The 72089-nt window shown below is 34.3% G+C and overlaps 1 protein-coding gene across 1 annotated transcript; it reads left to right on the top strand.

The window, feature by feature from the left end:
- Positions 1-35399: 35399 nt before the first annotated feature.
- LOC139841915 (uncharacterized) lies at positions 35400-46097 on the top strand. The gene is made up of 14 exons (XM_071832102.1): positions 35400-35444; positions 36564-36729; positions 36972-37034; positions 37137-37212; positions 37577-37619; positions 37858-38082; positions 39635-39811; positions 39900-40755; positions 40852-40952; positions 42246-42350; positions 42444-43418; positions 43571-44005; positions 44090-44303; positions 44472-46097. Exons 1-14 carry the CDS (start codon positions 35400-35402, stop codon positions 45911-45913), a joined length of 4923 nt encoding a protein of 1640 aa, XP_071688203.1. The 3' UTR covers positions 45914-46097.
- The last annotated feature ends 25992 nt before the right edge of the window (positions 46098-72089 follow it).

Here is a 72089-nt window from a genome sequence, read left to right as displayed (position 1 = left end):
TTATATATGATTTAATCACTATTTTTGTATCTTTAAATGCATCACTTAATCGATTTGCAAGTTCTTGCATATGCATTATTTTTAATTTTCGTTTCGCATTCTTTTATGCGAGGATCAAGATACTTTAATTGATGTTCACACTATGAAACATCATTTTATTTATTTGTCATTTCTCTCCCTAATCTAGGGACCAATTTTTCATTAAAAAGATAATCAGCAGAACGTGCTGTAAAAAAAAAATCACCTGTCATGGGTTCAATATATCTTATGATTGAAGATGTCTTATATCCAACATATATTTCCATCCTTCTTTGAGGAACCATTTGTTGTAGTGGTGCAATTAAAAATACACTGCACAACCAAATGTTCTAAGATGAAAATATTTGACTCTCGACCAAAATTAAGTTGGTAATGGAGAATATTTATGACTTGTACTTGGTTTAATGCGAATTAATGTCGCATCATGTAAATTTACATGTCCACCTATAAATATTGAGAGTTTTGTACTCATTACCAATTGTCTAGTTATTCGCTGCAAGCGTTATCTATTGATTCAGCTAAACCAATTTTGTGTATGCACATGAGTAACTGGATGTTCAACAACAAACCTTATTAAATGTTTTGAGATGTTAACTCATCAGCATTATCAATTTGCACCCTTTTAATGGTGTAATCATAAAAATGTGCTCTTAATTTAATAATTTGTGCAAGAAATTATGCAAATGCCATTTTACGGCTTGATAATAGACATACATGAGACCATCTACTAAATGTGTCTATCAGAACATTAAATGTCTAAATGGTCCACATGGTGGATAAATTTATTTACATATCTCACCTTGAATTCTTTCAAGAAACATCTGTGATTCCTTTTCACAATATACTTTTCACTAATCACCATATGTGTTTTTCATTAATCACCATATGTGCTTCTTCATTAATCACCATATGAGCTTTTCACTAATCACCATATGTGCTTTTTCATTAATCACCATATGTGCTTTTCACTAATCACCATATGTGCTTTTAATCATATATCCTTTTCAACATATGCGCTTTTAATCATATGCGCTGCGTTTTTCATCATATGCGCTTTTTATCATATGTGCTTCTCATCATATGCGCTTTTAATCATATGCGCTGCGTTTTTCATCATATGTGATTTTATTATATGCGCTTTTCATCATATGCGCTGCGCTTTTCATCATATGCGCTTTTAATCATATGCGCTGCGTTTTTCATCATATGTGATTTTATCATATGCGCTTTTCATCATATGCGCTGCGCTTTTCATCATATGCGATTTTAATCATATGCGCTGCGTTTTTCATCATATGCGCTTTTTATCATATGCGTTATGGTCTAAAACCATTTATTTATGAGTGATACATAACAAGCTAGGCATCTTAAAAAATTCAAATTATTTAAGTCTAAGGCTGCTCGGTGTTTACTTTGCTGATGCCGTCCTTGGCCGTTATTGGACCTTCATCATCTCCGCAGCAATCTACCTTACGGTACGATATATTTACTATACTCTACTATCTACTATGCTATTTCCTAGCTAACATGTACAAAAATTAGTCAATTCTAATTTCTAATAAGTATAATAAAATAATATTTTATGGTGTGAAAAGTTTACCTATAAAAATGAGACCTACTAGGCCAGCTTGCAAGGATACATCCAACTTGTAAATAAAATACTACAACTGCCTTTAATATATCTATTCTACTCGATCTTCAAATCTTAACTTACTACAGACAAATATGTGCATATACACATTGATTAAAGGGATTATGAACTAATTTTGAAATTTGAAACCCACATTTTCTCTGTAAAGCAAATGTGTCCCCACTTTTTCTAACCTTTCTTTTTCTTTATTCTTGTTTGTCCCGCATGCTAATAAATAAAGTAGTAATAGTGATGAATTGTAAATTTAATCTACGGAGTACTTTACTTTTTCAATTCACTTGATAAATAACTAAATGCCCACCCACTCTGGCTACCCACCTAACAACCTAATTATTATAAACTACAACACCATTCTCAATATCTCTCAATATCTTCAGATCATCTCTTCAGTTTGATATTATTAATCCTTTGCTTCTTAAAAAAAAAAACTGATATTCTCAAATCATGTCAGGATCCAAATCTCAAAATGTTCTGGCTACTGGTTCATAGTCACAATAATCAACTCCGTCTCTAAATGAATCGACTGCAACTTTAAGTAAGTTGAACTCGAAGAAAAGAAAGAAAGACAATGATATGTTCTTGATTTCAAGAGACCCTATGAAGTCTATTCTTATTTTTATTACATATCAGTATATCCTATAACTTTTTAATCCATGGGTTTGCCCGCGGGTCGCGGATATCCGCGGGCGCGGGTACGGGCGAAAATATTAACCCGTTGACGGGTAAATGGGCTCCGCGGGTAAATAGAAAATTGTGGCGGGCGGGTTGCGGATGTATAGGATCCGCGCCCGTCGCCCGCGGGTGCTATCCCTAGTTGCACTGAATCATTTAGAGATACTCCAAGAGTGGAACAGTTCAGTATCACTCTTTCATCCAGAGGCACACATCAAAAGGACTGAACACTGACTATCCATACTTGCTCTTAAATTTTATTTTCTTCCTTTTAGATTAGTTTTATGATAGTTTTAATTATTGTAAGTGTGCTAATAAATAGCTTAAACGGATATTGTATTTTGAGGTTCTGCCGTGTGAAGATAATACAAGTGAAGTGAAAAGTACAAGACTTTTAAAGCTACAAAGAAGACCTAGCGAGAGGTACAAGCAACAGGTATGGAGTACAAGTATACAAAGCATAAGCAAGTTGTCGGCAGAAAACAACACCAGGACAAACTCATTCAAACACCGCTTAAAGTTCACATTCAACATTTTTTCCCGTCTCGTTTCAAGCAAGTAGATAGATATCAATTAATATTAATAAAGAAAACAAGAGGATTGTTTTGAGGTACGGATTCCTTGTTAATTAATTAAGTCAAAGTAATGTAAATTATAACGTCAACAGCTTTTTGGAATACCTGGTGAGTATAACTCAGTGGTGGAAGAACTCAATCTGAAAAATTCTTGATCAGAAGACACATCAGAGGTTTCTAGATCTTCCGGCGGTTTTAACAGCGGAGGACGGTGGCCGGCGGGAGCTCTTCGTGCTGATAACGTGTTATAATTCAGTAGGCTTATAACTACCTTTAATGGTTATAAGAACAAAGAGAGAAAAAGAGAGAAGAATGAGAGAAGAAATATTGATATTGATATTTCAAGAGAAATGGTGCACCTTAAATGGTTACCATACATATCTATTTATAGTATAAAATATTACTATGCAAGAAATATAATAATAATAAAATTAACATCCAATCTAGATATTTTATAACACAATCTAGATATTTTATAACAAATAGGATATTATAATATTTATTATTTAATATATATCTATATATATAAATAAAGTATATACAATATATATTTTGTGATTTCGAAGTTATTTAATAAACGACGGTAACGCTCAATTGTCATTCGATAGATGGTAAACGAGTTAAAAAGGAACTTATGTAATTTTAAAATAAATGGTGATCCGAAAATAGGTTTTATAAATTATAGGCTTAGTAAAAATGTATTTAGGAGCTATTTATTAAATTTTAAAACTTTTTATATTTTACTTGGGGTTGGGAGTGAATAATTAATGTAATTTTTATTTAATAGTTAATGACCAAATTTTATACCATAATGACCGAAATAAAAAAAGATAGTTAAAATAAAAATTTGGGATTTTTCGTAGTAATTTTAATTTGCCACTGAGTAACAATAGAGTACGAAATAATAGTGCATGGAGACTGTCGGTAGAAAGAAAATAAGAATTTATGACTGGTGACTGTATACCCACGTTACATATTCTTCCTTCCTAACTTTATGATTGATTGAAAATATATACTGTTATTGATTGAGAGTAATAACAAATTTTTACTGTTTCTACTTTTTGATTCTTTCTCATAAATCTCAATTTTATATGCATATCCAGTATGCTTAGTACCTCACACCATCACCCCACTTGCAATTGTAGATATTTGATTAATCTATAGGTTCACTGCTTTTGTATTCTTTTCTTTTAACCATCTATCTATCAACTCTCTATATCCATTATATATACATATACATATGATGACATATATCTCATACAAACACCAACTTCCTCTTCTTCTTGTTTGTTTCTATCGATCAAAACTACCTCCTTGATCACCTCCACGACACCTTCTTACAAACCATTATGTACCATTCGAAACCGTTTAAGAACCACCATTAAGAACACCACCTTGCAACCTTCCACCCGCCACTTACACCACCTCCTTCCTTCGCGTGATAACCACCACCGTCACCTCAAACAATCACCTTTCCACCTTAATCACCCTTACCACTTCCGGTCACCGTCTTTAGCTTTCACGATCACCTCCATCACCACCCAACGATTGAACCCTCATTTATTTATTTATTATCTTTCGCTGAATCTACAGTAAACTGCTGCTGCTTATTTCTGTTTTTAAATAGCTATTGATCGTTCCTGTTGCAAGCCAAACACCATCAAGGTACACTGTTTTGCTACTACTATTGTTTTCATTCTATTTCTGTTGAACTACATCAAAACCAACACCAAAAATCGAAGCTTTACAACTGCCGTTTATCACTATCCCTATTGTTCGAAACCATCAAACAGAAACCCACCTCCTGCTACTGCAGTACTTCTGCTAATCTATGTCAAGGTATGACGTTGATAATATTTTATCATGGTAAATAAAGACGATGATGAATAATAACATAGATAATAATGGCTCGATGATGATTAATGATGATAACCTGCTGCTTTTCCTTCCTGATCGAACCCCTTTGTCACTACTATTTGATGTTGCTCCCTCTTGTCTCCTTTGTGAACCTAGATCGAACAATAACCTGCAATTTCTACTGTTCATCTTCTTGTTCACTGCACACTGTTCAGTTCCTTATTAACGTTACAACTGTATAATTATTCTGAGCGTTCACTGTGGGGGTTATGGAATTGTGGAATGTATTTTTGGAGTTGGTGTAATAGAACTGGATCCGGGTTATGCTAATGCCGTGAACCTGTTGGTATTACTTCTTGGGCCACGTTATAATCATCTTTAAGTATTGGGCCATGGGCTTACTTTGATTAGTGGGTAAGGCTATAAAATTTATCTTGTGGTCACTGTTAGTCGAATGGTTAATTGCTACGTCTACAATCGTTCTTGTGTTTAGTATGATTTTACGATGAATATGATATGATTATGGGTATGATTATGATGATGATGATGGTTTAAAAATGAAAATGATAAACGGATTGAACATATTAAATAATTAAATGAACGAGTAATTATAAGAAAGTATGAACGGTTCACTGGTTTAGAAGGTGTTTGTGAAACGAGAGGTCACGGGTTCGAATCTCGGCGGCGACATTTTTTATTTGAAACTGCAACCAACTTGTTTTTCTTAAGGTAGTATTATCATTATTATTATCATTATTATTATTATTATTATTATTATTATTATTATTATTATTATTATTATTATCCTTATTATTATGATTATTTGATTAAAACTTTGTTAGGATTATGATTAAAATTATAATTACTTTGTGATACAATTAAATTATTGATAAAATTATTATTATTATCCTTATTGGTATATAATTATTATTAAGTATTATTAATACTGTTGTTATTAATATAACTTGAAATTTTATTACATACAAATATATTTATATGTATAAATATGTACGAAAATGAATATGGTTATGATTACAAATATGTTTAAGTATAATTTGATAAAATATAATAATAAGTATGATTTAGTTTATAGTGTAATATAAACATAAGTATAATTATAAGTATTGATAAAAGATGATATTATGAAATTCAGATGAAACTAAAAAGTGGTTTGGATATAGACATGATAATGATAATGATATAATTCGATTTATTATTAGTTTTAATATTAATTATTATTATTATTATTATTATTATTATTATTATTATTATTATTATTATTATTATTATTATTATTATTATTATTATTATTATTATTATTATTATTATTAGTAGTAGTAGATCATTATTTTCTAAACTACCATTTTAACAAATAAATCTTTTGTACATTATATATACTTATTACATATACTAGGATTATATTAATATTTAATATAACAAGCTAATGATATTTCATAAATAAAACACTAATTGCACATATATATGTATATAGATATAATAATATAACTAAATATATATATAAATATTAATCATTATAAATCTATATACACAAAATCAATATATATAGAATATAATTTAAGATATAATAAGTATACGTTTTAAAATGGAATTTAGTATAAATTCTATATAACTATAAACATATAAATAATACATATTAATAAATGAAATTTTGAGATTTACATTATATGTATTAATAGATATACAATTGTTATACGTTCGTGAATCCAAGGCCAACCCTGCATTATTCAGTTGTTAAATGTCGTCATATGATTTTTTACTACAAAATACATTAGGTGAGTTTCATTTGCTCCCTTTTTTAAATCTTTTTGCAATATATATTTTTGGGACTGAGAATTCATGCGCTGCTTTTATAAATGTTTTACGAAATAGACACAAGTATTCGAAACTACATTTTATGGTTGAATGATCGAAGCCGAATATGCCCCTTTTGCTTGGTAGCCTAAGAATTAGTAAACCAGTCTACTAATTGACGCGAATCCTAAAGATAGATCTATTGGGCCTAACGAACCCCATCCATGGTTACGGATGCTTTAGTACTTCGATGTTGTTTTATATCATGTCCGAAGGATTTCCCGGAATGATAGGGAATATTCTTATATGCATCTTGTTAATGTCAGTTACCAGGTGTTCACCATATGAATAATTTTTGTCTCTATGCATGAGACATATATTTATGAGAACTGGAAATGAAATTCTTGTGGTCTATTAAAATGATGAAAATGAATGATTATGATAAACTAATGAACTCACCAACCTTTTAGTTGACTCTTTAAAGCATGTTTATTCTTAGGTATTAAATAAATCTTCCGCTGTGCATTAGCTCATTTTAGGGATATTACTTGGAGTCATTCATGGCATATTTTGAAAGACGTTGCATTCGAGTCATTGAATTCAACAAGATTATTATTAAGACAATTATAGTTGGATGTATTATGAAATGGTATGCATGCCGTCAACTTTAGATGTAATGAAAGTTTGTCTTTTAAAAACGAATGCAATGTTTGTAAAATTGTATCATATAGAGGTCAAGTACCTCGCGATGTAACCAACTATTATGAATCATTTGTAATCGATATGGACTTCGTCCGGATGGATTAGGACGGGTCGCTTCAGTTGGTATCAGAGCGGTGGTCTTAGCGAACCAGGTCTTGCATTAGTGTGTCTAACTGATAGTTGTTTAGATGCATTAGTGGGTCTGGACTTCGACCGTGTCTGCATGTCAAAAGTTTTGCTTATCATTTAGTGTCGAAAATTATTTTCTTATCATCCTTAAAGTTTAGACACGTCTTACCGCCTCTATTGCATAGACAGTGTATAGATAAATTCATATCTTAGCATATATGTTATTGTTACCTTTGCCTGATAGCTTCTGTAGATTCCTCCATAACTTATGGGATTTTAGTATTATATATGCATATGTAAATTATGTATTGCAGGGTACTAATCTACATCCTATAATCTATTTCTTATCGAAAATCCTTCATCTTATCATACGAGATGAATCCCTCAACCAGTTCGAGTCCCTCAGATTTCGATAGCTATTCCGATAGTTATTCCGAAAGCTATTCCGACATGGATATTCACCTAAGCTCCGGAAGCAGTGTCACCAGAATGAATCAACCAATCAGCCATCCCCAATTCATCTGATGGGTTCGTATTCGACTTAATCAATGGAGACGCGAAGAAGGCGATCCCTTCCACCAACCGAAATCACCTCTTGGTGAAGAACCTGAAGCACTTGCCGGCAAACCTGTCCGAAACACCATATTCACCCTCATTGCCAGTATATCCCACAACGATTGTATAATATCCCAAATTCTGAACCTTATTCATTCGCTCATTCCTACCGACAATCATTCCGGAGTAACAACAGAAGTCAACGAGCTTCGCGCCCGAGTTGTAACCTTGGAAAATATGGTGCAAAACGTACCAGCTTCAACATCATCACCGGCACTAACAGTACCACCAACATCAACACCAGTACCACCAACAGCCCAAGTTTCAACATTTCAAGCCTCAACATCTCATTCTGTACCTCGAGTATAATCATCATCCTACATGACGTTCTACATCATTTATCTTCATTTGACATGGCGATTATGTAATCTCTAATGTTTTAGAGATTATATATTCTTGTTCTAACGGTGAATCAAAGGGGTCTAATATCATATTGACTCATAAAATCCACGATTACATCTGAAGAAAATATATATGTATATATGTTTTCATAAAGATTGTAATTAAAAATTCTTTTGTACAAACTGTTAATGGTGAAAATATTTTAACGGGTAGGTAATACCCGAGAAATATTTAGATTTCACACTATTAAGTACATTGTACGTTCTTCGAATCTGATTCAACGGTCATTTACTATCCTATTTACAACCACCGATATACGTATCCGTTCACCGCAGAATAACCCTTTTCATTCAATTTCATATTTGGATTTTGATCTATCAGAATTCAACAAGTGGCATAATGAAGAAAACATTGGACAAAAATAAAATTTGTTAGAAACAAACAAATTAACTATGAGAAATTCTGTTAAGAATCCACGCTAACTGTTCCTATCTAACTGTTCCTAGCTAACTGATTACATTTAATTATCGCAATTTATTATCGCAATTTTAATTCTCGCAATTTTAATTATTGTCATTTAATTTCTGTTATTTACTTTACGCACTTTATGTATCGTCATTTAATTTCTGTTATTTATTTTACGCACTTTAAATATCGGGACACGTATACAAGGTTTTGACATATCATATCGACGCATCTATATATATTATTTGGAATAACCATAGACACTCTATATGCAGTAATGCTGGAGTTAGCTATACAGGGTTGAGGTTGATTCTATAATAATATATATACTTTGAGTTGTGATCGAGTCTGAGACATGTACACGGGTCACGATACGTATTAATTAATTCAAATATTATATATTAAACTATATATGAATTATTGGACTGTTAACTGTGGACTATCGACTGTGAACTAATAACATTGGACAATTAAAATGAATTAAAATACTGATTATAATATATGAAACTAAACAATTCTTCAAGTTTGCCACTTGATTTCATCTTAAATCTCAATTGTATCTTGACGATTACAATCTGCGTTCAAACCTTTCATGATTCTTGAAAACACCTCAATCGAGAGGATGAATCAACCGCACTTCATCTACGGAAGAAAAGATTGATGCATATAGTTATGCACCTGAAAACACTCGGAACCTGAGTAAACGTTTAACACATATCTGTGCTAGCTCCTTGGCATTGTTATTACCGAAAATAACTTTGCTATTCCTTTTTCAAATTAGTCAAATTTGTCACAGCTCCAGTAAATCAACTTCTATTTTTCATTCAAATAAGCCTTATTATAACAATTACCTTTTCATCATCATTACTGGGGAACCGTTTACACCCCATTACATTAGCAATGAACTTACCAGCAACTTCATTGATCTTTGGCTTTCTAAAAAGTTATTATATTCATTGAAACCCTATCATCTACTCATCTGTATCTAATAACGAGAATTACTGTACCAAATACCGAGAGTCAGCAATCAGTATTTCAAATCTCGCAGCGTTCCTACGTCAACAGTTATATGTATACATATAACATTTATCTCTTGGAATTATGATCTCCCATTCTAAAATTGTGAACAACACTCTAGTCTACAAATCAGTCCTTTAAATTCTAAAAAAGTTGAATACAGCAGCAAAAACTGTACACGACTTTAACAGTCGGAAGTTAATGATAAAAAATAGTATGTTGGCAAAGCTCAGAAAAGTTGAAACTGGAAAACGGATTGAGCAAACCAAGAAGGAGGCTGTAGAAAAATCACAAAGAATAAATCTGTCTTCAAAGAATCCAAATGATTCAGTATCTACTGAAGTCATTAACGAATACCTTACTCCTGACTCTAAACTCTTGCGGACAAATTTTCTTCATCAACCTTCGATCTTAGAAATTCCAAAATATCGTCATAAATACCTTCGATATTTCTGAAGATATTTTCATAACTATCCGTATCTGAAATCAGTTATCTTTTCACGTTATTTGTATTACACCATAAAGGAAACTGTTTAGTTTCTATATTCTGTAAACCTTCAAGTTTAAAATATGAATGTTATTGAAGTAGTATTGGGAACTGATGCATGAGTTATTATAATATAATGACACTTGATCAACGTGATTATATTACAGTAAGTCATGCTGAGTTTCTAATGATACGTGATGATTCACAGACTATACCGTCATCATATTACACGACTCTTATATTCTGTCTAATCTCTAAACATATCAAGAACGTATCTTCCTGATAGTTCTATCTTTTCTCGTGACTTATGGTAATTTGAAAAGTTAGACCGAACAATCGAGACATATTATTGCATTTAAGAAAAGAAAATTTTAATTTCTTTAATTATCGAAGAATCGAATCTTATTACGAAGATTTTCTCTAAATTCCTTGAATTCCGGAAATCCACTGTGACTACGTCAAAAGATATGACGAAACTTCACCTTTCTTATTTCAATCTTTTGTGATAACTTCACTCGTACACTTCACATAAACAAATTGTTTTATCCATATTACTCGCTGATGATAAAACTCTAATTTCTAGCTCGTATGCGTCATGAAAACATACTTACTGTCAGTCATGACCATCCCAATCAAATTTCGGGACGAAATTTCTTTAACGGGTAGGTACTGTGATGACCCGGAAATTTCCGATCAAATTTAAACTTAATCTTCATATGATTTCGACACGATAAGCAAAGTCTATAATGTTGAGTCTCGAAAATTTTGAAACTATGTTCATGTATTCAATTACCTTCGACCAGTTTCGACGATTCACGAACCATTAATTGTAAATAGATATGTGTGTATTTATATATATAAAAGGTAAATAAAAATATAATTTGAAATATTATATGTTATTGCTATTAAAATTTAATTATGTAAAATAAAATAAAAATAGGATATTATAATATTTATTATTTAATATATATCTATATATATAAATAAAGTATATACAATATATATTTTGTGATTTCGAAGTTATTTAATAAACGACGGTAACGCTCAATTATCATTCGATAGATAGTAAACGAGTTAAAAAGGAACTTATGTGATTTTAAAATAAATGGTGAACCGAAAATGGGTTTTATAAATTATAGGCTTAGTAAAAATGTATTTAGGAGCTATTTATTAAATTTTAAAACTTTTTATATTTTACTTGGGGTTGGGAGTGAATAATTAATGTAATTTTTATTTAATAGTTAATGACCAAATTTTATACCATAATGACCGAAATAAAAAAAGATAGTTAAAATAAAAATTTGGGATTTTTCGTAGTAATTTTAATTTGCCACTGAGTAACAACAGAGTACGAAATAATAGTGCATGGAGACTTTTGGTAGAAAGAAAATAAGAATTTATGACTGGTGACTGTATACCCACGTTACATATTCTTCCTTCCTAACTTTATGATTGATTGAAAATATATACTGTTATTGATTGAGAGTAATAACAAATTTTTACTGTTTCTACTTTTTGATTCTTTCTCATAAATCTCAATTTTATATGCATATGCAGTATGCTTAGTACCTCACACCATCACCCCACTTGCAATTGTAGATATTTGATTAATCTATAGGTTCACTGCTTTTGTATTCTTTTCTTTTAACCATCTATCTATCAACTCTCTATATCCATTATATATACATATACATATGATGACATATATCTCATACAAACACCAACTTCCTCTTCTTCTTGTTTGTTTCTGTCGATCAAAACTACCTCCTTGATCACCTCCACGACACCTTCTTACAAACCATTATGTACCATTCGAAACCGTTTAAGAACCACCATTAAGAACACCGCCTTGCAACCTTCCACCCGCCACTTACACCACCTCCTTTCTTCTCGTGATAACCACCACCGTCACCTCAAACAATCACCTTTCCACCTTAATCACCCTTACCACTTCCGGTCACCATCTTTAGCTTTCACGATCACCTCCATCATCACCCAATGATTGAACCCTCATTTATTTATTTATTTATTTATTATCTTTCGCTGAATCTACAGTAAACTGCTGCTGCTTATTTCTGTTTTTAAATAGCTATTGATCGTTCCTGTTGCAAGCCAAACACCATCAAGGTACACTGTTTTGCTACTACTATTGTTTTCATTCTATTTCTGTTGAACTACATCAAAACCAACACCAAAAATCGAAGCTTTACAACTGCCGTTTATCACTATCCCTATTGTTCGAAACCATCAAACAGAAACCCACCTCCTGCTACTGCAATACTTCTGCTAATCTATGTCAAGGTATGACGTTGATAATATTTTATCAAGGTAAATAAAGACGATGATGAATAATAACATAGATAATAATGGCTCGATGATGATTAATGATGATAACCTGCTGCTTTTCCTTCCTGATCGAATCCCTTTGTCACTACTATTTGATGTTGCTCCCTCTTGTCTCCTTTGTGAACCTAGATCGAACAATAACCTGCAATTTCTACTGTTCATCTTCTTGTTCACTGCACACTGTTCAGTTCCTTATTAACGTTACAACTGCATAATTATTCTGAGCGTTCACTGTGGGGGTTATGGAATTGTGGAATGTATTTTTGGAGTTGGTGTAATAGAACTGGATCCGGGTTATGCTAATGCCGTGAACCTGTTGGTATTACTTCTTGGGCCACGTTATAATCATCTTTAAGTATTGGGCCATGGGCTTACTTTGATTAGTGGGTAAGGCTATAAAATTTATCTTATGGTCACTGTTAGTCGAATGGTTAATTGCTACGTCTACAATCGTTCTTGTGTTTAGTATGATTTTACGATGAATATGATATGATTATGGGTATGATTATGATGATGATGATGATGGTTTAAAAATGAAAACGATAAACGGATTGAACATATTAAATAATTAAATGAACGAGTAATTATAAGAAAGTATGAACGGTTCACTGGTTTAGAAGGTGTTTGTGAAACGAGAGGTCACGGGTTCGAATCTCGGAGGCGACATTTTTTATTTGAAACTGCAACCAACTTGTTTTTCTTAAGGTAGTATTATCATTATTATTATATTTAAGTATAATGTGGTAAAATATAATAATAAGTATGATTTAGTTTATAGTGTAATATAAACATAAGTATAATTATAAGTATTGATAAAAGATGATATTATGAAATTCAGATGAAACTAAAAAGAGGTTTGGATATAGACATGATAATGATAATGATATAATTCGATTTATTATTAGTTTTAATATTAATTATTATTATTATTATTATTATTATTATTATTATTATTATTATTATTATTATTAGTAAATCATTATTTTCTAAACTACCGTTTTAACAAATAAATCTTTTGTACATTATATATACTTATTACATATACTAGGATTATATTTATATTTAATATAACAAGCTAATGATATTTCATAAATAAAACACTAATTGCACATATATATGTATATAGATATAATAATATAACTAAATATATATAAATATTAATCATTATAAATCTATATACACAAAATCAATATATATATATATATAGAATATAATTTAAGATATAATAAGTATACGTTTTAAAATGGAATTTAGTATAAATTCTATATAACTATAAACATATAAATAATACATATTAATAAATGAAATTTTGAGATTTACATTATATGTATTAATAGATATACAATTGTTATAGGTTCGTGAATCCAAGGCCAACCCTGCATTATTCAGTTGTTAAATGTCGTTATATGTATTTTTACTACAAAATACATTAGGTGAGTTTCATTTTCTCCCTTTTTTTAAATGCTTTTTCAATATATATTTTTGGGACTGAGAATACATGCGTTGCTTTTATAAATGTTTTACGAAATAGACACAAGTAATCGAAACTACATTCTATGGTTAAATGATCGAAGCCGAATATGCCCCTTTTGCTTGGTAGCCTAAGAATTAGTAAACCAGTCTACTAATTGACGCGAATCCTAAAGATAGATCTATTGGGCCTAATGAACCCCATCCATGGTTGCGGATGCTTTAGTACTTCGATGTTGTTTTATATCATGTCCGAAGGATTTCCCGGAATGATAGGGGATATTCTTATATGCATCTTGTTAATGTCGGTTACCAGGTGTTCACCATATGAATGATTTTTGTCTATATGCATGGGACGTATATTTATGAGAACTGGAAATGAAATTCTTGTGGTCTATTAAAATGATGAAAATGAATGATTATGATAAACTCATGAACTCACCAACCTTTTGGTTGACACTTTAAAGCATGTTTATTCTCAGGTATTAAAGAAATCTTCCGCTGTGCATTAGCTCATTTTAGGGATATTACTTGGAGTCATTCATGGCATATTTTGAAAGACGTTGCATTCGAGTCGTTGAATTCAACAAGATTATTATTAAGACAATTATAGTTGGATGTATTATGAAATGGTATGCATGCCGTCAACTTTAGATGTAATGAAAGTTTGTCTTTTAAAAACGAATGCAATGTTTGTAAAATTGTATCATATAGAGGTCAAGTACCTCGCGATGTAACCAACTATTGTGAATCGTTTGTAATCGATATGGACTTCATCCGGATGGATTAGGACGGGTCGCTTCAATCACAATATTATAGTCTTTCAAAATTGTTTCAAAACTGTGTTTCGAAAACCCCAACCAAATCAGCCCTGAAAACAGTTTTGAAACGGCTGCGAAACAGTCCCAAAATATTGCAATTTCAACCTTGAAAATGCCTGAAAACAAACCGGTAAATAACATGTGTTAATGTGGCGATTGGGATGGTGATTTGTATCGAGTGTTCCTCATTTTATGTGATTTTCGTGTCCTGTTAAGTCTCTTTTGGGTTGTTATTTCATAAAGTGCTCAAAACTTGTGTTACGTGACTCGGGACAAGAACTATACCGAATGGTTGAGAAGACATGTGATTTTCAAATGAAATGACATGTCATGTTATTAAACATTTTATGTATTAGGTATGGGTGTTTATGGTCCAGTTTTGACTAAATCTCAAATCGAACCGTCATTTTCGGTTTCAACATATTCCATCTTCAAATTAGACCAATTAAATCGTATTTCTAGACCGGACCAGACCATATAAGTCTGTCCGGCTTGATGGTTTCTATATCTTTAGTAACGATAATTAACATCTGATCAAAATATCTAGCAATTTTATACTGACATACGAAGTAATTAATTATATTAGGGTCATATGGGTCAATTAAGTGTTGTTTTGACTAAACGGGCCTAGTTTATTGTACATCTAAACTACCGGTAACAATAGATAGCTGCAACATACCATTATTTGTTTTTTGAAGGCAAAAATTTTATTAACAAAACAACGAGCTCTCTAGCAAGGAGCTAGAAGAGCATTACAAAGGGCAATTAAGTCAAGAGTTCCAATTTAAAACCACCTTACCCCTATATCTTAACCATACAAAAGAGTAAAATCTAATATAGTCAAAGATCATACACTTTTTCATGGACTTATCGTTAAATAACATGCAATTACGAAAATGCCATATAACCCATAAAGTTGCTGCAACAACAGTACGAACACATGTCTTCGCCTTCGAGTCGCTGAAATCCGAATCAATCCAGCTCAAAATTTCGACCCAGGATGAGAAGCTTGGAATATCAACGAGCAACCACAATTCTATCCTTCGTCAATCGGGCATTGAAAGAAGACATGGGGCAAAATTTCAACACCCTGGTTACAGCAAACGCAAGCAATCGATTCAATCTCCAACCCTCTTTTCGATAAGTTTAACCGATGTGGAAGTCTATCCAAATTAAAACGCCAAATGAAAATGTTTATTTTGCCCGGAATATACTTATTCCAAGTCGTAACAACATTCGATGAAGGTAGCAGCTTTTCATTTAGCATGTTTCAGGCTTTGTTGACATAAAAGTCATCATCATAAGAATAACTCCATTTCCAGTAATCTTCCACATTAGAGACCACTACGTGACTAAGTTCACCCATCAATAAGTTAACACGTTTTTTGGACTCAAAACAAAATAAATAACTTGATTTTTAATCCACTATGAATTATGTGTGTGTGTGTGTGTGTTTCAACTGTCTGGTCCGATTTTAACAATTTGCTTTTTACTCAAATGGTAGCCGGACCAAATAACCCAATTTTTTCAAAACTTAAATTGTCGAACTGGAATTTAATAACTCAATCCGGCCAAACTAACCCACATACCACGGTTCGGATGGTTATAACGATTTGATGAACACCCCTACTATTGGGTCAAACACATAATATTTAGGTTCATTTATTAATTTATTTTAAACATATTGGAAGTCCAATACACACTTAAACAATTGTAAAAGATTTTGGAAATTATAATCATAAGCCGGTCAAAACGGAATCTTAAATTTTGTCTAAAAGTAACATATTCATGGAGGTCTCACGAGCGCGTTTTTTTTGACACCGGTAACGTAGCATCGAATGTATCCATGTATTTTATTATAATGGCCCGATAATTGCTACGAGCTCTTTATTGTTAGACCATTTTTAACCATGTGTGATGGTGGGTTATGAAGCCATAACGTCCCATCACGCCTTTAACGCTGCATGATGGATTCAATTTTCGGGGACATGATTGATGGCATCTCATGTTGGATTACAAGCGTAATAAGTTAAAGAATACTCTGTATTATTTATATCACTTTTTATCTCATTTTTTCTCAACTTTCAATTCTAATTTGACATATCATCGATCAACCCCCATCAACCCTCCTTACAATTTTCCCTTTTTCCATCACATTTACCACGTCACTTTCATACCCCCACAAAAACCACCACCCCCATTACCACTAAAAATGGTCTTACATTATAATAGGATATGTATCGGTCATAACTATTTTGTTTGTAAGATGGTCGTTTATCGTAGTTTCATACGAAACGTTGCATCGAATTGAATGATTAGTGGTGTAACTACCTTATGATTTCATTTGATACTTTGTTACTTCCTTGTTTGTTTGTTTCATGGAATTGGTGATTGTAATAAAAGATTATTTGAAAAAGATGATTTGAAGGATTTTGTTAATGTTTGTAAGTCTCAACTTCAAGAAAAAGTTTAGTTTTGATAAAAATTAGTGGCGTTGTAAGAAAAAGACTTATTAATAAAGATTTTATGTAGTGAGGATGATGTTGAAGTTAAGAATTAGAAGAAATTGCAAAAATAGATATTAAACAAAAAGAACTAGAAGAATCATGTAGTTATGAATTTGGTTGATTAGTTGATAATGTGAATTAGAAGTTTAATATAGTGTGAATGTGTTATCTATAGTTCAAGGATTAGAATAAACGTTTGAGGCCGTTCCAATTTTTTGCGATAAACCTCAAGGTGAGTACAAGTGGGTAAGTTGGGCGGGTCATGTGGGTTGTAACTGGTGGAATGGCCTTAGAGCTCAGAAATCACTTACAAGTTGTTTGTGCATTTTAGTGTGGGTTGAGACACTTATATTGTAGCGACCCGACCAAATCATATTTGACGGCGCCGTCTACTTAGGTCCCGTTACGTGGTCATAAGTCTTTAAAACAACGTTTGACCAAAAGATATGTCGCATTCATTTCAAATGTAAAGATTGTTCAAAGTTTACAAGAATAGTTCCACCACAAGTTACGATACAAAGTTTTAAGTACAAATGAAACTTATGCGACACAATTTGAAAGTAGCCAAAAGACGCTTCATGTATGCATATATACTCGACATCCAATGCAAGTATCAAAATAATGAGCGGAAGCATGTAACACATATCGTTCAAAGACCTGAGAAAAACATAGAAATCTGTCAACGAAAACGTTGGTGAAATCATAGGTTTAAGTAAGTAAGTACAAGTGAACCACAAGATTTGCATCAATGAAATAATAGTAATACATTCCAAAAGTTTGTTTCACGAGCACCCAATTATCAATGCTTAACATTTCTCCCATTGAACCCCATCACTTAGTGCTAGAACATACACTGTTTCTCGAAAATATATTTCATTCGTAAACGGTAGCGAACCGTTTGAATGAGAGTTTGTCAAACCCATATGGATCCATACAACATAAGTTCTCGCTTACACCCGGCAAGTGTAACTAATGATAATCGAATTGAGGATTTTGTTCTAAACTCGTATGTAGAATGTTTGTTTTCCTGTACTTGTGTTCACTTAGTAAAGAAATGTTTATGTTTTCTCATCCCAAATGTAAGTTCAAAAAGAGTAAAAGTGGGACTATGATCTCACCTTGAGTGCACGAGTAGTAAAGTACTTCAACAAGTAAACGTGTGCAAAGAACAATGCTAGTCTTGACCTAAACAATAGGTTGTATCAATAACGGTAAGCACGATAGGTCAAAGATGTTCAATTAGTCCTATGGCTCGTTAAGACTCGATCATAATAGCATGTGAATCAAATTGTCATGTTTCATGCAAGGTACAAGTATAAAAACATGTTAGAACGATTGCACAATTATTTGGTTAAGTTTGATTAAAAGTCAACTTGGTCGGGTCAAAGTCAACGGAAAAGTCAACGGGGTCGGGTTGGGTATCCGACAATTTTTCTAAGTTATATAATCATATATGAGCATGTTGGCCAAGTTTCATGTTAATCGGAGGTCCGTAGCATAGCAAACATTTTTATGTCAAATGACCAAAGCAAACAGCCAGTTTTAGTACAATGGGACGGCGTCCCAAATGGCTAGACGGCGTCCCACAATGAAGGGTGGGACGGCGTCCTGATATCCTAGACGGCGTCTAGGTTCAAAAGGTGGGACGGCGTCCCCAGTATCTGGACGGCGTCCTGATCGGTTCCCAGGCCCTGTTTGCTGTATTCCTCAAATGGACGAACCAAAACACAAACAATCACATTTTATGATCCGCAAACAATTAGAACATGTATTTTATATCATCGGAAAGCTCTTTCGACGAGGAACGCAACTAAGAACTTTTCATCAAGCAAAAACATCATATACTATAACCGAAATCCCGCCAAGTGATCAATAGAGGTTTATTTTCAAGTTTCAAGTTTATCAATTGCAATTTAAGTTTCGGGAATCCAATTTATACATATGATATGCCGTTTTGAAGGTAATGAAACATGTAATACAACTAAACACTTATCAATAACATTAACAAGCATTCAACGCATCAAAAGTTCGTTTTAAGAGTTGTCAACCCTAATCAAAAGTTCACAAAATCAATAATCGCGTTTATGAAGTTTCTTTAATCAATCTATACATCAAAATGAAGCTAATGATACTAGTAACACTTTTAAAACATGCACATTAACAATCTAATAACATTTGATCATCCAAAATCAAGGATTTAGCAAGAAATTTTCATAATGAACTAGTTACACCAAAAACAACAAATCGAGCATACAAATTACATACACGACATCACAATGAGCCATAGACACTAATTAACATACTTTTAAGTCAAGAACACAAATTTAAAGAAAACTAGTGTTTTAGAAATGTTACCCAAACGAGAAGAAGTTGGTACCAAAATGAAGAGGATGAAGAGAGGATCACGAATATGTAATTTATTTTGTTGTAAGCCTCCTAGATCGAATTTAGATGATGATTGAATGAATTTGGAAATTGGGTGTGTTCTTGCTAGAGAGAAAGAGAGAGAGAGAGAGATGGTTGAATGGTGGTGATTGGGGTGGACTAGGTGACCTAGTCAACTAGTTTGCCCCGTGTCAATTTTAGTCCCTCGAGTTTGTAGTCGGGTGCGGAAAATACCTAAACGGAATATTTAAAACGCGTATTAACGGGAGATGTTATAAACATATAACGGAGTTTAAATTAGTATAATGGAAAAGAAAACGGAAAAAGGCGGGATGTTACATTACCTACTCCTTAAAAGAAATTTCGTCCCGAAATTTAAGTAGGCGTAGTAGTCGTTGTTTCTTCCTCGAGATCTTACGTTTCCGAATTCACGAATAGATGAGGATACTTCCTTTGCATTTGATCTTGTCTTTCCCAAGTAAACTCGGGTCCCCTTTTGGCGTTCCAACGGACTTTAACAATCGGGATTCGGATTTGTTTCAATGTCTTGACGGAGGTGTCCACAATTTCAACCGGTTCCTCCACGAAATGAAGTTTGTCATCAATGGTAAGCTCCTCGAGAGGAATGACGATATCGGGTTCGGCAAGACACTTTTTCAAGTTGGATACATGGAAAGTAGGATGAACGGAGCTCAATTGAGGCGGAAGATCTAAACGATAAGCAACGGTTCCAATACGCTCCAAGATTTCGAAAGGACCAATATACCGCGGATTTAGCTTCCCGCGTTTTCCAAAACGGATTACACCCTTCCAAGGTGCGACTTTTAACATTACTCGATCACCAACTTGAAATTCAAGATCGTTGCGTCGTTTGTCGGTATAGCTCTTTTGACGACTTCGGGCCGTCCTAAGCCTATCTCGGATTTGAATGATTTTCTCGGTGGTTTCGTGAATGAGTTCGGGTCCGGTGATTTGAACGTCGCCTACCTCGGCCCAACAAAGAGGTGAACGACATTTGCGGCCATATAGCGCTTCAAAAGGTGCGGCTTTAATACTCGCGTGATAACTATTGTTATAAGAGAACTCGGCGAGAGGTAAGTGCTTGTCCCAAGCTTTTTCGAAATCAACCACGCAAGCTCGTAACATGTCTTCTAAGGTTTGAATTGTACGTTCGCTTTGTCCATCGGTTTGAGGATGATATGCGGTGCTCATGTCTAAACGCGTTCCCAACGCTTCTTGCAATGTACGCCAAAATCTAGAAATGAAACGGCCATCTCGGTCGGAGATAATTGATAAAGGTACACCGTGTCGGGCTACGATCTCCTTAATGTAAAGTTGTGCAAGTTTTTCCATTTTGTCTGTTTCTTTCATGGCAAGGAAGTGTGCGGATTTGGTGAGACGGTCAACAATAACCCAAATGGTATCATAACCGCCCGTAGTTTTTGGTAGCTTGGTGATAAAATCCATCGTTATCCTTTCCCACTTCCATTGCGGGATCTCGGGTTGTTGAAGTAATCCGGACGGTCTTTGGTGTTCGGCTTTGACTTTGGAACATGTCAAACACTTGGAAACATAAGTAGCTACGTCCCTTTTGATGTTCGGCCACCAATATAGTTGTTTAAGGTCGTGGTACATCTTATTGGCACCGGGGTGAATCGAGTATCGTGACTTATGGGCTTCATCTAAAATAAGGCTTCGTAGGTCCCCATAACTAGGCACCCAAATCCTTCCGGCGTAATATCGGAGTCCGGTCTTCCTAATTTCGAATCGAGAGACGAGAATGTTTAAGAGCTCGTGTGAAAGGTTTTCATCCTTGAGAGCCTCATCTTGGGCTACCCGAATTTGGCTATTAAGGTTGGTGTGAATGGTGATGTTTAAAGCTCGGACACGAAGAGGCACCGCTCTTTCTTTTTGACTTAAGGCATCGGCTACTACGTTTGCCTTCCCGGGATGGTAACGAAGCTCGCAATCGTAATCGTTCAAAGTTTCAACCCACCGTCGTTGTCTCATGTTTAGTTGCTTTTGATCGAAAATGTGTTGGAGACTTTTGTGGTCGGTAAAGATAGTACTCTTGGTTCCATAAAGATAGTGTCTCCACATTTTAAGTGCAAAGACGACGGCTCCGAGTTCGAGATCATGCGTCGTGTAGTTTCGTTCATGAATTTTGAGTTGTCGAGAAGCATAAGCAATGACTTTCGTTCGTTGCATCAATACACACCCAAAACCATGTTTCGAGGCATCGCAATATACAACAAAGTCATCATTGCCTTCGGGAAGTGACAAGATAGGAGTGGTGGTTAGCTTCGTTTTCAAGATTTGAAATGCGGATTCTTGCTCGGTCGCCCAAATGAATTTCTTTCCTTTGTGAGTTAATGCGGTTAGAGGACGTGAAACCAAAGAGAAATTTTCGATGAATCTACGATAGTACCCGGTGAGACCCAAGAATTGACGAATGTGAGTAGGAGTAGTAGGAGTCTCCCATTTACTAATGGCTTCGATCTTCGTGGGATCGACTTTAATACCTTGATCACTTACAACATGACCAAGAAATTGAACTTCCTTCAACCAAAATTCACACTTGGAGAATTTGGCATAAAGTCGTTCTTGTCTCAAGAGTTCAAGCACAAGTTGGAGATGTTGTTCGTGCTCTTCTTCATTTTTAGAATAGATCAATATATCATCGATGAACACAATAACGAATTTATCGAGATACGGTTTGCACACGCGGTTCATAAGATCCATGAACACCGTCGGTGCGTTAGTGAGACCAAATGGCATGACAAGGAATTCATAACTACCGTAACAAGTCCGGAAAGCGGTTTTGGAGACATCTTCCCCCTTAACCCTTAATTGATGATAACCCGAGCGGAGATCGATTTTCGAATATACACAAGACCCTTGTAGTTGATCAAAGAGGTCATCGATGCGAGGAAGAGGATATCGGTTCTTAACCGTCAATTTATTTAGTTCACGATAATCAATGCACATTCGTAGGGATCCGTCTTTCTTTTTAACAAACAAAATCGGAGCGCCCCAAGGTGAATGGCTAGGTTGGATAAAACCACGATCAAGTAGTTCTTGGATTTGACTTTGCAATTCTTGCATTTCGGATGGGGCGAGTCTATATGGTGCACGCGCTACGGGTGCGGCTCCCGGAATAAGATCGATTTGGAATTCAACCGGTCGATGAGGTGGAAGACCCGGCAATTCATCGGGAAATACATCGGAATAGTCACTAACAATTGGCACATCATCGATATGCTTATCATCGGACTCGACTTTCTTAACGTGGGCAAGGATCGCAAAACAACCCTTACGGAGCAGTTTTCTAACTTTAAGGCACGAAACGAGGTTGAGTCTGGTGCAACTCTTATCGCCATAAACAATCAAAGGTTCACCATTCTCGATAGGAATTCGGATTGCGTTAAGATCACAAAGGATGTGAGATTTCGTTTTGACTAACCAATTCATACCGATTATTACATCAAAGCTTCCTAGTTCCATGGGTATCAAGTCAATTTCAAATTCCTTACCCAAAATGTTTAACGTACACCCCCGGTAATATGTGTCGGCACTTAATAGTTTCCCGTTAGCCACTTCAATGGTATAAGTGGTATCTAATGGAAGAGGTGGAGTGCTAAAAGAATGATTCAAAGTCTTGGATACAAAGCATTTATCGGCACCCGAATCGAATAAGCAAGAGACATAAGAATTGTTGAGAAGAAACGTACCCGTGACTAGTTCAGTGTCATCCCGGGCTTCCTCGGTGTTGATGTTGAAAGCTCGGCCGCGCGTATTGAGGTTATCTTTCCTCTTCGGGCATGCATTTCTATAATGACCCGTTTGGCCACATTCGTAACAAGTGCCCATCTTTGGTGCATTGGGCCACTTTCGAGTGACGGGAGTGGCACTTTTACAATCGTTGGCCTTATGACCAATTCCTTGACACCGATGGCAAATTAGCTTACTACATTCGCCAAAGTGATGTTTGTTGCATTTGTTGCAAAAAGGTAGATTCCCGGCATAACCCTTCTTGCCGTCGGAAGTGAAAGATTTCTTGGCAAAGTTGTTGTTGCTTGATTGGGGAGCTTCCCATTTTCTTTTGTTGCCGCCCGATTTATCCTCGGCCTTAGGTGCCGGAACTACGATTTCGTCAACCGTTTCTATCAATTTGCGGGCCATGTTCAAGGCCTCTTGATGATTAGTGGGTTTGGATGACATTACTCCGTGTTTGATACTCTTTGGAAGACCATCCATGTAAAGTTCAACCCTTAAAGCTTCGGGGTTCACAAGATTTGGGCACATCAAGGCTAGTTCGGAAAATCGTTGATTATAAGCCTTGAGATCATTTCCGATCGCCTTTAAAGTTCTTAGCTCTTGTTCGAGCCTTCGGGTTTCTTCACGAGGGAAATATTCGACAATCATCTTTTCCCTCAAGTCGGCCCAAGAGAGGGCGTGAGCTTCATCGGTACCCACCGATTGTACATAAGTATTCCACCATGTAAGAGCGACACCGGCGAAGGTGTGAGTGGAGTATTTGACCTTGTCTTGGTCCCGACAACCGCTTATGCTAAAGACGGCTTCCGTTTGCTCAAACCATCGGGTGAGCACGACCGGTCCCCCGGTTCCATCAAAAGTGTGAGGTTTGCACCCCATGAAAGCTTTATAGGAGCATCCCTCGTTTGAGTTTCCGGCTCCATTGTTGTTGTTGTTGTTGTTGTGGTTGTTATTATTATTGTTGTTGTTGGATGAGTGACCGGCCATGGCCGCATCTACGGCGGTGGCTATCATCCGTTCGAGAGCTTGTTCGGGAGTTTCATTGCGGCGTACACGACGAGGAGCCATTGTTCCTTCAAGACACAAGAATATCATTGATTAGTATTCTCAATAATACTAACCGTGATATAGAATAAAGATAAAGAGAAGTTTTTCCTCGACTCGCCTTAAATTCTTTATGTCATAATGTCGGAACGTTCATATGAGTCACCGTAATATAATCCCGGAAATTATATTACCCTGATTCATATGTGCATTCGACATCATTTCATATAGTCAAGGTGGCGTGTCAATCAAATTAAACAACGTGAGATTAAGATGAACTAAGAGTAGATACGAGTAGAAGCGTTCGAGTATAAATGCACAAGTAGTCAAGTAATTCCTACTTCAAGTCTATATGCCGGTTGTAGTCTAGACTCACCAATGTACCCTATGACTCGGGGTTGACACTAATGAACTCTAAATCCCTACAACCAACGCTCTGATACCATCTGTAGCGACCCGACCAAATCATATTTGACGGCGCCGTCTACTTAGGTCCCGTTACGTGGTCATAAGTCTTTAAAACAACGTTTGACCAAAAGATATGTCGCATTCATTTCAAATGTAAAGATTGTTCAAAGTTTACAAGAATAGTTCCACCACAAGTTACGATACAAAGTTTTAAGTACAAATGAAACTTATGCGACACAATTTGAAAGTAGCCAAAAGACGCTCCATGTATGCATATATACTCGACATCCAATGCAAGTATCAAAATAATGAGCGGAAGCATGTAACACATATCGTTCAAAGACCTGAGAAAAACATAGAAATCTGTCAACGAAAACGTTGGTGAAATCATAGGTTTAAGTAAGTAAGTACAAGTGAACCACAAGATTTGCATCAATGAAATAATAGTAATACATTCCAAAAGTTTGTTTCACGAGCACCCAATTATCAATGCTTAACATTTCTCCCATTGAACCCCATTACTTAGTGCTAGAACATACACTGTTTCTCGAAAATATATTTCATTCGTAAACGGTAGCGAACCGTTTGAATGAGGGTTTGTCAAACCCATATGGATCCATACAACATAAGTTCTCGCTTACACCCGGCAAGTGTAACTAATGATAATCGAATTGAGGATTTTGTTCTAAACTCGTATGTAGAATGTTTGTTTTCCTGTACTTGTGTTCACTTAGTAAAGAAATGTTTATGTTTTCTCATCCCAAATGTAAGTTCAAAAAGAGTAAAAGTGGGACTATGATCTCACCTTGAGTGCACGAGTAGTAAAGTACTTCAACAAGTAAACGTGTGCAAAGAACAATGCTAGTCTTGACCTAAACAATAGGTTGTATCAATAACGGTAAGCACGATAGGTCAAAGATGTTCAATTAGTCCTATGGCTCGTTAAGACTCGATCATAATAGCATGTGAATCAAATTGTCATGTTTCATGCAAGGTACAAGTATAAAAACATGTTAGAACGATTGCACAATTATTTGGTTAAGTTTGATTAAAAGTCAACTTGGTCGGGTCAAAGTCAACGGAAAAGTCAATGAGGTCGGGTTGGGTATCCGACAATTTTTCTAAGTCATATAATCATATATGAGCATGTTGGCCAAGTTTCATGTTAATCGGAGGTCCGTAGCATAGCAAACATTTTTATGTCAAATGACCAAAGCAAACAGCCAGTTTTAGTACAATGGGACGGCGTCCCAAATGGCTAGACGGCGTCCCACAATGAAGGGTGGGACGGCGTCCTGATATCCTAGACGGCGTCTAGGTTCAAAAGGTGGGACGGCGTCCCCAGTATCTGGACGGCGTCCTGATCGGTTCCCAGGCCCTGTTTGCTGTATTCCTCAAATGGACGAACCAAAACACAAACAATCACATTTTATGATCCGCAAACAATTAGAACATGTATTTTATATCATCGGAAAGCTCTTTCGACGAGGAACGCAACTAAGCACTTTTCATCAAGCAAAAACATCATATACTATAACCGAAATCCCGCCAAGTGATCAATAGAGGTTTATTTTCAAGTTTCAAGTTTATCAATTGCAATTTAAGTTTCGGGAATCCAATTTATACATATGATATGCCGTTTTGAAGGTAATGAAACATGTAATACAACTAAACACTTATCAATAACATTAACAAGCATTCAACGCATCAAAAGTTCGTTTTAAGAGTTGTCAACCCTAACCAAAAGTTCACAAAATCAATAATCGCGTTTATGAAGTTTCTTTAATCAATCTATACATCAAAATGAAGCTAATGATACTAGTAACACTTTTAAAACATGCACATTAACAATCTAATAACATTTGATCATCCAAAATCAAGGATTTAGCAAGAAATTTTCATAATGAACTAGTTACACCAAAAACAACAAATCGAGCATACAAATTACATACACGACATCACAATGAGCCATAGACACTAATTAACATACTTTTAAGTCAAGAACACAAATTTAAAGAAAACTAGTGTTTTAGAAATGTTACCCAAACGAGATGAAGTTGGTACCAAAATGAAGAGGATGAAGAGAGGATCACGAATATGTAATTTATTTTGTTGTAAGCCTCCTAGATCGAATTTAGATGATGATTGAATGAATTTGGAAATTGGGTGTGTTCTTGCTAGAGAGAAAGAGAGAGAGAGAGAGAGAGATGGTTGAATGGTGGTGATTGGGGTGGACTAGGTGACCTAGTCAACTAGTTTGCCCCGTGTCAATTTTAGTCCCTCGAGTTTGTAGTCGGGTGCGGAAAATACCTAAACGGAATATTTAAAACGCGTATTAACGGGAGATGTTATAAACATATAACGGAGTTTAAATTAGTATAACGGAAAAGAAAACGGAAAAAGGCGGGATGTTACATATATCTGTCGACGATAGCGCAATAACCCCGACAAGTGGCGAGCCTTACGACAACTACTCAACGGATATAACGTGTTGGTTGTTTGATTTGATCTAGTGATTGACTTGACACTGATTTGGAGTCTTAGCTTGATATTTATTGGTAATGTTGTAAATGTGTAATTTTACTTATCGCAAGTTGATCATGAATGGTTGGACCATTTTTCCTCGTACTCGCTAAGCAATGCACTTATCCTGATACGCTGAATGCTCGTTGTAGGTTCGAGTAGTAGTGCAAGGCATAGGGAAGGTAAAGGCGTGGCTAGAGATGAGTGTGGCTTCATATATTAGTAAGTGGATGATCAAGATCTTAATAAACTCGCTTTTGTATATGACTTGATGTAAATGCCCTAACGTATGTTTTGTGTACGTCTATGAGTTTGTGTCTTTGTTGAGGTATATCATTATTTGTTTCAGATACAAATACAGATATAATTTTCAAAAAATTTGGAAACCTGATATTTAAAAATACAATGTTATAACGTTTTTCTAAGATTATTAAATGAAAAAAATGAAATGGATAAATTATTTTATTCAGGCTACTTGAGAAGATGAATATTTTTACTCAGATGTATTTGATTTATTTGGGTTATCGCATTCGTCGTGTCAAACTTAATTTTTCTCATCTTATGATATAATTCTTTATCTTATGATATAATTCTTGTTAGGTTTGATGTGATCTCTTGTGATTTGAGGGGACTTATTTAAAAATATTTGTTACAGCATTATTATATTATTAATAATTAATTATTGTAGAGTTTTTTTAATGATACTTTTTAGACTGATGTTAAGATGAATAAAAACATTACCTCCAAAAGCTTAGCTGGTAGTGGTCTACATTTTTAGCGAAAAGTCAGGAGTTCGACTCCACTAAGCTACAACATTGCACTCAATGTTATTCCTGACATGAAGTATTCTCCTCTCAGGTTGCCTTTTGCTTAGTACGGGGGCAGCGGGGAGGGGGTTTTACCGGCCATGCCCTCGGGTTGGTCCGGATTTCCTCCAGGACAGTAATTGGGTGCGGGTTATGCAACTACACGAGATGAACGCGTGTGTGATTAAGTCTCTTGGGTGATCCCAAACTGATGTCAAAAAGAAAAAAAACTAAAAATATATATCTAATTTAAATACCTAACGATATTTATTTATATATTTAACGATATTTATCTATATATTTAAATTTTAAATTGTCAATTAAGGAGTATAAAATTGTACAATTCTTTTTTTTCGAAATAACGAAAACTCGTATAGAAACGAGGTCGTTTTTCAAAGGAAACGCCCTCAACAGAAAATACAAATAAACGGGAGCAACGAGGAGGTGACACCTAGAAAGCAACCAACTAACGAAAATTATCTATTAACGAGTTTCCCCTAACAGCCCGATAAACTTTAAAACAAACTACCAATACAAAATCAAAACTACACGATAAAAACATGAACTAAACACGAATTACGAGTAATCAACCTCTAGGTCCTGACCTTTACAACTTACCATTAACCGTCTATTTTAAAATGTTCTTTCCGGATTGATTCTCTATTTTATAAGATAACACATTAGCGAGCTCCTCAACCAAACATGTCGTCTTTTCGTCGAATACCGCGAAAGCTTCTAAAGACATTTTTCCATTCCCAAATTAAATATCCCTTTATGTTATGAAAGTCAAATATGTCTGCCAATTTTGTGGCTATAAATTTTCCACCAATTTGCACAGTAACTTATGTTGTACTATAAATATATGAAGATGTAGTTTGAAGAAGATGCAGTTTGAATATAAAGTTTCATATACTCTCTCTCTCTCTCTCTTTATATCTTCTAATAATTATAACAAGTCACTAAATGTAATTATAAGCCTACTGAATTATAACACGTCACTAAAAGTAGTTATAAGCCTACTGAATTATAACACGTTATCAGCACGAAGTGCTCAGTATAATCAAAGTTTATCTAAGCAAGCACAAATCACTAATCAAGGTATGAAATTCTTTAACGATATCTTCTATTTATTTATTAGTAAGGTAAATATTATTATCATCATAAGTAAAATTATATTTCAGTAATCTAACTATTATTAACTTCATTAACATTTATATTTATGTTATATATGGTCGGTTATACCGCCTGAATTATATTTCGGTAATCTAACTATTATTAACTTCACTAACATTTATATTTATGTTATATATGGTCGGTTATACCGCCTGAATTATATTTCTGTAATCTAGCTATTATTAACTTCACTAACATTTATATTTATGTTATATATGGTCGGTTATACCGCCTGAATTATATTTCTGTAATCTAACTCTTATTAACTTCACTAACATTTATATTTATGTTATCTAACATTTATGATTACTTATGCAATTAATCATTATTTATTTCATGCATACTAATGTTTATTCTTAAATTTATTATTTATGCATAATATGTTTATTCTCTTAATCTTCGTGTTTATACTAAACGTATTTATACTAAATGTATTTTATAGTAATCACATTTATACTAATAAAATTCTTTTATTAAAATTATTATTAATATAACGAGTACATAACAGTCGTTAACGTCAACTAACGACGTTACAACAGTCATATATACATAACGGTTGTTAACGTCAACTGACGACGTTACAACGACTATATTTTTCAAATATAAAATAAACATCTCCATTTTCACAAATCAATCTTCATTTTCTCAGATCACCACTCTCAAAAAGTTTTTGTAAAGATGATTCACACAAGGATGATTTTTCTTATTGTATTGGTCATATTAACTATCATCTTGTTGCTAATATACCACCGGGTGAACCTGTATTCTATCATGCCCTTGTGGTTTTATTATTTGTAATCATACCATTATTCTGTTGTTTGCTACTTATGAATTTGATTCTAATTTCATGTTGTTAGAAATTGATTATGATTATAATTTATATTGTTCATCTTTCTGAAAATAGAAAATGTCAAACTTATCAAAGCTTGAGTTTGATGCCCTAAACGTATCGGGAACAAACTACACATCATGGGTCATGGATGTAGATATAAATCTTGGATCATTGGGTATTCTCGAAACTTTAAAAGAAAACAATACTTGTTCTGATCAAGATAAATTAAAATCAATTGCTTTTATTCGCAAACATATTTATATCACCTTAAAACATATGTATCTCACTATCAAAGATCCACATGTTTTATGGGAAGGTATCAAGAGTAGATTCGATAATCAAAATGAAATATTACTCCCAGCTGCGAGGGAAGAATGGAGAAATCTAAGGTTCCAAGACTTTAAAAAGGTAAGTGAATACAACTCGGCCATGTTAAAGATCCGTTCAAAGCTTCAATTCTGTGGTCAAGAAATAAGTGATGCTGATATGATGGAGAAAACTTTCTCCACAATGCATTCTGCAAACATAACTATACAAGAAAATTTAAGATTGCAGAATTACAAAACTTTTTCCAAACTTCAAACTTATCTCTTAGTTGCAGAAGTGAATAAAGAATTACTAATGAAGAATCAAGAATCTCGTCCTACGGGTGCGCTAGCATTCCCTGAAGCTAATGCTATTAACAATAATAATAATAATAAAATAAATGCACCTGGACGAGGACGTGGGCGAGGTCGTGGTCATATTGGCCAAAACCATGAAAATTACCATAACAATAATAAAAATCATAACTATGTTCGAAATCACCCTTATGGTAATGGTCGTGGTGGTGGTCGTGGTCGTAATGGTTACAGTGGTCGTGGTCGTGGACAAAGAAATAATAATCCACAAAATTATAAATTTCAACCACCATACAATCCCACAAATCATAATGTTGAAGGAAGTTCTTCAAAGAATATTGAAGATTCTTGTTATCGATGTGGTAAAATTGGACATTGGTCTAAGAACTGTTGAACAAATCAATATTCTGTTAATCAATATCAAGAATCTCTAAAGGGAAAAGGAAAAGAGGCAAACCTTGTGGATGACCTTGATACAAAAATCACTGAGCCAACAAGTGACTACTTTAATGAATAAATTTTCTATTATATGTCCATATAAAATAAATGGATATAGATTTACGATCTATACCATATCTACTTTACTATATCTTTCCTTATTATGTACTTTCGTTTATAACATATTTTTGAATGTAATATATTGATGAATTATGTACTCATTATTTGTTTCTCATATTTTGAAGTTCATGATGTACACTACTGGAGTGCAAAATCAGTCAAATGGTGAGGATCTTTGTATTGCAGACAGTGGTACCACACACACTATACTCAAATCTAAAAAATATTTCACTGATTTTAAAGCAACAGAAGGAACGGTACATATTATATCAGGTCCTGCGGATTTAATAAAGGGAATGGGAAAGGCAAAATTCATGTTACCAAATGGTACAAATTTTCTAATAAAAAATGCCTTATTTTCTTCCATGTCAAAGAGAAATTTGTTAAGCTTCTCTGACATATACCAAAATGGATATGATTATCAGTCAGTGACTACAGAAAATGATAAATACTTAAGTATCACTGACAAGAAGCATGTGATTGAAAAACTACCAAGACTTAGTTCTGGTTTACATTATACATATATAAATGTACCAAAAGTACACATGGTAGTTAATGAAAAGGCATGTGATTCTGTAATGATCAATCTGTGGCATGAAAGATTAGGCCACCCAGGATCAACAATGATGAAAAGAATAATTCAAAATACACATGAACATCCATTGACGGATCAAAAGATCCCTCATGATGCACTTATCTCATGTACATCATGCTCACTTGGAAAATTGATAATAAGACCATCACCTCTTAAGGTTGAAAAAGAATCACCAATGTTTCTTGAAAGAATTCAAGGTGATATATGTGGACCAATTCATCCACCATGTGGACCATTTAGATATTTCATGGTCCTAATAGACGCATCTAGTAGATGGTCTCATGTCTGTCTATTATCAAGTTGAAATGTGACATTTGCAAAATTTCTTGCTCAAATTATTAAATTGAGAGCACATTTCCCTGATTATACTATTAAAAGGGTGAGATTGGATAATGCTGGTGAGTTTACATCTCAAGCATTTAATGATTTTTGCATGTCTATTGGGATTGTTGTTGAACATCCTGTTGCCCATGTGCATACAAAAAATGGTTTAGCCGAATCACTAATCGAACGATTGCAATTAATAGCTAGACCATTGATAATAAGAACAAAACTCACAGTATCTGTATGGGGTCATGCAATTTTACATGCTGCATCATTAATTCGCATTAGACCAAGTGCTAGTCATGCATATTCTCCCTTGCAACTTGCTTTTGGCCATCAGCCAAATATTTCCCACCTTAGAACATTTGGTTGTGCGGTTTATGTTCCTATCGCACCACCACAACGCACTAAAATGGGTCCTCAAAGAAGGATGAGAATATATGTTGGATATGAAACATCTTCAATCATAAGATATATTGAACCCATGACGGGTGATGTTTTTACAACACGTTTTACTGATTGTCACTTTAATGAAACATTGTTCTCTAGATTAGGGGAAGAAATAAAAAATAAAGAAAATGATGTTTCATGGTGTGAACCTCAATTAATGTATCTTGATCCTCGCACAAAAGAATGCGAGATCGAAGTTCAAAAAATAATGATATGCAAGAACTTGCGAATAAATTGCCTGATGCATTTACAGATACAAAAAGAGTGACTAAATCATATATACCAGCAGCAAATGTTCCAGCTCGAATTGAAATTCCAAAAGCTGGCAATAATGTCACTCTTGAGTCTTTGCCACGCCAGAAACGTGGGAGACCAATTGGTTCCAAAGATAAAAATCCTCGAAAAAAAAATCAGCTGATAATGAGGTAAAAGAAAATGTTCAAGAAGAACTACAAATCAATACTCATTCTGCAGAAGAAATTGATGATGTCAATACGGAATTTTCAATTAATTATGCACATTCAAAAATATTATGGAACCGAAATGAAATGAAAAATCTTGATGAGATATTTTCATATAATGTTGCATATGACATCATGAATGATGACGATGATCCAGAACCAAAATCTGTCATGGAATGTCAAAATAGACATGATTGGGATCATTGGAAAGGAGCAATACGAGCTGAATTTGAATCGCTCAATAAAAGAAAAGTTTTCGGATCTACCATTCTCACACCTAAAGATGTGAAACCTGTGGGATATAGATGGGTTTTTGTGCGAAAAAGAAATGAGAAAAATGAAGTTACAAGGTATAAAGCTAGACTTGTAGCTCAAGGTTTTTCTCAAAGACCGGGAATTGATTATGAAGAAACTTATTCTCCTGTTATGGATGCAATTACTTTTAGATACTTAATCAGTCTGGCAGTTTCTAAAAATTTAGAAATGCATCTCATGGATGTTGTGTCTGCTTATCTATATGGATCACTTGATAGTGATATATATATGAAGATACATGAAGGATTTAAGGTATCAGAAGCAACCAATGCAAAACCCAAAGAAATGTACTCAATCAAGTTACAAAGGTCTTTATATGAGTTGAAACAATCGGGTCGCATGTGGTATAAACGATTAAGTGATTACTTGATAAGTAAAGGGTATACAAATAATCTTATTTGCCCATGTGTATTCATTAAGAAAACAACATCCGGATATGTGATCATAGCCGTTTATGTCGATGATCTTAATATCATAGGTACAAATAAAGAGATCCATAAAGTCATTCAACTTCTAAAGAAAGAATTTGAAATGAAATATCTTGGAAAAATCAAGTATTGCCTTGGTTTGCAGATTGAGCATATGCCTAATGGTTTACTTGTACATCAAACAACTTATACAGAAAAGATTTTAAAACGTTTCAATATGGACAAGGCAAAATCATTAAGTACTCCTATGGTTGTTAGATCACTTAATGTTGACACTGATCCATTTCGTCCCTGTGAAGATCATGAAGATATCCTGGGACCAGAAGTACCATATCTTAGTGCAATTGGAGCTCTTATGTATCTTATAAAATGTACAAGACCTGACATTTCTTTTGCAGTTAATTTGTTGGCAAGGTTCAGCTCAGCTCCTACCAAAAGACACTAGAATGGGATCAAACACATATTTCGATACCTTCGAGGAACTATGATTTAGGATTATTTTATTCTAACGAATCAAAACAAGATTTGGTTGGTTATGCAGATGCAGGTTATTTATCTGATCCACATAAAGCTAAATCTCAAAATGGATATGTATTCCTAAATGGAGGTACTGCAATATCATGGCGTTCTAAAAAATAAACACTTGTTGCAACATCATCAAATCATGCCGAAGTGATTGCATTACATGAAGCTACTCGGGAATGTTTTTGGTTGAGATCAATGACATAACTCATTACTGATTCTTGTGGACTAGAACGCGATAAAAGCCCAACAACTATCTATGAAGATAATGCAGCTTGCATAGCACAGATGAAAGAAGGGTATATCAAAAGTGACCGAACAAAACACATACCTCCTAGATTCTTCTCATACACTCAAAATCTCATTAAGGACAACCAGATTGAAATGAGATATGTTCAATCAAGCAAAAACTCTGCTGATCTTTTCATCAAAGCACTTCCAACTGCTATTTTCAGAACACACGTTCATAACATTGGCATGAGACATGTTCAAAAGATGTAACAGCTGAAACAATGTCTACTTGAGGGGGAGTCAACTCTATGCTGCACTCTTTTTCCCTTAGCTAAAGTTTTTTTTCCATTGGATTTTCTTTAGTAAGTTTTTTAATGAGGCAGGACTAGTTGCTCTCTAATAAAATTGTCATCCAAGGGGGAGTGTTATGAAAGTCAAATATGTCTGCTAATTTTGTGGCTATAAATTTTCCACCAATTTACACAGTAACTTATGTTGTACTATAAATATATAAAGATGTAGTTTGAAGAAGATGTACCTTTGAATATAAAGTTTCATATAATTTCTCTTTTTATATCTTCTAATAATTATAACACGTCACTAAAGGTAGTTATAAGCCTACTGAATTATAACACTTAAATTATAAACAACTGAATTATAACCTTTACCACTTTTCCTTATATCCTACTACCATTGTTCATTTTCATATTCCGAACGTCGTCTTCATTTTCGGAAGAAAAACAATTTCGCTCAATGTATGACGTTCTAAAACCCTAATTTTTCAATTGCAGGTGTGTATCGATCTTAGGATCATAGTCATATATTTGCCCTAACTTTTTATTATATCACTTGCAGTTTCAGTTGTTTCTTTCCTTACATAATTTTTTCGAATTTTTCTGTACGAACCACCAATGCTACATAATTTTGTGTATGCAACTCACATATTTGTACATTACTCGTATTATTTTATTCGTAATTCGTAATTTTTTTTTTTTTTATAAGACAGTTTGCTTATTTATAGCTGCTACTCTGCATACAATATCAGAGTTTGTAATCTTTGAATATGATACATATGCAAAATATGCAAGTCACTTTTTAGGGTTTAGGGTTTAAACCTATATGTTGTAACTTGTAATGATAAATTTAGGAGAAATTATCAGCTGACACATGATTCGTTTGCACATTTCATTATTATAACCGTTTCTCCAATTGCTAGTCACTTTAGTATCTTGTCTATGCTCGATTTTCGTTGAATTATGGATTTATTTACGATATTGAAATTAGAATGTGGTTAATATGTGTTACCTACGGTGAGTTAAAAAGTCAGTATCAAACAGTGTAGTTTGATAGTGTTTAAAAGATCGATGATGGTGAAAGCTTTTATTTTATGACTAAAGAATTTTAATTGTAAGTAGGTATGTTCTATGTAAAGCAGAATGCGAGACTTGAAATTTTAAGTCATCAGTTGGATGATGATATACTTATTTTTTGATTGTTAAGAGGTGCAGGGTACTATTACTATGCAACTTTGCGTGTGCAGCGCATCTACTGAATTTTGCTTATATTTGTTGACATAAATATAAAAATGTTGCATTTTTTGACAGATGGCTAAGACGAAAGATGCATCTACTGCTATTAGTTTGGGATCAAGAAAATCTGTTAGAAAGAAAGCTCTTAAGTATCCAGGTTTTGGTGGTAGAAAAAGGAAGAGATTAAACGCTAATCGTTATAAGTATATATTTAAACCTCAACGAACGAGAATTGAATCAGGTACTTACCTTAAGTTGTTAATTATGTGGTCTATCATTTATTTTTTTATACCCTTTATAATAATGTGCTCCGCATTTTCTCAGCTAGTATTTACAGAGGTCCAAAACTCATTATAATCAGATTACTAGATACCTAATTATGGACAATTAATAGTACTATCTTAAATCTTAGTTACTTAAAATAATTTCAGTGTGGAAGTTTCTTCTTTCTTTAATGCTCCTAATTATATTCTGTTGACCCAGATGATAAGGGGGTTGCAAAAAGGCAACACAACTCTCCTAAACATAATGGTAGAACCAACCGAGGTACTGCTTTTAATCACTGTATTTCAACTACAGTAGTTAAACTTTATTTATTTATTATTTATTAATATGTTTCTTTTAAATAAATGTGCTTTGGTATGTTAGAATGTGTTGGTGGTAATATGGAGAAACAAGTTGGTGACGATAATGATAACCATATCTTCGACACATCATCATCGAGGTGAGACTGGTGCTTTTCTCGAACCATATCTGTTTTTATACAAAATTAGCTCAAGATAGTTATGGATGAATCTGAGTTTTACATTTTTTTCGAGCTTTTAACAGAATTCATTGAGTATCCTATATCCGAATAAATAGCATTATTGTTTTTAATTTCCCTTTTCATGATACGAAGTGGGGATATTAGTCAACCTTTGAATTTGTACATTAAATAAAATGCTCCAGATTACTGAGGGTTAAAATATTATATTAGTTGACAAAGTCATTAAATAAGATTGCAACCCTATTATATTATGATATCATTCTGTATATCTAGTGGAATCTTCTTGTGCTGCCTACTATAAACAGTTACTCTTATCCTGCAGGCACGATATAGCGAATCAACAGGAACTTGACCGTTGTGACAAGGTTTGTCAATAGTTTGACATGCTTTTTCATTATTGGCTGTAATCTAATTAAGAAACCACATATCTTAGTTCTTGTTACATGTATTAATTTGTAACTAGTATTAGTATTAGTATTAGATTATATTCAGAAGGTCTTCGGTGGTTAAAAAGCAAGGATTAATTGTTCATGTCTAATCGAGTTGACTCATTAGAAGTTTTTTTTATTTAATATGTTAAATTTTATTTTATTCTTGCATCAGGTTGCAGGGACATGTGAAGCCGCTGGTGTCAAAGAGAGCGTAGTAGAGGATTATGGAAATATATCTACGTCTTCAAAGTTTGTAGAATTCTGGGTTCCTGTTCAGCTGTCTAATGTGCAACTTGAACAGTATTGTGCTACCTTACTTTCTAATGCAAGAGTTCTTAGTGGCTCAAAAGATACCGTTGGTGGGGCTCACTATGACATTTTTGTTTCCATCCGTAAGGTATTTTCTGTCAATATTCTTTCAATACTTTTAATATCTTCATATACAAGCCTTTAGTGCCATGATTTCTACCTTCTTATATGTTATTGCTTAGAGTCACATTAATCAACTTTCGTCTAACCGCCAATGCTATCATCTGTCGGTTGTGTACCAGTTTGTATTGTTGGTTTAACAATGCAATAGGCGCTCTGAGAATTTATATTAGAACATATATATATATATATATATATATATATATATATATATATATATATATATATATATATATAAAAACTAAAAAAGTCAACGTACATCAACATCCGAGTTTCCCCGAGTTGCGTAGAACTCCCCAAAACTTTCCAACTGTGTTTTTCACCCGTTCCGAGTTCTTGTATATCGGGGGCCTATCAATAGGGAAGTAAAAAATTGTGGAAGTTGCGGAAGCAAATATTTATAACTTTTCTGTCGCGATGGCAATTTTGTAATTACATTCAATTTCTAATGCGGTGGGCATTTTCGTAAATACCTCAAAAATCTTTCAGCACGTTAACATTTATTGATGAATGCCAACACTTTAAGTGACAAAAATAAAAAACTTCACTAAAATTTAATGTTTATCATGCTAAATATTAACATTCCAACATAGGAAATGAAAAAAAAAATTAATAAATTCATATAAAGTTTTTTTTCATTTTATGAATGTTAAAGTTATGGGTTACAAAGGCAAAAGTTATAACATGTTTCTCATGAATGATAACATTTTAAGTGATAAAATAAATAAGAAATCACGAAAAGTTGTTCTTTTCGTTGTAAATATTAACATTTTAACCTAAAAAAAATAATTAACTTATAAGCTCATAAAGTTATAATTAATTTGATGAATGTTAAAGTGTTAAGTGAAAAATACAGAATTTATAACATTTTTCTATTGAATATTAACATTCTGGACAAAATAAAAAGGTATAATAAAATACGCTCCAATCAAAGCTTCAACACAGTTAGAAACCGTCTTTGACCCAAAATACACAATTTTCTACTTCCGCACCTTAAGTGCTTTGGCATTGATCACTCCACACTCTCTCTCTCTCTCTCTCAGATATTATAGTTGAAAGGGAAAGAGGGAGAGAGAGAGAGGGAGAGAGGTAGATAGATAAAGGGGATTAAGATTTTCAAATCCTTAGCTATATCTCACAATAAAATCAGGATATGTTGAAAGCCATAGCAAGTCATAATAGTTTTTGTTAGAGATATTCATTATGTTTAAAAAAATCCACTTGTTTAGATTACAGTAGCTTTAGAAAGACAATAATTGGCAACCACTTATCATGCATATGAGGAGCCATTTTCTCATTTAATTTCTTGTTAGCATTGTAATTTGATGAAACTTCCTAAGATGTTATGATGATCAACAAACCTAACTACTAATCACCCCTATGCAGTAGATCCTACACTATCCATTTAATGAAATTTCCTTTTGTGACCATTTAATTTTATATCAACACTTTTTATGCAATTCCAACTTGAAATTTATCCTTGATTGTATCTAATATTGATCTTCTTTTTTGCCCTGAAGTGTTGTAATCACCCCTATCTCGTAGATCCTACACTTCACAGCAACATCTTAAAGGATCAAGAACCAACTATGTTAAAAATGGATGCTGACATTAAATCAAGTGGTAAATTACAGTTTCTTGATCTAGTACTGCCCGAGGTTAAAAAACGCTCACTAAGAGTGCTTATTCTTTTTCAGGTAATGATTATTTAACTTTAAGATGCACTAATGTGCAACTTGTTTCACAAATTTTTATTGATTAATTGTTTTTGTTTTTATTGTGTAGTCTGCAACTATTACCACAAAAGGTGTTCCTTCTGTTGGGGAGATGTTAATTGATTTTGTACATCAAAAGTTCGGTGAAGACTCATATGAGTGTGTGCTGACTGGACTCCAGCCTTCGAAAAGGCAAACTGCTCTGAACAAATTTAATGAAGATATGACCATATCGTTTTTCTTACTAGAACATCGTGCGTGTCATGTGAACATCAGACTAACATCGGTAGATATTATATTCATTTTTGATAGCGACTTGACTCCTGCAAATGATTTGAAATCCTTACAGAAAATATCAGTTGATTCTCACTCGGAACAAATTGTGATTTTTCGTTTATATTCATCATCAACTTTGGAAGAGAAAATTCTGAAACTTGCTGATACCAATGAAGGCAAGTTGCAAAATGTAAGGAGTAGATATAATGCCTTACTTAGGTGGGGAGCCTCTAACTTATTTGACAGATTGACCGAATTTCATTCTGGATCCGTTTTCGGTATCTCATATGAAGAATCATTCTTGAAGGATGTAGTGGAAGAGTTTTTATACTTAATTTCTAACAAGTTTGAAAGCAATGATAAATCTAAGTCGATCATAACGCGCATTCAAAACTTTGGAATTTATGGTGAAACTGAGACAAAAACCCAGTTACCCGATGGAGACCAACCACGTATATTTTGGAAAAAGTTGTTGGATGGAAGATTTCCAATTTGGAAATTTGTACCTTTTTCGACCCCTCGACTAAGAAAACGAACCCATTACATAGATGGAGCGACTGATGGAACAGGGACAGAGGGTGGTGGTGTGAAGATACGTAGGAAGGCTTTAAAGCCGGTAATTGAAATGGTAACCGGAAGCCTAAATGAAGGTGAATGGGAGTTTTTAGTAATTACATTACTTATACATACTCTTTCTTGGTGTAATATAGTGACTTATAGGTTGCAGTATTTTTTTTTTGTTTCAGGTGGTTTTGGGGTTCAGTCTACAGCTCTTAATAATGATAAGAGTCTACGTGACCTCCTGAAGGCCACTATGTCTGAGCTCTTTAATGTTCTTGAGTTATCCGTAAGTTTCTTAATGTCGGTATTGTCTATTCTTTGTCATAAAGATTCGCAGGTTTGACAACGGGTCCCCCTACGGCCTACTCACTACTGCACACGTTTAACACTTGGATATTATTTGTTCTCTTTAGCTAATTGTTTCCTTCGTCTGACCTCTTTGAGTTAAAGACAACCCTATTAGACCCATTAATTAGGGATAGGTCAAAGTCGACACCTTTAATGCTAATGGTTAAACTGTAGATGGCAATTGATAGGATATGGATCTGGTGACGTCATATCCACATCTATATCCATTTAATTTTTGCTATTCATATCCATATCCATATCCATTTATTTTCAGTTTATCCATCCATATCCAACTCCAATGAATTAAGCGGATTAATGGATATCCATGGATATGCAAGAAAAAGTTAAACAATTTTCTAATATGTAAAGTAAGCAAAATATTATTGAAATAGAAGATAAAATATGGCATGACATAATAAAAATTACCACAAGAATGTACGTGTAATTTGTGTCATCAATAAAACATAATTAGTTACGGTTAGTACTAAATATAGAGTTTGTCAAATATAAATGTATAATTTGTATGTTTATTTGTTTAAATAATCATGTTTTTATTGTAATATATTGCCGAGCAGGAACCACTATATGGTTGGAATTAAAATTTGGATTTAAGTGATAGATGCATATACTCAATTTGTTTAAAATTCCAAATAAAGTATATGATCAAAATATATATTAGGTATATATAAAACAAGTGAATTTATACATATACACATTATTATATATTTCTCAAAATCTATATAATTTAGTAACACTTAATAGTTTGTAGTATACATTTATGTATACATGTAAACGTAGATTCATATATCTAGGTTAAATTGACAAATTTTATCTAAGAGTTAACACTTTAATAGTTTATAGTATACATTTATGTGGATCAGGTGGGTATCCATCTGATCGGGTTACCATTGCCATCCCTAGGTTAAATAGACAAACTTTATCTAAGAGTTGATGCTCTAAATGGCAGTTCATATAGTATCTCAGGTTGTCCCATAAAACTTTTTTAAGAAGTTGATGCACTAATTGTGGTTACAAGAATAATATTGTTACACTATTGTTATGAATCATTGAATAAAAAATGTTTTAGATTAAGGTTTTTGACCCGTTGGATATGTACAAGATGAAGCAACCCGATTATGTCAACATGAATGAAAGAAATTATATCACTCCATTGTGATGCTTTTGTAAAGATATTTCATATATTCTTACATATCTGCAACTGTAAATGCAGGATGATGTTAAGATCACAGTGGAGAAATTTCTAGAATTTGTGCTTGAAAATTATCGTCTCAGCAATGAACAGACAAGTACATTACATGCTGTAATGATATCAATGGTATGAAACTTTTACAAAAAGTAAGTTTTTTGTTTTCGACTAGACACTGTTAATGCATCGTCCACTAACAACACACTGTCTGCCATATTTTAGTGTTGGATCGGCTCTGCACTTCAAAATATCGACATTGATAGGCTTGAATCCTTTGATATTGCAAAGAAACACTTGAAGTTCATCTGCCAGCTTGATGAAGCATACTCGGTGTATGCAAAACTACAACCAGCGAAGGAGGCATTTGTACAAACGGAGCGACCCGCTTCAAAAAAGTCCATTTTCTCTACTCAACGGGCGAAAATCGACACCGAACAATCTCAACTGTCGTGCAAAGAGGAGATTAAGAAGCGTTACAGAGAATGGGAAGATCAGAAGGTGAGCTTAGAAAATAAATACAGAATGGATCAAGAGCGTATTTGTTCAATGCATAGTAATCTCTCTGTAAGATCCGAGAAATTGACTCGATTAAAAGAAAGTTTCGATAGCAAACTGGAAAAACACGGAAAAATGTGGGAGGTTTACCTTAAAGAAAAGGCAAGTCAGCTGACAGCTAATGGTGGGTTTTCTTTACATGGGCCTAAAGACAATAGCCCTGAGATGGGCCCCAGTCATGATCGTACTAATGTGAGCATGCCAAATGTGGCGGAAGGTGATGATGGCCTTTATGATGTTGAGATCGAGCATGATGTTGCAAGGAAAGTTGATTCGCCTGCTGTTGAACACCATAACGAGGCTGGCTCAGTTGATGAAGGGTTACATGTGAGCATGCCAAATGTGGCGGAAGGTGATGGTCTTTATGATGTTGAGATGACAGTCTGTCGTACCTTTGAAAAACAGATGACTGATGCTGCAATCGTATTGAGTGGGCCAATTGGAGAAGTTTCATCGCAAAGTCATGATGACATCGAGCATGATGTCGCAAGGGAAGTTGATTTGCCTGCTGTTGAACACCATACTGAGGTTGGTTCAGTTGATGAAGTGAAGGCTGCTGATGGTGGTGAAGACCGTAGAGATTTGCGCAGTTTTATTAGTAATCCACCCTCTATAGAATCATCACCTGAAGTAATAATCCTGGTAGGTTATTTGTATTGTCAGAGTTTAGAATTTGCGCGGTCTTTCATGAAAATGTCAACTTTGAATTTGAACTACTTTTTGTCCTTGTTAATGCATCTTTCTTGAAATTGTGAATTCAACTTTGAAAACGAACTTCTTTTCTGTCTTGTTAGGAAGCTGAAAATGAGTCTCTTCAAGCTCAACCGTTTCCACACCGTGAAAATCAAGATAATGAACCTAATTCGTTGGGTGAAATCGATGTTGAATGTAGACCATCTTTAGATGGCGGTCAACTCGGTCAGATCATTCTGGAAGCTTCATCACTTGATCCTCATGATGAACCATCACTGGTTGCTGGAAATCAATCTAATATGCTTCAAGAGAGTGAGATCTTGCTTGAACCTATTTCTGAACAATTGCCTGAGGGACCCACGTCTTCGGTTACTGCAGAAATCCAGAATCCTATCACTTTATCTCCCGCTTTAAATATGTGTGAAAGCGTTAACCGTGCGGGCCGACAGCCTCCAAATCATGCTAATCCACTTCAAGCTGAAGAGGAGCGGTTACGCTTAGCGATGGATGATGTTGTCAAGTTGCATGAAGAAACTGTTAGTCTCTAGTTTTATACTCAACAATATACTGAGCCTTTTAAGCTTTGTTTCTCATTGTGTTTGCTTCTTCTTTTTGTGCAGAAGAAAAGGCTGAAAATTGATTGCGAGAATGAGAAAGCAAAAATTTGTGCTGAAATAGATCTCAAGTATGAAGCTAAGTGTCAAGAGGAAGAGTTGGCTTTTCAATCAAAGAAGAAGGAAATCGATACGAATGTCAAGCACGCTATGTTTAATAAATTATTAGCAGCTGCTTTGAGCTCTATGTGTCAACAACTTACTCTTTTGGGCGATGCAGGTATATTTGTTTTTGGTTTAAATATCTTCGCATAAGTGCAAAGACATAGTCAACTAATTATATGTGATTTCTTACTCTTGTGGTACCATTTATACATAGTTAAAGAGAACATTACAGTAAATATTGGAGTTGTCCATCTTTAATGAATATAACCTTTATTTTTTGCAGGCTTGCAAACTGGATTAATGCAGCAACTGAATTGGTTGTCTGATTCATCTCTTGTGCGACATTCCCTTAGTGCTGATTCAACTTCATCAAATAGTCACCCCACTACATCACCGCCACTTTCAACGCCGGTGTCAACATCACCGCCACCACCACCAACGGCACTTCGATCACAATCGCCGTTGCAGATTGTTCACCAACCTGCAGATCTTTTCTCGAGCCAACCACCACCTATTACCAACCGTTCTAGCGTCCCATTAACCACATCTCCCACTACCAGACTGCCACCTGTCATCATCCCAATTACCACCTCAACCACATCAAACACCCTATCTGTTGCAAATCAAAAAGTAAACGATGAAACCCTTGGTCCAGCCTCACACATTCGGCCGCCTGTAACAAAGGGTGAAGTTGGTCTTCCGGCCCCACACATGCTAACTTTGCCAAGAAGTGATATTCGTTCTCCGGCCCCACACTTGGGACTTAGAGGCCCGGCCCCACATATTAAACCATTTAGGCCTACATCATCTGTACCTCCTGATTTTGCAACTCAACCGAGGATCCCGCCACCTCAGCATATAACTAACACACCGCTAACCTCTCCTGCAAATCTCCAATCCCTTAATTTACCACCAAACCCAACTTCATCAACCCGTCCACTGCCGCCACAACCACCATCATCAATATCCTCGCCACAACCACTGCCACCGCTACCTCCTGAACCTAACGTTGTGCCGCTACCACTACCTTCATCATCAAACTCCTCCCAACAATCTCTGCCACCGCTACCTCCTGAACCTAACATTATGCCGCCCCCACCACCGTCATCAGAATCATTCCCACCACTGCTTACCGAACCTTATGTTGTGCCGCCCCCACCCCCACCACTGTCAGGATCCTCGCCACAACCACTTCCACCTCTGCCTCCTAAACCTAACGTTGTGCCGCCACCATCATCAGACTCTTCCCCACAACCACTGCCACCACTACCTCCTGAACCTACCATTGTGCCGCTGCCGCCACCACCACCACCACCGTCATCAGAATCCTTCCCACCACTGCCACCACTACCTACTGAACCTTGTGTCGTGCCGCCACCACCACCACCACCGTTAGCATCTTCGCCACCACTACTTTTGGAACCTTACGTTGAGCCACCACCACCACCATCTGCGCCTCCAGGATTCTCACCACGGCTACTGCCGCTACTCCCTATCGAAACTTACCTGGTGCCACCACCACCAATTAGCATTCAGGCCACCTCATCTACACTTCCCAATACTTCCTCTGACACATCATCATCTAATCTCACAAGGGGAAAACCATCATCATCATCATCATCATTCACAACTGATCATCTGATGCTGCCAATCACCATGCCTGGTATAATCGACTTAACTACACACCCTTCTAGCCCTGAGGTTATCTGTTTGGATGATGACTAACTAGTTGATCACTACATTTTGTATATATTATATTAAAAAATATAACTATTGTAAAGAATGGGCATCCGGTAAATCTAGAAAGGGCAAAATATTGTAGTTTTGGAATCGGAACAAGAACGAAAACGGTTACTCGTTTTTTGTACAGCTGCTAGCATTCAGCTCTAATTTATTATACTTACTGGTTACCCCCGAGTAGTCCAATTCAGTATTATGTTTATCTAGTACAATGGTTTTGCAAAAAAATCATTTAAGTTTTATTAAAGTGCTAAACTAATGATTCTATCCAAGTTCTCCAACTCATATTCTCACAATCGCCTATAAATACATGACTCGGTTAACTTTCCCAAAGCCAACATAAATTCCGAACCTGACGGAACCTCTTCATTGGCGGAAACACCTGCGTTTCCTGTTCACCCCTCTTCGTTTACCTTCGCCGATCACCTTCCTACTAACCTTTTTCTTGATGCAATTGATGATCCTTCAACTCCCAGGGTTACGAAATCTGGCGTTGATGCCGGGAAAAAAATTACAACCCGATGTATTTTCCAATGATCAAAATAGCCACACGGTTTTTATTGGACGAATTGACAGGACCGTAAACCGTCATATGATGGAGTCGGTTTTTGGAAAACTCGGTACGCTCTCGGATGTGAAGTTCTGGCCGACACGTAACGTTGATGAAGAGGCTACTATGAAGGCCATATCAGAGCTTAACGGGTCCATGATTTTTGAAAAACCAATTTACGTAGGGAAACCGAAGCATCAGTCCTATGGAAATCATATTCGTGCAACGACTTCGGCGGCTACTAATCTTAGATGTAAGATTATCCCAACATCCGTTTATTACTCGCAGATTAAATCTTTCTATCTTGTTAGTTGATTCAACCCCCGTCGAAGATACGAAGGTTTCAAGCTTTTCAATATCGTGCAAAGCTCAAGTTTCACATATTTGTACGAGCGGTCCGTTCGGAAGATTGTTGGTGGAGATCTGAAAGTTTTGAGATTATCATCTCATCTCGGTCAGAAGAGTCTTGTTTGATTCGCCCACTGTCATAGTCTCTGGTTTGTATTTCAGATTTGCTTGGATCGAAGTATCGGGCATTCCGGTTACGTGTGCATCAAAAGATAGTGTGGAGGAAATTGCTGAGCTATTTGGTTAAGTGATTACTGTCGCTAGTTCGCTGTCTTCCTTAGGTAACGTTGGATCCTTGTTTGCTAGCTTTCATCAAGTCGAAATGCGCTAAACATATTCACAGATCGATAGAGGTTGATATCTAAGGGCAAAGATGTGTCGAAATGTGACGTTTGGGTGTCGGAAATATCATATACTTCTAGTTTATTATCTCTTATGCTTTTTAATACGTTCGATAGCAAGCTTATGGACGAATAGGTTCGTTATATCTAGCAGAGCTTCGTTTGACAAGGTTGATGATCGGTTGGGAGTTTCGGTTTCGAACAAAGAAGATAAGCAACATTTTAATTTTTCCTAAATTGACGAAGTGACGATTAAGGTTAATCGTTCTGTAGAGGCAACATAAATCAATTCCTCTATCGGGATTGTCGCTACTTTTGGGCCGAAGGTTAATGGGTATGGTTCTAGCGCTAGCAGGCAGCCATTGGGCAGAAGAATGTGGGATTTGTGGCTGCTATTGGGAATGACTCGGGTAACGGATTGGAGTTTGAGGCAGTTGGAATCAATATCAAGTTTGGTTCGGTTGACATGACCGTTGTTCGTGGAATCAAATCTCCACCGGGTTTAGTGAAAAAGTTGTTGAAGCTAACTTTTTGATTAGTGAATTGAGGAGTGGATTTAAGTGGAATAGTTAACATCTATCTCAACCACTATAAATCTTTATGTTCATGCTCTTTACATTGCTTATCTAATTTACAACACAAGTAAACTCAAATTTGAGCTGGTAAAATTGAGATTAAACTAGTAAATTGTAAAAAAAGTTTTAAACTCTAACTAAATAATTATTAGCCCCCTCTCTCTAGTTACTTAGACAACTATTAAAAGGTCTGAAAAATACAAAATAATAATAATAATAATAATATAATAATAATAATAATAATAATAATAATAATAAGCAGCAACAACAACAATAACAACAACAACAACAACAACATTATTATGGATGAAAATAGTTCATCTTAAATAACAACAACTAATCCTAGCCATTCGTTAACTTAATCCTAAATAATCCCAACCATTAATTTTCAAAAAACTTCCTAATGACATCATAATCATCACCTTGAATTGTTTGATTACTAAAACACACTTCTAATCAATATATTTATTTTAGGAATAGATGTGAATTTGTAGTAATTGATTTAAGGTGCTTAATTTAAGTAAATTAAAATTAATTTAAATTCAAAATTCAAAACTAATTCAAAATTCAAAATTCAAAATCCTTAATCACATTAATTCAAATTCAAATTACATTAATACTTGCTAAATAAGATAGTTGACTTTTTCCTTTAATTAAATTGCAATTCAATTTATTTAATGTATAATTCTTTGCTAATTAAGGTATTTTACAATAAACCATTATATTATATACATTGAAATCGTCACCTACAATCACACTCCTACAATCGCAATCACCTCCTGCAGTCGTCTCCTCCCAAACATCGCAACTTCAATTCACTCATCTTCAATCGTTTTTCGGCAAACGTTTGCCAGCAGCATACTTGCACTAACATCTTGTGTCCAATCGTGTTCAATTGCAAACAACAGGTAGTTTTTACTTAATTTTTGTTTCAATTTTAAGGTTTTAATAATTAATATTCAATTGCCTCATACATATTCTTGAAAATCATTTGTTGTATTGCATGTCATCTATGATTCATAAATCATAGAGATTTGTACTTTATTCGTTTTTTTAGGGTTTATTAATTTTTGTTTCACTTAATACACTGCATGCATTTAGTATTGTCGATTAAAGGATATAAAATTTTGGACTCTTGGAACATTGTATCACATAGATATCAAACACTTTTTCAGAAATAAGGGGTTCAGTTTTTTTTCTTTTTCTTTTCTTTTCTTAAACGAATGAATCAAATGATGTATTTTGTATCACATAATCTGCATTATGTATTTTTTTTTATAATTTTTAAAACACTAAATACATTTATTAAGAACTTAATTAACTGAAAGAATTAAGTAGTGATCTTGACTTTTTCTTTTTATTAAATCACAACTGAATTACATTAATGTGTATTGCTAGACTAATTTTGGGTATGAAAAAGGAAATTCCGTGTGTTAGTAAATACAAATTCAAATTTAAAATCACAATTACTACCTTTCCTTAAAACACGAATTTGAAAAATCAATGTTATTAAATATCAATCAAATTAATCAATCTTATGTGTATAATTAATGTGCAATTCAAAATCCAAATTCAAATTAACGAATTTATATTTTAAATAAGTAGCGAAAAATACTTTAATAATATTAATGCAACTTATATAATTAATGTGTAACTCAAACTAATTACCTATAATTAAGCCATTTCAAAAATAAACTAATCAACATTGATGATGGTGATAATATCAATTAGCCCATATTTTTTTGCTGAATAGGTCATATGTGTTGGCTATTTAAAGTGTTGTCATTACACAGTTCTATTCTAAAGGCGATGATCACCACCGATTTCTAAAGGTGATGTAACATCATGTCTTAGGTTATTTGTAACATTATGTGTTTGTATAATTTTCTGATTTTGTGTTGTATTTTATTTTATTGAGCGTCACTCTGACGTCTTTTTGGTTGATCTTGCTTGCAGGTTATGTCTTCATACGGATACGACGCAGTTCATAATCATTGATATAGAACCGTATGATCATGTAGTTGGTAGTGTAACCCCATTATATGTAAGTGGGTCAAGTTCTGTCTTGCTAATAGGGCCTGTTTTATGTCTTATACTAATACTGTACTATTATTATCTGCTTATTGAATATAACTCGAATCGTTTCAAGAAAGTTATTGTTAATAAAATCCATTATTTGAAGAGACTAAGAGCTGAAAAGAAGAAGCCATTAGTGCAATTAATTCTTATAGGATACGGGTTTTAATATAGGATACGTGTTTTGATATAACCACTGTTGTTATAGTTGCAAATTAGCGTAATACTTGCAGGTGCTATCGTATTTGATAATTACGTAAACAATCAAATGTACGTAACATTACTTTAACACTGATTTTACTTTGGTTTAAGTAATTGGTTATGCGTATGTGTTTCGTAACTATTTCTAGATAAATTTAAAGTATAGTTCATATTATCATTGGGTGTTTAATTTAATCTTAAAAACCTTATCTTTATATCTTAAAACATAAGTATATAAGTAATTGGCTGTAATCTTTATATGTAAGCACCAGTTTGAGCTAACCTTGCCTATGATTGATTTTATGTGTATGTAGTTTGAGGCATTATGATTTTTAAAGGCGCACGTTCATTTTTTTTCACAATTATAACTAATCGTCTTAAACATTGGCTTCCATGGCTTTATTTCTGTTACTTTTCAGACCATTTATTACACAAAATTAGTATTTTAGCCCTTTTAAACCTTTTGACCAATAGCCCATTACTTATAATATAACTACAATTCTTTTCGTTTTACCTATTATATCATCTTTGAAGCATATCTCTAATTGACCCATTTATTAGTATATGGGTTGAGGTTGTCACCTCTTTCTCCATATATTTCTTCCTTTAAGAGTCCTTTCTCCACAACACATGTGATATAAACGTTTAATAATGAAATAACTTTATAACACAATTCTACTATATTTTCAGTTCACTGTCTATTAACTTTGGCGTTTCATTGTAAAAAGTTGATTATATTTCAAAAAAAAAAAAAATCTTAATAGGGAAAGTGGATAAACACAAGATGAATTGAAGATAGTAGAAGAAGCTGAATTTGAATAATTTGAAACACATGACGTTTGCCTATTGAAGGTATAAAATTAAGAAGTGTTGGATAGTCTCAAGTGATGTAGATTTGAAGCTTTAAACGAATGAAAGTGCATATTAAATCGATGGTTTTATGGCGGGATATATGGGTGAATGACTCAAAGTTAGTGGGTTCTAACTAAGTGGATCTAAACAGGTAATATAGTAGCTATGGTTATGAGTAGATAAGGGGATTGTTTCATAAAATAGATATATGTAACGACCCGGATTTTTCCGATCGATTTATACATATAAGATTAATATTTACATAAATTAAACATTACCAACATGATAATCAATCCAAATTGTTGAGTCTTGTGTTTTTGAAAAGAGTTTTACACAACGTTTGACCGTCCAATTTGATCGATGATATCACGAACTATATAACATACAATAATTATACGATTGTGTACATATACGTATTTATACATATTTAACATGATCTAAGGATGGTTTAACATCTCATTGTATTCTAATAACAATGAGTTATAAGTATACTTTGAGACTACTAACTTAAGTTTTCAAAACGGTAACTATACGTAACGTTCTTTGACATATATACCTATAACCTATAATGCTTATACAAGTATCGTATAAATACTTATTTAATCACTTTTAAAGGGCTTAAATACATAAAACAATATAAGTATATTCACAAAAGATAGTTATATTTGAATTCTCGTTCCGTTTCCTCAAGATTTCTACACGTATACCTAGGGTATATGTAACCGTATTATACGCAGCTTCTAGATGTATTTACTATTGATAAATACCAATTATTAGACCTCAATTATCTGCTCTTAGCAGTCTTTGTTAGTCAACAACATGTGGGATCAAGTGTTAACATCTAGGAAGACTTATGAGCTAGAAATCAAAACTTAAAATCTATATATATACATACATATACACGTTTACATACATATACATATACTTTCATTCTAACTTTATTTCAATCTAGATTAACTTCTAAACTCTCTCATCTTCAACCTTCAAGTGTTCTTCAAGGTCCTCATAAGTTTCTAGCTTCATAATCAAGGTAAAACTATGTTTAAACTTTGATTCAATTTATGTAAGTTAATTATCTTAAATCGAGATATAAACTTACTTACAACTTTTGTTTCTTTTTATGATTTCACTTCTTAATCTTCCAAGTCATCAAGAACAAGCTCATATCTTGTTTATTCAGTAACTTTCTTCATCATACTTGAGGTATAACCTTTGTTCATCATCTTGTTCAATTATAACTATCTTACTACGAATATACGAATTATAACAACAAGAATATAGTTTGAATGATTTCAAACTTGTTCGCAAACTAAATAGATCCTTCTAACTTGACTTTTAAAACACTTCAAGACCTGTAATATATCATAATGATATGCTAACTTAACAAGATACAACTTGATTTTACAAAGAACACCTTAAAAACTTAATCTACGTCGTCGGAGTACAACCGGGGGCTGTTTTGGGTTGGATAATTAAAAACCATCTTAAACTATGAATTGGAAGTTTATATTCTGGAAAAATGATATTTCTTATGAATATGTTAATATATAAAAATCTCATGGTATAACTCAAAGTGTAAGTATTTTTATAAAAATGATCATCTAGATGTTGTTTTTATGATGGAAATGATCACTTTCATAAGATTCACCCAAGTTTGACCTATAACCTGTGATTTCGAATATAAACCAAGGTATTTATAGTTTATATTCATAAATAATGACTCGATCCAAGGAAGTGGCAAGTTGAATCAACAAAAACGGAGTTGTATTGAAGAAACTACGACTAAAACAAAATCGGGTATCCGAAGCTAGTTTAGCTACGAAAATATTTTGACTAAAACCAAACTAATCATATCTTGGCTAATTAACATAATATTTTATATATATTTACTCATGATTTGATTTTACATATTTCAGGACTACCCGTAAACAACACGAGAAGATTAATTATAAGACCTCGTGATTGTACGCAACACGTCATTTGACAACACGGTACTTTATGTACGCAACACGTCATTTGACAACACGGTACCATGGGTCGAGATTAATTCCGATCAATACGAATACGATGGGGTCTTTATTTATTTTATTGAGCAACTAATTATGGACCACTAACATCAGACTGCTAACTACGGACTAATAGATATTAAAAGTATTATAAGTATATATGTAACGATTATTTGAAAAGAAAATATGTTGATATATTATATATATGGTTAGGTTCATGATATCTATCGGAGACCAAGTCGTGTTAAATATCTTCAAGGCAAAAGTGAGTATATAGTCCCATTTTTAAACTCTAAATATTTCGGGATGAGAATACATGCATTTTATGATTTACGTTATGGACACAAGTGATTAAAAATATATATTCTACATTGAGTTGTACCACTGGCATACTTCCCTGTAACTTGGTAACTACTATTTACATGCGATATTGTAAACGCGAATCCTGTTGATAGATCTATCGGGCCTGACAACTCCAACCGGACTGGACGACCAGTATTCAACGGTTGCATAGTACTTCGTTTAGGTGACTACACTTGGTACGGTGTAGTGAGATTTCATAATAAAGGGAATATGCGACGTTGATTAAATGTTAAGTATGGTTATCAAGTGCTCAACCACTTAGAATATTTTTATTAAAACGTTTATGTATATTAAATCTTGTGGTCTATATTTATAACGTTGCTAGCATTAAATCTATATCTCACCAACTTTATGTTGACGTTTTAAGCATGTTTATTCTCAGGTGATAAATAAAAGCTTCCGCTGCATTATGCCAAATTTAAGCAGGATTTGGAGTATGCATATTTGTGTCAAAAATAAAACTGCATATCGGAAGATTTGTAATGTGAAATATGTTGGAAATCGTATTGTTATTATCAAGTGTAAAGTTTGTAAAACTAAGATTATCGCTAAACGGTAATCATTATTATGCTGTTTGAACCTTTGATTATAATAAAGGTTATGGTTTGTATTATAAAAACGAATGCATATTTTGAAAAATGTCACATATAGAGGTCAATACCTCGCAATGACACCAATAAGTATGTGGCATTTATAATCGATATGAACGGGACACTACAGGTGGTATCAGAGCGTTGGTCTTAGAGAACCAGAAAATTTGCATTAGCGTGTCTTATCGAGTTTGTTAGGATGCATTAGTGAGTCTGGACTTTGACCGTGTTTGATTTCGAAAATTATTGCTTATCCTTGTTGTTAAAAATTAATATGTAAATATTATGTGGTACTAACGTGCTAGTTGTTGTGTGATAGATGTCTGGCTTAGAACTTGTTATCACGTTCAGCGACTCCGAACCATAATCCTCAGATAGTGTTCCAGTCATTAACCTATCCGATGATGAAAACGACACCTTTGGGGAAGACTCACAATTTCCGGATGAATCAATTGAAGAGAAACCGGAAAGTGATCCTGAGGAAGAAGAAATACAGGAAATTACGAAAGACAAGTTCGAACGAGGAAAGAAACGAAAGGCTACTGAATTGGAAAATCCAAATCCCGAGTTTAGTGAGGATGTTGTGGCACCAACTCCACCAGACACTTCCACCCCTATTCCCGCTATTCCTATTAGTTCTATCCCGACATCCAGTTCTTCGGCCCCTCAGTCAAAACGTAGGGAGACAGCTAGGATTAGCGTTAAGCGATTTCCTGAACACAAACGTTTTGGGATATAGGCTAAATGATGCACTGTTGTTTTAAACCATGGGATCATATAACGTTTTGTATAATATTACTAGTGTGGTTTGCTTGATGTTTGATGTAAGATAAGCATATGTAAAAGAGTAAAGTGTGAAATGCAATAATTTCCCATGGTTGAGTATTATTTGGGTGGTAGTAATTGATTTCCGTACTAAGCTATTAAGTATGAACTTTAACGAGTAGGTACTACCCTAGACACAATTATAAAACGCTAATAAGAAGAAAAGGCTTTTATAATAATAACTGGTTCATATTATTAATAAGCTACGATGTACTGTAAATACACACTACATCTATAATATTCCATGTGAATAATTTTTTTTTTCTTATTGAAGAATATGGCGCGATTGAACCGAATGACGGAACAAGAAATCGAGGAACTCATCAATCAGCGAGTGAACGACAGAATGTTATGGGTCGAGGCTATAAGAGGTGCTGCAGTTAACCCAAATCCTCGTGTGGGATGCACCTACAAAACTTTTCAAGGTTGCAAGCCCTCATCATTCAGTGGAACAGAAGGACCGGTCGGTTTAACCCGGTAGATCGAAAAGATTGAGTCTGTGTTTAAAATCAGTGGTTGTATTGAGAAGGACATGACCAAGTATGCATCGTGCACCTTACAAGATAGTGCACTCACGTGGTGAAAAAACTATGTGAAGGCCGTAGGAGGAGATGTAGCTTATGATACTCTATGGGAAGAATTCAAAACATTGCTAATCAACGAGTATTGTCCAAGGAACAAGGTTAGGAAGTTGGAAGCTGAATTACGAAGCCTGAAAGTTGTTGGTACTGAAATCACCAACTACAATCAGTGATTCATGGAATTAGCTTTGCTATGTCCCGAATTGGTACCAACCGAAGAACGGAAGATAGAAATGTACAAAGATGGTTTGCCTAAAAATGTCAAGGCAAATGTTACAGCATCGAAACCCAAGACTATTCATGAAGCCATCACCATGGCAAACGAGTTGATGGACCAGATTATTCTGGATAAGAACACCGATGTCAAGACATCGGAAAACAAAAGAAAGTGGGAAGGTAATCATCAACAATCCAACAAGAAATAAGAAACCACGCAAGGTGCGGGTAGTGGTTCAAGCTCAGGTTACAAGGGATGAAATCCTTTATGTAACAGATGCCACAAACATCACTCTGGTTATTGTAATGTGGTGTGCAACAATTATAATCGAAGGGGTCATCTTACTGAAGATTGTAGGGTTCCCGTTACAAATACAAATGGCACCAAGACTCCTGCCACCAATGCAAATAGAACTGCCTTGGCCACTGTTACTTGTTATGGGTGTGGGAAACAGGGTCATTGTAAGAGCCAGTGCCTGAATCCAGAAAAGAATAACGGATCTGCACATGGAAGAGCATTTATTATTAATGCTAGAGAGGCGTGTGAAGACCCGGAGCTTGTTACGGGTACGTTTTGAAATGTCCCGTTCTTATTGATTAAAAAAGTTCCATATTAATTGATTTCGTTGCGAGGTTTTGACCTCTATATGAGACGTTTTTCAAAGACTGCATTCATTTTTAAAACAAACCATAACCTTTATTTCATAAATAAAGGTTTAAAAATCTTTACGTAGATTATCAAATAATGATAATCTAAAATATCCTGTTTACACACGACCATTACATAATGGTTTACAATACAAATATGTTACATCGAAATCAGTTTCTTAAATGCAGTTTTTACACAATATCATACAAACATGGACTCCAAATCTTGTCCTTATTTTAGTATGCAACAGCGGAAGCTCTTAGTATTCACCTGAGAATAAACATGCTTTAAACGTCAACAAAAATGTTGGTGAGTTATAGGTTTAACCTATATATATCAAATCGTAACAATAGACCACAAGATTTCATATTTCAATACACATCCCATACATAGAGATAAAAATCATTCATATGGTGAACACCTGGTAACCGACATTAACAAAATGCATATATAAGAATATCCCCATCATTCCGGGACACCCTTCGGATATGATATAAATTTCGAAGTACTAAAGCATCCGGTACTTTGGATGGGGTTTGTTAGGCCCAATAGATCTATCTTTAGGATTCGCGTCAATTAGGGTGTCTGTTCCCTAATTCTTAGATTACCAGACTTAATAAAAAGGGGCATATTCGATTTCGATAATTCAACCATAGAATGTAGTTTCACGTACTTGTGTCTATTTTGTAAATCATTTATAAAACCTGCATGTATTCTCATCCCAAAAATATTAGATTTTAAAAGTGGGACTATAACTCACTTTCACATATTTTTACTTCGTCGGGAAGTAAGACTTGGCCACTGGTTGATTCACGAACCTATAACAATATATACATATATATCAAAGTATGTTCAAAATATATTTACAACACTTTTAATATATTTTGATGTTTTAAGTTTATTAAGTCAGCTGTCCTCGTTAGTAACCTACAACTAGTTGTCCACAGTTAGATGTACAGAAATAAATCGATAAATATTATCTTGAATCAATCCACGACCCAGTGTATACGTATCTCAGTATTGATCACAACTCAAACTAAATATATTTTGGAATCAACCTCAACCATGTATAGCTAACTCCAACATTCACATATAGAGTGTCTATGGTTGTTCCGAAATATATATAGATGTGTCGACATGATAGGTCGAAACATTGTATACGTGTCTATGGTATCTCAAGATTACATAATATATAATACAAGTTGATTAAGTTATGGTTGGAATAGATTTGTTACCAATTTTCACGTAGCTAAAATGAGAAAAATTATCCAATCTTGTTTTACCCATAACTTCTTCATTTTAAATCCGTTTTGAGTGAATCAAATTGCTATGGTTTCATATTGAACTCTATTTTATGAATATAAACATAAAAAGTATAGGTTTATAGTCAGAAAAATAAGTTACAATTCATTTTTGCAAAGGTAGTCATTTCAGTCGAAAGAACGACGTCTAGATGACCATTTTAGAAAACATACTTCCACTTTGAGTTTAACCATAATTTTTGGATATAGTTTCATGTTCATAATAAAAATCATTTTCCCAGAATAACAACTTTTAAATCAAAGTTTATCATAGTTTTTAATTAACTAACCCAAAACAGCCCGCGGTGTTACTACGGCGGCGTAAATCTGGTTTTACGGTGTTTTTCGTGTTTCCAGGTTTTAAATCATTAAGTTAGCATATCATATAGATATAGAACATGTGTTTAGTTGATTTTAAAAGTCAAGTTAGAAGGATTAACTTTTATTTGCGAACAAGTTTAGAATTAACTAAACTATGTTCTAGTGATTACAAGTTTAAACCTTCGAATAAGATAGCTTTATATGTATGAATCGAATGATGTTATGAACATCATTACTACCTAAAGTTCCTTGGATAAACCTATTGGAAATGAGAAAAATGTATCTAGCTTCAAAGGATCCTTGGATGGCTTGAAAGTTCTTGAAGCAGAATCATGACACGAAAACAATTTCAAGTAAGATTTCCACTCGAAATAAGATTGTTATAGTTATAGAAATTGAATTAAAGTTTGAATATTATTATTACCTTGTATTAGAAAGATAACCTACTATAAGTAACAAAGATTTCTTGATCTTGGATGATTACTTGGAATGGATTTAGAAAATTTGGAAGTAAACTTGCAATCTTGGAAGTATTCTTGATTTTATGAAACTAGAACTTTTGGAATTTATGAAGAACACTTAGAACTTGAAGATAGAACTTGAGAGAGATTAATTAGATGAAGAAAATTTAAGAATGAAAGTGTTTGTAGGTGTTTTTGGTCGTTGGTGTATGGATTAGATATAAAGGATATGTAATTTTGTTTTCATGTAAATAAGTCATAAATGATTACTCATATTTTTGTAATTTTATGAGATATTTCATGCTAGTTGCCAAATGATGGTTCCCACATGTGTTAGGTGACTCACATGGGCTGCTAAGAGCTGATCATTGGAGTGTATATACCAATAGTACATACATCTAAAAGCTGTGTATTGTACGAGTACTAATACGGGTGCATACGAGTAGAATTGTTGATGAAACTGAACGAGGATGTAATTGTAAGCATTTTTGTTAAGTAGAACTATTTTGATAAGTGTCTTGAAGTCTTTCAAAAGTGTATGAATACATATTAAAACACTACATGTATATACATTTTAACTGAGTCGTTAAGTTATCGTTAGTCGTTACATGTAAATGTTGTTTTGAAACCTTTAGGTTAACGATCTTGTTGAATGTTGTTAACCCATTGTTTATTATAACAAATGAGATGTTAAATTGTTATATTATCATGATATTATTATATATAATATATCTTAGTATGATATATATACAGTTAAATGTCGTTACAACGATAATCGTTACATATATGTCTCGTTTCGAAATCATTAAGTTAGTAGTCTTATTTTTACATATGTATTTCATTGTTAATACACTTAATAATATATTTACTTATCATTTAACATAATTAACCAAGTGTATCAATATCTTAATATGATTCATATGTACCTAGTAAGACGTTGTTATAACGATAATCGTTATATATATCGTTTTCGAGTTTCTTAAATTAATAGCCTCATTTTTATGTATATAACTCATTGTTAAAATACCTAATGAGATACATACTTATAATAAATCATGTTAACTATATATATAACCATATATATGTCATCGTATAGTTTTTACAAGTTTTAACGTTCGTGAATCACCGGTCAACTTGGGTGGTCAATTGTCTATATGAAACCTATTTCAATTAATCAAGTCTTAACAAGTTTGATTGCTTAAAATGTTGGAAACACTTAATCATGTAAATAACAATTTCATTTAATATATATATAAACATGGAAAAGTTCGGATCACTACAGTACCTACCCGTTAAATAAATTTCGTCCCGAAATTTTAAGCAGTTGGAGGTGTTGACGTATCTTCTGGAAATAAATGCGGGTATTTCTTCTTCATCTGATCTTCACGCTCCCAGGTGAACTCGGGTCCTCTACGAGCATTCCATTGAACCTTAACAATCGGTATCTTGTTTTGTTTAAGTCTCTTAACCTCACGATCCATTATTTCAACGGGTTCTTCAATGAATTGAAGTTTTTCATTGATTTGGATTTCGTCCAACAGAATAGTGAGATCTTCTTTAGCAAAATATTTCTTCAAATTTAAGACGTGGAAAGTGTTATGTACAGCCGCGAGTTGTTGAGGTAGCTCCAGTTGGTAAGCTACTGGTCCGACACGATCTATAATCTTGAATGGTCCAATGTACCTTGGATTTAGTTTCCCCCGTTTACCAAATCGAACAACGCCTTTCCAAGGTGAAACCTTAAGCATGACCATTTCTCCAATTTCAAACTCTATATCTTTTTTTTTTACTGTTCGCGTAGCTCTTTTGTCGACTCTGGGCGGTTTTCAATCTTTGTTGAATATGGATGATTTTCTCGGTAGTTTCTTGTATTATCTCCGGACCCGTAATCTGTCTATCCCCCACTTCACTCCAACAAATCGGAGACCTGCACTTTCTACCATAAAGTGCTTCAAACGGGCCATCTCAATGCTTGAATGGTAGCTGTTGTTGTAGGAGAATTCTGCTAACGGTAGATGTCGATCCCAACTGTTTCCGAAATCAATAACACAAGCTCGTAGCATGTCTTTAAGCATTTGTATCGTCCTTTCGCTCTGCCCATCAGTTTGTGGATGATAGGCAGTACTCATGTCTAGACGAGTTCCCAATGCTTGCTGTAATGTCTGCCAGAATCTTGAAATAAATCTACCATCCCTATCAGAGATAATAGAGATTGGTATTCCATGTCTGGAGACGACTTCCTTCAAATACAGTCGTGCTAACTTCTCCATCTTGTCATCTTCTCTTATTGGCAGGAAGTGTGCTGACTTGGTGAGACGATCAACTATTACCCAAATAGTATCATAACCACTTGCAGTCCTTGGCAATTTAGTAATGAAATCCATGGTAATGTTTTCCCATTTCCATTCCGGGATTTCGGGTTGTTGAAGTAGATCTGATGGTTTCTGATGCTCAGCTTTGACCTTAGAACACGTCAAACATTCTCCTACGTATTTAGCAACATCGGCTTTCATACCCGGCCACCAAAAATGTTTCTTGAGATCCTTGTACATCTTCCCCGTTCCAGGATGTATTGAGTATCTGGTTTTATGAGCTTCTCTATGTACCATTTCTCTCATATCTCCAAATTTTGGTACCCAAATCCTTTCAGCCCTATACCGGGTTCCGTCTTCCCGAATATTAAGATGCTTCTCCGATCCTTTGGGTATTTCATCCTTTAAATTTCCCTCTTTTAAAACTCCTTATTGCGCCTCCTTTATTTGTGTAGTAAGGTTATTGTGAATCATTATATTCATAGATTTTACTCGAATGGGTTCTCTGTCCTTCCTGCTCAAGGCGTCGGCTACCACATTTGCCTTCCCGGGTGGTAACGAATCTCAAAGTCGTAATCATTCAACAATTCAATCCACCTACGCTGCCTCATATTCAGTTGTTTCTGATTAAATATGTGCTGAAGACTTTTGTGGTCGGTATATATAATACTTTTGACCCCATATAAGTAGTGCCTCCAAGTCTTTAGTGCAAAAACAACCGCGCCTAATTCCAAATCATGCGTTGTATAATTTTGTTCGTGAATCTTCAATTGTCTAGACGCATAAGCAATCACCTTCGTTCGTTGCATTAATACACAACCGAGACCTTGCTTTGATGCGTCACAATAAATCACAAAATCATCATTCCCTTCAGGCAATGACAATATAGGTGCCGTAGTTAGCTTTTTCTTCAATAACTGAAACGCTTTCTCTTGTTCATCCTTCCATTCAAATTTCTTCCCTTTATGCGTTAATGCAGTCAAGGGTTTTGCTATTTTGGAGAAATCTTGGATGAATCTTCTGTAGTAACCAGCCAATCCTAAAAATTGACGTATATGCTTCGGAGTTTTTGGGGTTTCCCACTTTTCAACGGTTTCGATCTTTGCCGGGTCCACCTGGATACCTTCTTTGTTCACTATGTGACCGAGGAATTGAACTTCTTCCAACCAAAATGCACACTTTGAAAACTTAGCGTACAGGTTTTCTTTCCTCAATACTTCTAGCACTTTTCTCAAATGTTCTTCGTGCTCTTGATCATTCTTTGAGTAAATAAGTATGTCATCGATGAAAACAATGACAAACTTGTCAAGATATGGCCCACACACTCGGTTCATAAGGTCCATGAACACAGCTGGTGCGTTAGTCAATCCAAACGGCATAACCATAAACTCGTAATGACCATAACGCGTCCTAAAAGCAGTTTTTGGAATATCATCCTCCTTTACTCGCATTTGATGATATCCAGAACGTAAATCGATCTTCGAATAAACCGACGAGCCTTGTAGTTGATCAAATAAGTCATCAATTCTTGGCAGTGGATAACGGTTTTTGATGGTAAGTTTGTTCAACTCTCTGTGGTCAATACACAACTTAAATGTACCATCTTCCTTCTTGACAAACAAAACAGGAGCTCCCCATGGTGATGTGCTTGGTCGAATGAAACCACGTTCTAATAGTTCTTACAGTTGGCTTTGCAGTTCTTTCATCTCGCTGGGTGCGAGTCTATAAGGAGCACGAGCTATTGGTGCAGCTCCTGGTACAAGATCTATTTGAAATTCAACAGATCGATGTGGAGGTAGTCCCGGTAATTCTTTCGGAAATACATCGGGAAATTCTTTTGCGACAAAAACATCATTGATGCTCTTTTCTTCAGTTTGTACTTTCTCGACATGTGCTAAAACAGCATAGCAACCTTTTCTTATTAGTTTTTGTGCCTTCAAATTACTAATAAGATGTAGCTTCGTGTTGCCCTTTTCTCCGTACACCACTAAGGGTTCTCCTTCTTCTCGTACAATGCGAATTGCATTTTCGTAACATAAAATCTCTGCTTTCATCTTCTTCAGCCAGTCCATGCCCACTATTACATCAAAACTGATTAACTCTACTGGTATCAAATCAATCTTAAATATTTCGCTACCCAGTTTAATTTCTCGATTCTGGCATATATTATCTGCTGAAATTAATTTACCGTTTGCTAATTCGAGTAAAAATTTACTATCCAACGGCGTCAATGGGCAACTTAATTTAGCACAAAAATCTCTACTCATATAGCTTCTATCCGCACCCGAATCAAATAAAACGTAAGCAGATTTATTGTCAATAAGAAACGTACCCGTAACATGAAATGTCCCGTTCTTATTGATTAAAAACATTCCATATTAATTGATTTCGTTGCGAGGTTTTGACCTCTATATGAGACGTTTTTCAAAGACTGCATTCATTTTTAAACAAACCATAACCTTTATTTCATAAATAAAGGTTTAAAAAGCTTTACGTAGATTATCAAATAATGATAATCTAAAATATCCTGTTTACACACGACCATTACATAATGGTTTACAATACAAATATGTTACATCGAAATCAGTTTCTTGAATGCAGTTTTTACACAATATCATACAAACATGGACTCCAAATCTTGTCCTTATTTTAGTATGCAACAGCGGAAGCTCTTAGTATTCACCTGAGAATAAACATGCTTTAAACGTCAACAAAAATGTTGGTGAGTTATAGGTTTAACCTACATATATCAAATCGTAACAATAGACCACAAGATTTCAAATTTCAATACACATCCCATACATAGAGATAAAAATCATTCATATGATGAACACCTGGTAACCGACATTAACAAGATGCATATATAAGAATATCCCCATCATTCCGGGACACCCTTCGGATATGATATAAATTTCGAAGTACTAAAGCATCCGGTACTTTGGATGGGGTTTTTTAGGCCCAATAGATCTATCTTTAGGATTCGCGTCAATTAGGGTGTCTGTTCCCTAATTCTTAGATTACCAGACTTAATAAAAAGGGGCATATTCGATTTCGATAATTCAACCATAGAATGTAGTTTCACGTACTTGTGTCTATTTTGTAAATCATTTATAAAACCTGCATGTATTCTCATCCCAAAAATATTAGATTTTAAAAGTGGGACTATAACTCACTTTCACAGATTTTTACTTCGTCGGGAAGTAAGACTTGGCCACTGGTTGATTCACGAACCTATAACAATATATACATATATATCAAAGTATGTTCAAAATATATTTACAACACTTTTAATATATTTTGATGTTTTAAGTTTATTAAGTCAGCTGTACTCGTTAGTAACCTACAACTAGTTGTCTACAGTTAGATGTACAGAAATAAATCAATAAATATTATCTTGAATCAATCCACCACCCAGTGTATACGTATCTCAGTATTGATCACAACTCAAACTATATATATTTTGGAATCAACCTCAACCCTGTATAGCTAACTCCAACATTCACATATAGAGTGTCTATGGTTGTTCTGAAATATATATAGATGTGTCGACATGATAGGTCGAAACATTGTATACGTGTCTATGGTATCTCAAGATTACATAATATACAATACAAGTTGATTAAGTTATGGTTGAAATAGATTTGTTACCAATTTTCACGTAGCTAAAATGAGAAAAATTATCCAATCTTGTTTTACCCATAACTTCTTCATTTTAAATCCGTTTTGAGTGAATCAAATTGCTATGGTTTTATATTAAACTCTATTTTATGAATCTAAACAGAAAAAGTATAGGTTTATTGTCGAAAAAGTAAGTTACAAGTCATTTTTGTAAAGGTAGTCATTTCAGTCGAAAGAACGACGTCTAGATGACCATTTTAGAAAACATACTTCCACTTTGAGTTTAACCATAATTTTTGGATATAGTTTCATGTTCATAATAAAAATTATTTTCCCATAATAACAACTTTTAAATCAAAGTTTATCATAGTTTTTAATTAACTAACCCAAAACAGCCCGCGGTGCTACTACGACGGCGTAAATCCGATTTTACGGTGTTTTTCGTGTTTCCAGGTTTTAAATCATTAAGTTAGCATATCATATAGATATATAACATGTGTTTAGTTGATTTTAAAAGTCAAGTTAGAAGGATTAACTTTTATTTGCGAACAAGTTTAGAATTAACTAAACTATGTTCTAGTGATTACAAGTTTAAACCTTCAAATAAGATAGCTTTATATGTATGAATCGAATGATGTTATGAACATCATTACTACCTCAAATTCCTTGGATAAACCTACTGGAAGTGAGAAAAATAGATCTAGCTTCAAAGGATCCTTGGATGGCTTGAAAGTTCTTGAAGCAGAATCATGACACGAAAACAATTTCAAGTAAGATTTCCACTCGAAATAAGATTGTTATAGTTATAGAAATTGAATTAAAGTTTGAATATGATTATTACCTTGTATTAGAAAGATAACCTACTGTAAGTAACAAAGGTTTCTTGATCTTGGATGATTACTTGGAATGGATTTAGAAAACTTGGAAGTAAACTTGCAATCTTGGAAGTATTCTTGATTTTATGAAACTAGAACTTTTGGAATTTATGAAGAACACTTAGAACTTGAAGATGGAAATTGAGAGAGATCAATTAGATGAAGAAAATTGAAGAATGAAAGTGTTTGTAGGTGTTTTTGGTCGTTGGTGTATGGATTAGATATAAAGGATATGTAATTTTGTTTTCATGTAAATAAGTCATGAATGATTACTCATATTTTTGTAATTTTATGAGATATTTCATGCTTGTTGCCAAATGATGGTTCCCACATGTGTTAGGTGACTCACATGGGCTGCTAAGAGCTGATAATTGGAGTGTATATACCAATAGTACATACATCTAAAAGCTGTGTATTGTACGAGTACGAATACGGGTGCATACGAGTAGAATTGTTGATGAAACTGAACGAGGATGTAATTGTAAGCATTTTTGGTAAGTAGAAGTATTTTGATAAGTGTCTTGAAGTCTTTCAAAAGTGTATGAATACATATTAAAACACTACATGTATATACATTTTAACTGAGTCGTTAAGTCATCGTTAGTCGTTACATGTAAATGTTGTTTTGAAACCTTTAGGTTAACGATCTTGTTGAATGTTGTTAACCCATTGTTTATTATAACAAATGAGATATTAAATTATTATATTATCATGATATTATGATATATAATATATCTTAGTATGATATATATACAGTTAAATGTCGTTACAACGATAATCGTTACATATATGTCTCGTTTCGAAATCATTAAGTTAGTAGTCTTATTTTTACATATGTATTTCATTGTTAATACACTTAATAATATATTTACTTATCATTTAATATAATTAACCAAGTGTATCAATATCTTAATATGATTCATATGTACCTAGTAAGACGTTGTTATAACGATAATCGTTATATATATCGTTTTCGAGTTTCTTAAATTAATAGTCTCATTTTTATGTATATAACTCATTGTTAAAATACCTAATGAGATACATACTTAAAATAAAATCATGTTAACTATATATATAACCATATATATGTCATCGTATAGTTTTTACAAGTTTTAACGTTCGTGAATCACCGGTCAACTTGGGTGGTCAATTGTCTATATGAAACCTATTTTAATTAATCAAGTCTTAACAAGTTTGATTTCTTAACATGTTGGAAACACTTAATCATGTAAATAACAATTTCATTTAATATATATATAAACATGGAAAAGTTCGGTTCACTACATAACAAGCTCCGGGTCTTCCTGTGCCTCTGCCGCATTAATATTGAAAACTCTTCCGCGGCCTTGTCCATTCGTGTTCTCCTGGTTCGGGAAATTTCTAATAATGTGTCCCGGTTTTCCACATTTATAACAAACTACATTGGCATAACTTGCTCCGACACTACTTGCTCCGCCATTACTCGTTCCGACACCATTTATTCCTTTCGTTCTGTTAACCCCTGGTCCGTAGACCTCACACTTCGCCGCGCTATGACCATTTATTTTACACTTATTGCAAAATTTGGTGCAGAACCCCGAGTGATACTTTTCACACCTTTGGCATAGCTGCTTCTGATTGTTGTTGTTGTTGCGGTTGTTATTGTTGTTGGGATGATTGTTGTAGTTGCTGTTGTTGTTGTTGTTGGGCCGTTTGTTGTAGTTGCGATTGATGTTGCGATTGTTGGGATAATTGTTGCGATTATTATTGTAATTTCTATTGTTGTTGTATTGGTGATTCTTATCACCGTTTTCCTCCCACTTTCTTTTGACTTGCTTCACATTGGCCTCTTCAGCCGTCTGTTCTTTAATTCTTTCCTCAATCTGGTTCACTAGTTTGTGAGCCATTCTACATGCCTGTTGTATGGAGGCGGGCTCGTGTGAACTTATATCTTCTTGGATTCTTTCCGGTAATCCTTTCACAAACGCGTCGATCTTCTCTTCCTCATCTTCGAACGCTCCCGGACACAATAGGCACAATTCTGTGAATTGTCTTTCGTACGTGGTAATATCAAATCCTTGGGTTCGTAACCCTCTAAGTTCTGTCTTGAGCTTATTGACCTCGGTTCTGGGATGGTACTTCTCGTTCATCAAGTGCTTGAATGCTGACCACGGTAGTGCGTACGCATCATCTTGTCCCACTTGCTCTAGATAGGTATTCCACCATGTTAACGCAGAACCTGTGAAGGTATCCGTAGCGTACTTCACTTTGTCCTCTTCAGTACACTTACTTATGGCAAACACCGATTCGACCTTCTCGGTCCACCGTTTCAATCCGATCGGTCCTTCGGTTCCATCAAATTCCAAAGGTTTGCAGGCAGTGAATTCTTTGTAGGTGCATCCTACACGATTTCCTGTACTGCTAGATCCAAGGTTATTGTTAGTATGTAGCGCAGCCTGTACTGCGGCTATGTTTGAAGCTAGAAAAGTACGGAATTCCTCTTCATTCATATTCACGGTGTGTCGAGTAGTTTGTGCCATTTCCTTCAAAATAGTCAAATGGAACAAGTTAATCATACAGAATATTAAGAGTAGTTAATAGTATTTCGTAGCATAATATGAACTCATTTATAAAAGCTTTTTCTTCATATTAGCGTTTTATAAGTTTAAATTCGGGTAGTACCTACCCGTTAAGTTCATACTTAGTAGCTAATATACAATTCAACTACTACAATTCTATATGAAAAACTGATTATAATAATATTTCGCGTTCAAACTTTTATACAATATTTTACAAACTTACAATACCGCTTATTTTACATAAAGCATGAAATATAGCACACAATAACTTTGATACAAGATAGTTGTGAAGATAATTCTAGCTAGTACACAAGTCGTTCAGCAAAGGCAATAAAGACACGTAATTCATACGTCCAGAAACAAGTCATGCATTCTGGTTTTACTAGGACTACTTCCCATCCTTGGTCTTGTGGAACATAACCGTTATGGCCGTTGATAAGACAGTGTGTTGTAGGAGAGTGCATTTCAATTACTGAAGAAGAAGTTGACTACGGCGCCTATTTTATCGTTACCTGAAGGGAACGATGATTTTGAGATATATTGTGACGCTTCGCGACAAGGTTTTGGTTGCGTCCTTATGCAACAAAAGAAAGTTATTGCGTACGCATCCCGATAATTGAAGATTCACGAGCAAAATTATACGACGCATGATCTAGAACTGGGAGCAGTAGTGTTTGCATTGAAGATATGGAGACACTACTTATATGGGGTTAAATGCACTGTGTTTACCGATCATAAAAGCCTTCAACATATTTTTGGTCAAAAACAGCTGAACATGAGGCAACGTAGGTGGGTCGAGCTGATAAACGACTATGATTGTGAGATTCGCTATCATCCTGGGAAAGCGAATGTAGTGGCTGACGCTCTAAGCAGAAAGGAATGAGAGCCAATTCGAGTACGAGCGATGAACATAAAAATTCGCATGAATCTCAACTCACAAATCAAAGAGGCTCAACGAGAAGCTCTTACTAAGGAAAACATAGGAAATGAAATAATGAAGAAGTATGAGAAGCAACTCGTTATACGGGAATAAGGAATTCGATATTTTGCAAAACGTATTTGGGTACCAAAGTTGGGTGGATTAAGGAAGTTGATATTGAACGAAGCACATAAGACAAGATACTCGATACATCCTGGAGTTGGAAAGATGTATCAAGGTCTTAAGACGCATTATTGGTAGCCTAATTTAAAGACAGACATTGCAACATATGTCGGGGAACGTTTAACTTGTTCCAAAGTCAAAGCAAAACACCAGAAGCCGTCAGGGTTACTTCAACAACCAGAAATCCCAGAATGGAAGTGGGACGGTATTACCATGGATTTTATCACGAAGTTACCCAAGACTGCATGGGGTTATGACACCATTTGGGTAATAGTTGATTGTCTCACCAAATCTGCACATTTCTTGCCTATAAAAGAAATGGATAGAATGGAGAAACTATTACGATTATTCATAAAGGAAATTGTTTCAAGGCATGGAATACCTATTTCCATTATATCCGATCGTGATAGTAGATTTACATCAAAGTTCTGGCAATCACTACAGGAGGCCCTGGGAACTCATTTGGATCTGAGCACCGCATATCATCCGCAAACTGACGGGCAGAGTGAAAGAACAATTCAGACTCTTGAAGACATGCTCAGGGCATGTGTGATTGATTTTGGAAACGGATGGGATAAATATCTACCATTAGTAGAATTCTCGTATAATAATAGTTATCATGCGAGCATTAAAGCTGCACCATTTGAAGCACTGTATAGAAGGAAGTGTAGATCCCCTATCTATTGGAATGAAGTAGGAGATCGACGATTAACTGGTCCCGAGATCATACACGAAACTACTGAGAAGATAGTACAAATCAAGGAGAGATTGAAAACAGCCCGTAGTCGCCAAAAGAGCTACGCCGATGTCCGAAGGAAAATATTAGAGTTTCAGATCGGTGACATGGTTATGCTAAAGGTGTCACCTTGGAAAGGTGTAATACATTTCGGCAAAAAGGGTAAACTGAACCCAAGGTATGTAGGCCCGTTCAAGATCATCGAACGCATTGGACCAGTAGCTTATCGACTTGAGTTACCACAACAATTCACCGGAGTACATAATACGTTTCACGTTTCAACCCTTAAGAAGTGTCTTGCAAAGGAAGACCTCACCATTCCTCTTGAAGAAATCTAAGTCGACGAGAAACTACAATTCATAGAAGAACCAGTCTAAATCATGGACCGTGAAGTTAAACAGCTCAAGCAGAGCAACATACCAATCATTAAGGTTCGTTGGAATGCTCGAAGGGGTCCCGAGTTTACTTGGGAATGAGAGGATCAGATGAAACAAAAGTACCCACATTTGTTTCCCGAGAACGCAAAATAGGTACAACTTTAAAATTTCGGGACGAAATTTATTTAACGGGTAGGTACTGTAACGACCCGGATTTTTCCGATCATTTTATACATATAAGATTAATATTTACATAAATTAAACATTACCAACATGATAAGCAATCCAAATTGTTGAGTCTTGTGTTTTTGAAAAGAGTTTTACACAACGTTTGACCGTCCAATTTGATCGATGATATCACGAACTATATAACATACAATAATTATACGATTGTGTACATATACGTATTTATACATATTTAACATGATCTAAGGATAGTTTAACATCTCATTGTATACTAATAACAATGAGTTATAAGTATACTTTGAGACTACTAACTTAAGTTTTCAAAACGGTAACTATACGTAACGTTCTTTGACATATATACCTATAACCTATAATGCTTATACAAGTTTCATATAAATACGTATTTAATCACTTTTAAAGGGCTTAAATACATAAAACAATATAAGTATATTCACAAAAGATAGTTATATTTGAATTCTCGTTCCGTTTCCTCAAGATTTCTACACGTATACCTAGGGTATATGTAACCGTATTATACGCAACTTATAGATGTATTTACTATTGATAAATACCAATTATTAGACCTCAATTATCTGCTCTTAGCAGCCTTTGTTAGTCAACAACATGTGGGATCAAGTGTTAGCATCTAGGAAGACTTATGAGCTAGAAATCAAAACTTAAAATCTATATATATATATACATACATATACACGTTTACATACATATACATATACTTTCATACCAACTTTATTTCAAGCTAGATTAACTTCTAAACTCTCTCATCTTCAACCTTAAAGTGTTCTTCAAGGTCCTCATAAGTTTCTAGCTTCATAATCAAGGTAAAACTATGTTTAAACTTTGATTCAATTTATGTAAGTTAATTATCTTAAATCAAGATATAAACTTACTTACAACCTTTGTTTCTTTTCATGATTTCACTTCTTAATCTTCCAAGTCATCAAGAACAAGTTCATATCTTGTTTATTCAGTAACTTTCTTCATCATACTTGAGGTATAACCTTTGTTCATCATCTTGTTCAATTATAACTATCTTACTACGAATATACGAATTATAACAACAAGAACATAGTTTGAATGATTTCAAACTTGTTCGCAAACTAAATAGATCCTTATAACTTGACTTTTAAAACACTTCAATACCTGTAATATATCATAATGATATGCTAACTTAACAAGATACAACTTGATTTTACAAAGAACACCTTAAAAACTTAATCTACGTCGTCGGAGTACAACCGGGGGCTGTTTTGGGTTGGATAATTAAAAACCATCTTAAACTATGAATTGGAAGTTTATATTCTGGAAAAATGATATTTCTTATGAATATGTTAATATATAAAAATCTCATGGTATAACTCAAAGTGTAAGTATTTTTATAAAAATGATCATCTAGATGTTGTTTTTATGATGGAAATGATCACTTTCATAAGATTCACCCAAGTTTGACCTATAACCTGTGATTTAAAATATAAACCAAGGTATTTACAGTTCATATTCATAAATAATGACTCAATCCAAGGAAGTGGCAAGTTGAATCAACAAAAACGGAGTTGTATTGAAGAAACTACGACTAAAACAAAATCGGGTATCCCAAGCTAGTTTAGCTACGAAAATATTTTGACTAAAACCAAACTAATCATATCTTGGCTAATTATATTTACTCATGATTTGATTTTACATATTTCAGGACCACCCGTAAACAACACGAGAAGATTAATTATAAGACCTCATGATTGTACGCAACACGTCATTTGACAACACGGTACTTTATGTATGCAACACGTCATTTGACAACACGGTACCATGGGTCGAGATTAATTCCGATCAATACGAATACGATGGGGTCTTTATTTATTTTATTGAGCAACTAATTGTGGACCACTAACATCAGACTGCTAACTACGGACTAATAGATATTAAAAGTATTATAAGTATATATGTAACGATTATTTGAAAAGAAAATATGTTGATATATTATATATATGGTTAGGTTCGTGATATCTATCGGAGACCAAGTCGTGTTAAATATCTTCAAGGTAAAAGTGAGTATATAGTCCCATTTTTAAACTCTAAATATTTTGGGATGAGAATACATGCATTTTATGATTTACGTTATGGAC

Source organism: Rutidosis leptorrhynchoides, chromosome 4 (genome assembly GCF_046630445.1).
Source record: "Rutidosis leptorrhynchoides isolate AG116_Rl617_1_P2 chromosome 4, CSIRO_AGI_Rlap_v1, whole genome shotgun sequence".
In the NCBI taxonomy this organism is placed as follows: Eukaryota; Viridiplantae; Streptophyta; class Magnoliopsida; order Asterales; family Asteraceae; genus Rutidosis; species Rutidosis leptorrhynchoides.
The sequence above is the reverse complement of the archived record's forward strand: the minus strand, read 5'-3'. Positions and strand labels throughout refer to the sequence as shown.

What these genes read in the sequence shown, in the direction of transcription:
- LOC139841915 (XM_071832102.1), top strand. Translation starts at nt 35,400, where the DNA reads ATGTCTGCTAATTTTGTGGCTATAAATTTTCCACCAATTTACACA. An exon ending in ACGAACGAGAATTGAATCAG is followed by an intron (nt 36,730 to 36,971) that starts GTACTTACCTTA and finishes CTGTTGACCCAG; the next exon opens with ATGATAAGGGGGTTGCAAAA. An exon ending in GAGTGCTTATTCTTTTTCAG is followed by an intron (nt 39,812 to 39,899) that starts GTAATGATTATT and finishes TTTATTGTGTAG; the next exon opens with TCTGCAACTATTACCACAAA.